Source organism: Stegostoma tigrinum, chromosome 10 (genome assembly GCF_030684315.1).
Source record: "Stegostoma tigrinum isolate sSteTig4 chromosome 10, sSteTig4.hap1, whole genome shotgun sequence".
Taxonomy (NCBI): Eukaryota; Metazoa; Chordata; class Chondrichthyes; order Orectolobiformes; family Stegostomatidae; genus Stegostoma; species Stegostoma tigrinum.
In genome coordinates this window covers 65,264,788-65,336,876 of record NC_081363.1, presented here as the reverse complement: position 1 = coordinate 65,336,876, position 72,089 = coordinate 65,264,788, and the positions used below count along the sequence as shown (strand labels likewise).

The 72,089-nt window shown below is 40.4% G+C and overlaps 1 long non-coding RNA gene across 2 annotated transcripts; it reads left to right on the top strand.

The window, feature by feature from the left end:
• The first annotated feature begins 28,478 nt into the window (after nucleotides 1-28,478).
• LOC125455810 (uncharacterized) lies at nucleotides 28,479-59,354 on the top strand. 2 transcript variants are annotated; one of them, XR_007248317.2, is made up of 5 exons: nucleotides 28,479-28,579; nucleotides 46,759-46,863; nucleotides 47,056-47,189; nucleotides 48,655-48,836; nucleotides 56,637-59,354. It is a non-coding gene; the product is annotated as an uncharacterized LOC125455810 (long non-coding RNA). The 2 variants fall into 2 exon arrangements; XR_009446291.1 differs by lacking the exon at nucleotides 47,056-47,189.
• The last annotated feature ends 12,735 nt before the right edge of the window (nucleotides 59,355-72,089 follow it).

Here is a 72,089-nt window from a genome sequence, read left to right as displayed (position 1 = left end):
GAGGCGGGGATGAGCTGGCTTGTATTGAGATCCAGTCGGGGGCAAGAGATTTTGAAGCATGTGAAGTCCATATTGATACCACTGGACTGCAGGGTTCCCAAGCAAAATATGAGGTGCTGTTCCTGCAACTTTTAGGTGGTATCGTTGTGGCACTGGTGGAGGCCCAGGATGGACATGTTGCCCAAGGAGTGGGAGGGTGAGTTAGACAATAGACAATAGGTGCAGGAGTAGGCCCTTCGGCCCTTCGAGCCAGCACCACCATTCATTACGATCATGGCTGATCATCCACAATCAATATCCTGTTCCTGCCTTATCGCCATAATCCTTGATTCCACTGTCTTTAAGAGCGCTATCTATCTCTTTCTTGAAACTATCCAGAGACTTGGCCTCCACTGCCTTCTGGGGAGGAGCATTCCATATATCCACCACTCTCTGGGTGAAGAGTTTTCTCCTCAACTCTGTTCTAAATGGCCTACCCCTTATTTTTAAACTGTGTCCTCTGGTTCTGGACTCCCCCCATCAATGGGAACATACTTCCTGCCTCCAGATTGTCCAATCCCTTAATAATCTTATACGTCTCAATCAGATCCCCTCTCATCCTCCTAAACTCAAGTGTATACAAGCCCAGTCGCTCCAATCTTTCAACGTATGATAGTCCCGCCATTCCGGGAATTGACCTCGTGAGCCTACGCTGCACTCCCTCAATAACCAGAACGTCCTTCCTCAAATTGGGAGACCAAAACCGCACACAATACTCCAGGTGCAGTCTCACTAGGGCCCTGCACAGCTGCAGAAGGAACTCTTTGCTCCTAAACTCAATTCCTCCTGTTATGAAGGCCAGCATGCCATTAGCTTTCTTCACTGCCTGCTGTACCTGCATGCTTGCTTTCACTGACTGATGTACAAGAACACCCAGATTAGATTAGATTCCCTACAGTGTGGATCTTGTTGGACTTCCCCTTTACCTAATTTGACTCCATTTAGATAGTAATCTGAACTTGACTCCATTTGGATAGTAATCTGTTGAAGTGGTTCGCGACTGGGAGGTGCAGTTGTTTGTCATGAACTGAGTCTAGGTGTTCCACAAAGCAGTCTCCAAGTCTCTGTTTGGTTTTTCTGATGTAGAGGGGCCATATCAGGAACAGCGGATACAGTATTCTGCATTAGCAGATATGCAGGTGAACATTGCAAGTGGCGGAAATGCCGGGGCGTAATGCATTGGACCGGAGGTTGGTGGAGTGAAATGTGAGGATGAGGGAGACTCTGTCTTTGTTGTTATTGTGGGGAGGGGGTGTGAGGGATGAGTTGCGGGAAATGTGAGAGACATGGACAAGGGTGATCGAGATCGCTTCTCGTGTTTCCCGCAACTCATCCCTCACACCCCCTCCCCACAACAGCAACAAAGACAGAATCTCCCTCATCCTCACGTACCACCCCACCAACCTTCAGATCCAATGCATCATCCTCTGGCACTTCCACCATCTACAATCCAACCCCACCACCAAAGACATTTTTCCCTCCCCACCCTTGCCTGCCTTTCAGGAGGGACCACTCTCTCCGTGACTCCCTTGTCCGCTCCACACTCCCCTCCAGCCCCACCGTACCCGGCACTTTTCCCTGCAACCACAGAAGGTGCAACACCTGGCCCTACACCTCCCCCCTCACCCTCATCCCAGGCCCCAAGAAAACCTTCCTCATTAAATAGATGTTCACCTACACATCTGTTAAGGCGGTATGCTGTATCCGCTGTTCCCGATGTGGCCGTCTTTACATTGGAGAAACCAAGCAGAGACTTGGAGACTGCTTTGTGGATGACCTACGCTTAGTTCGCGACAAACGACTGCACCTTTTAGTCGCGAATCACTTCAAATCACCCTCCCACTCCTTGGATGACATGTCCATCCTGGGACTCCTGCAGTGCCACAACGATGTCACCTGAATGTTGCAGGAACAGCACCTCATTTTTCTCTTGGGAATCCTGCAGTATCAATGTGGACTTCACAAGCTTCAAAATCTCCCCTCCCCCGACTGTATCCCAATACCAGCCCAGCTCATCCCCGCCTCCCTAATCTGTCAGTCCTTTCTCCCACCTATCCCCTCTCCCACCTCAACCCCAACCCCACCTCCTACCCACCACCCTCACTCCCCACCTACACTCACCTTTACTAGCTCCATCCCTGCCTCCTTGACCTGTCTGTCTCCTCTCCACCTATCTGGTCCTTTATCCATCTTCCATTCACCTCCACCCCTCTCTCTATTTATTTCACAATCCCCTTCCCCTCCTCCATTTCTGAAGGAGGGTCCAGACCCGAAATATCAGCATTCTTGCTCCTCTGATGCTGCTTGGCCTGCTGTGTTCATCCAGCTCTACACCTTGTTATCTCATACACTAATGCACTCTCTTTTGCATTCTCCAACACCTAGTCCCACACACACTCACTCTTTCACACACATATTACTCTCACACACTTACTCATGCACTCTAATACAAGCAATCTTGCACATATTCTCTCTTTCTCTCTCTCACACATGCACTCTCACTCATCATCAAATGAATGTTGCCATCCAGGAATGCCAAAAACTCCTTCATTGAAGCCTTAAGTCATTGTTAATTGGTACAGTATATCAATATAGTGTCAGTTTGATACTTGGCTTTCACACCTGCTATCCAGTAATGAAGACTCAAACATTCTCTACTTGATCCACAGAGATTTTGCTATGTTGAAAGTATTTACATCCCATGAGCACAAGTGAGTCAACTAATTATTATGGTCATTTCGAAAAGTTCTTTTTGAAGAGTAGTTATGACAAAACTTTTTTTTTTAAAAAAACTCACTCAATCATTAGTAACTTCTGAACCAAACATAATATTTCTGATCAGAGATAATGGGAACTGCAGATGCTGGAGAATCCGAGATAACAAAGTGTGGAGCTGGATGAACACAGCAGGCCAAGCAACGTCTTAGGAGCACAAAAGCTGACGTTTCAGGCCTAAACCCTTCATCAGAAAAGGGGGATGGGGAGAGGGTTCTGAAATAAATAGGGAGAGAGGGGGAGGCAGACCGAAGATGGATAGAGGAGAAGATAGGTGGAGAGGAGAGTATAGTTGGGGAGGTAGGGAGGGGATAGGTCAGTCCGGGGAGGGCGGACTGCCTAAGGGGGCGGGATGAGGTTAGTAGGTCGGAAATGGAGGTGTGGCTTGAGGTGGGAGGAGGGGATAGCTGAGAGGAAGAACAGGTTAGGGAGGCGGGGACGAGCTGGGTTGGTTTTGGGATGCAGTGGGGGGGAGGGGAGATTCTGAAGCTTGTGAAGTCCACATTGATACCATTGGGCCACCCGAGACATTTTTCCATCCCCACCCTTGTCTGCCTTCCGGAGAGACCACTCTCTCCGGGACTCCCTTATCCGCTCCACACTACCCTCCAACCCCACTACACCCGGCACCTTCCCCTGCAACTACAGGAAGTGCTACAGTTGCCCCCACTCCTCCTCCCTCACCCCCATCCCAGGTCCCAAGATGACTTTCTATATCAAGCAGATGTTCACCTGCACATCTGCCAATGTTGTATACGGCATCCACTGTACCCAGTGTGGCTTCCTCTACATATGGGAAACCAAGCGGAGGCTTGGGGGCCACTTTGTAGGACACCTACGCTCGGTTCGCAATAAACAACAGCACCTCCCGATGACGAACCATTTTAACTCCACCTCCCATTCCTTAGACGGCATGTCCATCATGGGCCTCCTGCAGTGCCACAATGATGCCACCCAAAGGTTGCAGGAACAGCAACTCATATTCCGCTTGGGAACCCTGCAGCCCAATGGTATCAATGTGGACTTCACAAGTCGTTGTGAAATGTTAATGAAAGCATTTTATGTTTACATTTTATTTGAACATAACCAGTTAGCTGCTTTGGCTTATTCATTCTATGCATGCTTCTTTTATATTTCAGAAATGATAAATAATCTTCAGATTATATTAATTGAAGCTGCTGACTCTGTGGTGATTGAATCAGTTTGCTGCTTCAAAAGTTGATTCAAAAGTAATACGTGAAATAATATTGTACCATGAAGATGCAAATATAGAAACATGGAAGATAGCAGCAGGAGGAGGGCATTCGGCCCTTTGAGCCTGCTCCGTGATTCATCATGATCATGGCAGATCGTCCGACTCAATAGCCTAAACTTGCTTCCTCCCATAAGCTTTGATCCCATTTACCCCAAGTGCCATGTTATTTTACCAGATCATATATGATATGAAACTGCATCTTCTTAAGAAATAATACATTTCTGCAACTTGTTTTCAATTAACTCAACTCAAAGTTTTAATGGTGGCTTTAAAAATAGTTAAAATTCAATTGCACAAAATGTGATTCACTGTTCGGAATGTTGTTTTTCTCCACAAATTTGTGAATGGTTTTGCTTTAGAGAGATTTTCTTTCTACAACTACCAGGAATATCATGCTAAATTGTATTTTAGAGCTATTCACAAATACCAAATGCTTTGGATTATAGTTACAATTTAGCAAAGAGGTCAGGGGAAAAATTTGTATTATAGTAAAAATGTATTTTAAACAATGACTCAAAAATATTTTTGCAACATGGACAATGACAATGGACATTTGACTGGTACTTGTTATTCAACATTTATGCTTCAATCCTATTTGAATTACTGGGATTACTCATTACCTAGCATTTGAGAAATAGGAAGACAACGATAAATTTAAATGTGCACTTCTCTTTATTTAGTTTTGGGGATGTTTGAAATAGGAAAAGTTGGAGTTGTTTTACAGATTCCGCACTAGTGTTGTTGAAACGTTTCAACATATATTTGAATGTTGTTTTGAAAATTCTCATTATGGAGCAGTGGCTTTCAAAATGATTTCCAGTGCTGAAGAACATTTGAATGATATATTTGATTGCTGTTTGTTATGCTGCTGTTATGGGGTTTGATTTTATTTTTAATCAGCCAAAGATTTTCCAGTCTTGAAATGCCTGACTTTAGATTGACTAGTGTCGATTCATGAAAAGTAGTTCAGAAATTATTGGCTGAATTTTTACATTTTTAGGTAAATTGTATTTTTTTTTGGGAGTGAGATTTGTGACAAGTGACCCTGCAGGGTCCAAGGCCACTTTTCTCATGCAATCTTCCACTTTCCAGCCTAATAATAAAGCCACTGGCCACCACAGCATCCCTTTCATGGAGTCATGAGGCACAAGAGATAGAAATGGTTGGCAGGCATAGGGCTTTGTAGGTTTCACGCCACTGGCACCATATTTTAAGCATAAGTCACACCATTTCAGATACTGGCCCTTCACATTATCCCTAAAGAATGGCTGGCTGAGAAAGGGAAGTTAGCTCCACATTTTTCCGACAGGGTCCAGCCAGCCTGTACTGAGATTGTGACCTGGGTGAAACATGATGTGCAGTAGTACTGGAAGAAGGTCAACAATCCTACTATACGCTGCAAGGTTTGGGGTCACTACTTTCTCTCGGTTAACTCACACTCAAAGGGTCATCATTCTCTCTAATTCTGCCACTGTACATGCCTTTCACCATAGCTCCAAGTTGGAATAGAACTCTCAGTGCATTTGTCATGTACACTTATTGGTTCTTGTCCAAATAATCCTCACAAAATACTAAACAGTTCTGTGCTCTGCACCCTCTACTTAATCACTGAGAGTGCCTCACAGCTTCTCCTGAAGCCCACAGCAAGAAGGGTAAGTCTTTATGTGTGTGAGACACTTTCAGTAGGCCTGGGCCATCGAGGTGCAAGTGCTCCAAGGGAGAAATTGTCCACATTTTCCAGGCCAAGAGGTTTAAGAACAGATCAAACAAGGTCCACGCCAGCTGTCAAACTTGGACCTGCATTTGAACCCCTAAGGTTGACGCCTCATTGTAAATGATCTTGACTTTTGTAAATATATATGCACGCACGATGGAATTATCACCAGACTTTTAATCCAGACACTCAAGTAATGAGCCCACTTCTCTGGGTTTGAATCTGATCACAGCAGATGGTGGAATTTGAATTCAATAATAACCTGGAATTGGGCATCTAATGATGACTATGAAACCTTTGCTGTTGTCAGGAAAAACCCATCTGGTTCACTAATGACCTTTAGGGAAGGAAAGCTGCCATCCTTACCTGGTCTGGCCTGCATGTGACTTCAATCCCACAGCAATGTGTTTGACTCTTAACTAACTGCCCTCTGAGCAACTGGGGGGATGGGCAATAAATACTTGTACTGCCACCGATGCCCACATCCCATGTATGAAAAAGCTCACCTTCTTGAAATTTTATTCCATTGTCTGTGTCATTTTTGGACTTGATGTCTCCCAACATTTTGTAAGATGGGCAACATCCAGAAACAATTATTCAATACAGAATTTGTAGTCACATGGGGAAAAAAGTGGGTTGATAAGAAAGTGTCAGCAAGGATTTCTACAAATAAAATAGTGTTTATCTGACTTGCTAGAATTTTTTGAGGATGTAACAGAAAGGCTTGATATGGGTAATGCTGTAGATGTAATGTGCATGGATTTTGAGACAGCATTTGATGCAGTGCCTTACATCAGACTTGTGAGTAAATCTTGTAGGCTGTGGAATAAAAGGAACAGTAGCAGCATGTAGAGGAAGTAGGCTGAGTGCTGGGAAACAGAGAGAAATGGCCAATAGATATTTTTCCAGTTGGAGGAAGGTTTCGTTGTGGCATTCCCCATGGGTTGGTTTAAGAACCATTTTTCTTCCTGATACATGTTAATGATCTACATCAATGGTTCTCAATCTTTTCAGTATTAAGAGGCACTTCAGTGAAACAAACAAATCCACTTTCCACCCACTTTTATCTGCTCAATTGATTGCTCATTAATGTGACATTTACTTGCATTTATTACGGTTGCAGCCTAACTACAGAGGTTTGCAACATAGTGAAGGAAGATCAAAAAAATGTCTGTTTCAGATCCACTGACAAAAATACACAGTTGTTGATTGCGAGCATAGACACATTTTCAAAATTTGCTCAATCAACTATTTCTAATTATTTACGAACAATGAATCACAGCAAAATGCAAACCTGAGTAAACAGCAATTTCCTGGGTTCGTGGAAAATTTTGGGCCCGCTGGTGTGCACACAGCTTTTTGCTCTGGGGAGGAATTAGAGGGCCACCCACAAAGTTTGCTCCCCTGACAAGCTCTTCCTCTTGTTGTTTCTCATGTACAGGAGTTCTGAAAATGCCAGCTCCCAGAGGTATTGTCACCAATGGGAAAAGCATGGTTGGAAATTAGTGGATGCTCATGTGTCACAATTACCCAAAACATGTACAAAGACGTCTCTCCAAACTTTAGCTTCATTGTGTTCAATCTGTGTGTTCCACTTTTTCTTCTAATGTCTTGTCTTTGTGATGAATCAGAAGATAGTGCATTGAACGGATCACGTATCCAGTCACAGCTTTCCAATTTGATTGAGGGAAAATAGAATTCTCTTGCAGTTGCTTTTGAGATGTTTGAATACGAGGCTGTGCATCCTGATAGCGGCGTCTGTTGCTGACAATGCTCATGGAAATGTTTCAAGTGAACTCCCTGCCGCTGTCTCCTGCCAAAAGTGCAGGTTTGACCTGAAGGGTTGAAATTTGTCTACAATGATTGAGATCATTTGCTCTGACCCTACATTTTGGTATTCAGCTCATTCAGGTGGCTGAAAATACCTGTGAGATATGCCAGCTTATTCCACCAGTAATCAACAGATAGGCAGGTTATGCATTGTTGAAAATTCTGTCAGTTCTCTCCAGAGCTCATGACTACAAGACAGAACCTTCCCTGCAATAACCATTAGTCTTTGGTGTGTGCCAGTTGACTCTAATGCTGTGTCCCCACCTCTGCATGCAAAATAGCGACCAAACGTGATTTCAATAGCTGCAGTTTTACATGATTCACAATTTTCACAGCTTGCAGCTAATTCTGATAGTGTTGTTTGGTTACAAGCTCTTCATGCTGGAGAATGCAATGGGTGTTTAGACTGTCACAATTTTAGCCTTTCACCTGACTGAAAAACACTTTCACTTTCATGGAGGTTGCTGTGTCAGTGAAAATGCTCCAACACTGGCCCAGGTAAGATTGTATTCTCTCAAGTAGGTATCTGTTACCCGAAATATTTTTTCATCAGGCACATGGCTTGGTGGTTCCTTACAAAAGATTGAATTCTCTGAGATGGAGTTCCTAAATGTTGACTAGCCCCTGACAGTGTCCGCCTGTATTAGTGGATTAATCAATCTGCAAAGCAAACTTCCCATTTTTAGCTAACATCTCTTGCAGCACCTTGAATCAGCTGACATGTTGTCAATTCACCACTTAACTGTATGGTCAGGGAGTGGAATTTTGTTGAACTCTTTTGCAGCAACAGTCCTTGATATTACAGCTATGATTTTTGTTGATGTGTGTGTGTGTGTGTGTGTGTAAGTTAAATTACCGGGTAGCTAATGTCTTGAGTTTTACCTGCTGCACACACTCTCCATCAGCTGTAAGGTCTGCCTGATGTTTTGTTCTCTCATGCTCTTGAGGTACTGAATGTGATTCTTCACAAGAGTTGGATATTTTGTTTGCAAACAGCATCTTAACTTACGTGGTACCTTTGCAGTGTTTGTCTATTTCTTTCCAAAGGCCTGTATTCTGCCAATGAAAATCCAAAGACTTAATTTCTTTTTCCTTTTGCTCAGATGTTTCATTGTCTGAATTAACGGAGGAATTGCCTCTTTTGATGAGAAACTTTTCCCCTTCTTACTAGAATCTAAGACTTAGGTAATTGATATAAATTCTTTAAAAATATTCACTTTAAAATCTGTGCTGATATGGGAACGAGTCCAGGAACAGAGGCCAGTCCAACAGCTGTTTGAATTGTCCTCCTCTTCACTGCAGATGCAGTTTCTTCCACAATAACATGTTTGGTCCTCCACATATGCAGGTGATGAAACTCTGCAGCACACAAATTGAAAATCGCTAATCTAGAACTTGATGTGCAGTGGAAAATTTCATACTTTGCCAATGACACAAAACTTGGAAAAATGGTAAAACTGTGAGGAGGACTGTGTAGGGCTCAGGCTCAATATAGAAAAGTGTGAGATAATGTATTTTGGTTGGAGGAATATTGAAAGACAGTATAAAATCATAGAATTATGCAGCATACAAGAGGCCCTTTGGTCTATTCGGTCTGCACCAACAGAAACAACTACTTTAAATCTTCACTAGTTCCACTTTTCAGCACCTGGTCCATCTTTTCCTTCTTCACCAATCCTGAACATTCTTAGATACTTCTGGGCTCATTGCTCCTACGCTTTAACCTAAAGGGAACATATTGGGCATGTTCGAATTAGATTTTGAAGCCATCCTCCCAAACTTTGGCTAGATCCTGTCATATAAAATCTGTCTTCTCCGAATTCAAAATCCTGCTTTTTTGCACAATACCTTTATCCTTTTCCAAAACAAACTTGAAGTGTACCCTGGAGAGAAACCAGCAATAGTATTCCAGGACATAGAGTCAGGGAGGAATGCAGCATGGAAACAGGTCCTTCTGCTGGAAGTGGCCCATGCTGACCATGGTGCCCACCCGGCTAGTCCCAATCCACATTTCTGGCTCAATGCTTTTTGAAATGTTGCTATTGCACGTGCCTCAACCACTGTCTCTGGTAGCCCATTCCATATACGCACCACTCTCTGCATGAAGAGTTTGCCCCTCAGGTCCTTCTTAATTTTGTCCTCTCTCACCTTAAACCTATGCTTTCTAGTTTTCAATTCCCCACCCCTGGGTAAAACACTATATGCATCTCTCATGATTCTATACACCTCAATAAGGTCACCCCTCATTCTCCTACGTTTCAAGAAATGATATCCTATCTTGGTTAACCTCTCCCTATAACTCAAGTCTACTTGTTTTGGCACCATTCTTGTAAATCTTCTTTACACATTTTCCAGTTTAACTATGCCTTTTCTAAAACAGGGTGCCCAAAACTATACACAATACTCCAAGTGTCAATGACTTGTACAACGGTCTTATAACATTCCAATTCCAATACTCAATGCCACAACCAATGTAGGCCAGCATGCTAAATGCTTTCTTCACCATCCTGCCTACCTGTGAGATTGCTTTCTACAAAATATATTTGCTCTCTCAGGTCCCTCTGTCCCACAACACTCCTCCAGATCTTACCATTTACTGTACAAGTCCTACCTTGCTTTGACTTATCTGTATTGAATTGCATTTGCCAATCCTCAGCCCGCTTCCCCACCCGATTAAGATCCCTCAGTAATTTTTAATCATCTTCCTCATTACCAACGATATCTCCTAGTTTTGTATCATCTGCAAACTTACTAACCTTGTCTTGTACATTCACATCCAAATCACTTCTGTAAGTATCAAACGATAATGATCCCAGCACTGACCCTTGTGGTACACCACTAGTCACAGGCCTCCAGTCTGACAAACAACCTTTAACCATCAGCCTCAGCTTCCTACCATCCAACCATTTTTGAATCCAATTAGCGAGCTCTCTATGGATCCCATGTGACTTAACCTTCATGGCGAGTCTGCCATGTGGACTTTGTTAAAGGCCTTACTGAAGTCCATATAGCCAACATCCACTGTCCTACTCTCATCTATCCTCTTGGTTACCTCTTCTAAAAACTCCAAAAAATTTGTCAGATATGATTTCCTGTACACACATCCATGCTGACCATCCCTAATCAGACCTTGACTATCCAAATGTTTGTTGATCCTGTACTTCAGTATCCTCTCCAATAACTTGCCTACCACTGATGTTGGGCTCACTGGCCTGTAGGTCCCTGGCTTGTCTTTGCTACCTTTCTTAAACAATGGAACAACAGCAGCCACCTTCCAGTCTTCCGGAACGTCAGCAATGGCTAAAGATGAAGCAAAAATCTCTGCAAAGCCCTTTGCAATTTCTTCCCTAGCCTCCCACAATGTCAGAGGATGGACTTGATCAGGGCCAGGCTATTTATCCACCTTAATGTGATCTGAGGCTGCAAACACCTCCACTCTGGCACTATGTATGCAGTCCAAAACATCCCTGCTTGTTTCCCTTATTTCCTTAGCATCCATGATTCTATCCTCAGTAAACACTGAGGAGAAATATTCATTAAAAATCTCCTTCTTCTCCTGTGGCTCCACACATAGACATCATACTGACCTTTAAGGGGACTTATTCTCTCCCTAGCCACCATTTCACTCTTAAAGCTGTAGAACCTGTTGGGGTTATCTTTAATCTTATCTGCCAGATCCATCTCATCCCCTGTTTTTGCTGAGGAAAGGGTCCCCGGACCCAAAACATTAACTCTGATTTTTTCTCTTCACAGATGCTACTAGACCTGCTGAGCTTTTCCAGTAACTTCTGTTTTTGATCCCTCTCTTGCTCTTCTGATTTCCCTCTTAAATGTGCTCCTACACTTTTTAGCAGTTGCAGAAGGATTCACTTGACCCTGAATGACCCTTCCATAGAACTGATGGTGTCAAGGAAAATGTCCATTTATATGCAGAAGATAGAATGGTGGGAGGTGGTAAGGAGTAAAAAAAAGGTGGGGGTGGAGCCCAAAGAGAGGCAAGAACAGTTGCACAGACAAAAGTGTGGATGACAGTCTAGCTAGGAGGGTGAATAGCTGTTAACAGGGACTGTTACTGGCTAACAGCAGATTGTGTGTAAAAGCAAACTTTTGATAGCAGGGGCTGGTATGTGGAGGTTGAGGTAAGGACATGGGAGAGCTCAAGCCCTGAAGTTGTTGAACTTAATATTAAGTCCAGAAGGTTGCAGGTACCCCAAATAGAAAATGAGGAGCTGCTGTTTCAGCTTACGCTGAGCTTCACTGGAGCACTACAGCAGTCCCGATACAGAGATATTGGCCAGGGAACGGGGTGGTGTGTTGAAGTGGCTGGCAACTGGAAGCTAGCGATTTATTTTGCAGGCAGAATATAGGTGCTCTGTGAAGTGGTTACCCAGTCTATGCTTTGTTTCCCCAATGTAGAGGGGACCACATTGTGAACAGTGAATGCAGTAGACTAGATTGTATGAAGCGCAGGTAAAGTGCTGCTTCACCTGGATGGTATGTTTGGGCCCTTGGATACTGGGGAGGGAGGAAACAAATGGGCAGGTTGCAGGAGAAAGTGTCATGGAGCTGTGGGGAGTGTTGGGAGTGAAGGAAGAGTGGACCAGGGTGTCACTGAGAGAATGCTACACATGATAGGCTGTAAGGGAGGGGAGGCAATATGTGTCTCGTCATGGTATCTCACTGGAGATAGCAAAAATGGCAGCTAATGATCCTTTGGATGTGGATGCTGGTGAGATGGTAGGTAAAGGCAAGGGGCACCGTATCGCTGTTACAGGAAGGAAGAGAAGGGGTGGAGGCAGAAGTATGGAAGATGAGTTGCACTCAGCAGGGGGCCCTGACTACAACAGCCGTAAGAAATCCTTTGAGGAAGAAGTTGGACATTTCAGAGGCTCCCTTGTTGAAGTTGGCATCATTGGAGTAAATGTGACAGAGATTGAGGAACTGGGAGAATGGAATAGAGTCTTTAGAAGCTTCAGCAGTTCCTTCAGTTTTTATTGAAAAGTACTTTGTCGTGGTCGCTTTCACTAAAAAGCAGTTACACTCCTACTTTAAACATCTGGATTTCTGAAGAAGGGTCCTGACCCAAAACATCAACTTTCCTTCTCTTCTGGTGCTACCTGTCTGCTGTGTTCCTCCAGCTCCACACTGTGTTGTTTCTGACTCCAGCATCAACAGTTCTTTCTAACTACCTTGCACATCTGTCTGGTTTTGCTCCCCAGAATTGTGTCCGTCATTGCACTATCCCTTGTTGGACCTTTTACAAGTTGCTGTAAAGAGCTCTCCTGAATATATTTCAAGAAATCTGCCCCTTCTAAGCCCTTTGTGCTATGACTATGACTTAGTGTTGGGGAAGATGAACTATAATTATCCGATTTATTGATTTTTCCACACCTCAGTGAAATGTCTGTTCTATTACCTTGTGACTTGTTTGTTTGTTTGTTTGTTTGCCTGGGAATCTATAATACAGTGCTAGGAGTGTGGCTGCCCCCTGTTTATTCTTGAGCTCTATCCACAAAGCGTCCTTTGAAGATCCTTCCAAGACATTTTGCTCCTTGCTGCAGTAACCAACTCCTTAATTAATAATGCCTTTTTTACACCCTCCCCATTCCAGGCTGAGAATCCTATGCCCTGTAATGTTGAGTTGTCAGTCCTGCCCTTCCCTCAACCACATCTCTGTGATGGCAATAGCATTGAATTTCCATGTGTCAGTCTAAGCTTTTAATTTATCTGTTTTACCTCTAATTCTAGTAATTTTATCCTTGCTCCCTTGAAGTTCAACATGGCTGAACTCCCTTGCCTGCATTCCCCTTACTAATGTTTCCGTTCATTGTAATGTATCCCTATTGTATGAACACTGCCTCCCGCCAAACTAGTTTAAATTCCTCCCAACAACAGAAGCAAACCCACCCACCTCTCCTGAGATGCTGCTTGGCCTGCTGTGTTCATCCAGCTCCACACTTTGTTATCTTAGGATGGGCTCCCATTCTGGTTCAGGTGCAGATTGTCCCACTCATAAACAAGTTTGGAGATGGGTTTGCCACGAGCTGTTGATACATGTTGTACGAGTGTCGTTGGCACGGCACGGTCCATCTCAATGTTCTGAATCACGATATATTCCCTGCCACTTCCTTTGCACTAAAATTGATGTATGTCGGAGCTGACAGGCTGTGACTTAACACTGAAGATCCTGTTCACTCAAACATATTGGAACACTGGAGACTTGTGGCCTCCAAATAAGTACAAACTGAGTAAGTGCTGAGAATGTAAGAGACATGTGAAGCAACCTGTGTAGGTAGCCACAACGCGTGTGCATCTCTGCTTGCAAACTGAGCTTTCAAGTCTACAGTTGTTCTTGAGCTCCACAGTGAATCCTGAAGGGCTGAAGTGCTATGTTAGCCAGCTTATAAAGTAGTGAGTCGGATGGTTTGACTAGCGTGGACAAACGATAGAGGAAGATAGAGCATTTACGCAAGTTGCGAAGAAGGTTAAGTTAGATGAATGTCTGGTGAAGCAAATACTGAGCCACTAGGTAATCATTCTGACTTTCATTTCAGGAACTGGTGGTATTTTTTTGGAAGGAGAGGAAATGGGAGACTGCATGGGAATCAGATGAATTGGACTACTAATGAGATGCAAATTCATGGGGTCACCACTCATTAGCAATATTCAGAACTCACCATTTAAAACAAATGGTGAAAATCCAAACATTTTGACATTGAAATTCTAATTTTTCACTGTATTTTCCCATGTATCTTGCCTTTGGTTCCTGAAAGAGATTACCATTTGTCAGAATGTATGTATCATGAGTGAAATTTACTAAAGCCTAATGAGGAAGAAACTTAGCATGTTACTCCAAAATAATTGAAATTTTGGAAACCCCACCAAGCATCCTGAAGTGCAATTATAAGTGTTCCATCAGCATAAGCTCCAAATACTGTTTAAGCAAATCTTTAATTTACCATTTACTCCGCATCATTGACCCTAAATATTTAAAATTCCCTAAGGATTGGATGGTGATCTTATGATTTTGTGTACTTTTGGAGCAAAGTACATCCACTCGTCATTCACAGGATGAGGACATTGCTCGCGAGGCCAGCATTTGTTGCCTGTTCCTGTGGGTCTGGAGTCACATGTAGGCCAAAACAGGTAAGGATGACAGTGAACCGGATGGACTTTTTTCAGCAATTGACAATGGATTCATGGTCATCATTCAACTCTTAATTCCAGATATTTATTGAATTCAATAGTGGGATTCAAACCTGGGTCCCCAGAACGTTTTTCTGAAGAAGGGTCCAGGCCCAAAATGTCAGCCTTCCTCCTCCTCTGATGCTGCTTGGCCTGCTGTGTTCATCCAACTCTGCACCTTTTTATCTCCAGAATATTACCTGGGTCTCTGGATTAATAGCCCAGCAATAATACCACTTGGCTATTGCCTCCCATTATGGTGCATTGCATGAAGTGCACAACAATATTTTCTTCTTCAGAAGGAAATTGTTAATTAGTTAACAGGATTCAAATGAATAATGCAAGTAAGTGTGGTTATGCTACTTTGTCCAATCACAGCACGTAGCTTTTAAACAAGGTCTTATCACTGTCTGACACAACTCACGAGTCGTTCAGAAAACAATTGCATACAGTTATCAAGCTTATGTAAGAATTATACCAAAGAAGTGGAACTGGCAGTGTTATAAAAGGGAAGCACAGTGGCTCAGTGGTTAGCACTGCTGCCACACAGTGCTAGTGACTGGGGTTCAATTCCACCCTCGGGTGACTGTCTGTGTGGAGTTTGCACATTCTCCCTGTGTCTGCGTGGGTTTCCTCCCACAGCCCAAAAATGAGTAGGCTAGGTGGATTGGCTATGCTAAATTGCTATTAGGGTCCAGGGATGCGTAAATTAGGTGTGTTAGCCTTGGGAAATGTTGGGTTACAGGGAAAGAGTAGGTAATGGGTTTGAGTGGGATAGTCGTCGGAGGGTCGATGTGGACTAGTTGGGCCAAATGGCCTGTTTCCACACTGTAGCGATTCTATGACAGGAAGTACATTTTGGTCCTTTATTCCAAATTCTAATATGATCCAGGCTGGTAGGACTTGTACAAAAAAGAGGTACAAAGAAACTGAACTACTTCCCCATGTATTGAGTAATGGTTTAATGTTGTAAAATGAGGAGATTGCATGGGACCTCTTGCCTCAAAACATTATTTGTAAATCAGCCATTTGCTATTTTTTCACCTAAGAATGATGAGTGGCAGCGAAACTTGCAGTATCCAGAAATGCTCAGTTTGGTATACAAAAAACCTCCTCTGAATCCCTATAATTTTTAAACGGAACAGCGGTATGTTGTGATCATGGGTAGCTGTCCATAGAGGTAGCCACCGCTTTTTTTGAAAAAACAACGTATTTCTTTACACTCATCTTTGGTCAAACTCTCAGTCAACCTTCCTCACATATTCCTCATTGGTTCAGGATTTTATTTCCTTGTGACTATTTGCAAAACTATTCTCTGCAACAGCCGAACCATAAAAAGAGGCTGTGGTGTTTTTGCGGTTGCACTATGTAGCCCATGAAGCTGCAGGATATGCATCAATAAGACTAGGTTTTTGGCAGGAATGTCACCAGTTCCCCTGAAAGTAGCCTGAAGTATGAATAAAGGTATTATATCTTAACTATTTTGACAAATAATATGGTCATCTGTTAATGCCAAATGATTGATCCATAACTGACTAAAATATATCAAATCACTTGTCAGCCAATGTGATGCCATGTTATTTCCAAACCATTGTATTACACATTGGTGTTTCTGTTATCCTTATGACAAACAATGGTATGGTCATGAAAGAACACGACTGTGGATTTCCAGGAAACAAGATTAAGTACCCTTACGCGGATACAAAATCAATATCTCTTGTACTTCTACTCCAGTCTTCAATGACAAGTCACATTTATGCAGCACATGCTGAAGTAAGGAATCATTCTGTGGCTCATCCCAGTCATTGGAAAGAAATGCAGGCTGAACCATGGGAGGTTAGGCTTGGTGACTGAAAGCTGAATCAAATAAATAGCTTTTGAGAAGGTTTTTACAGATGTCATAGAAGGATGTCCATATGTCAGCAGACATCATCAAAATCATTGAGTCTACCTTTTTAAAAGAAATTCTGGATGTCTTATTGCTTCAAACCTACTCAACTGTCAAGTAGTTTATGGTTCTAGATTTTGATTATTGCACTTTCTTTTGAAGAAAAAGCATTCTGCAATTGTTTCTGTTACATAAAAACAAATTCCGACTATTGCAGATTGAATATCTTAAAGACAAACAAAAAGAGAAATTGCTGGAAAAGCTCACTCTTCTTCACAACAGAAGCATCACTTTTCCAAAATATCAACTCTGATTTTTCTCTTCAGATGTTGCCAGATCTGCTGATGTCTTGCAGCAATTTCTGTTTTTGTTTCAGATTTCCAGCATCTACAGTTGCAGTGTTTGTTTAAAAAACTTAATTAATGAGGAGGTTGGCAGCATATCACTGAATAATAATTACTTTAACCATGAGTGGAACTTGAAATCAACATTGTCATTAGACAAAACCTAGAGCCTTTAAAAGTTTGTGAACAGAATTTTAAAGAAGTCGCAAAAATATAGGAAGAGTTAACAGGCTGACTGATGAACCAAACAAAGAGGATGCTGCATGCACCTGCTTATAAACTTTAGTTGCAGTGGGGGCACATCGGAAATGAGTAATGCTGCTGAAGAAGATTGCTGACTCTGACAGAAAGGAAAACTAAACTTCATAGTAACTGCAATCATTTTTGTTTGTTTTGTAAGCTTTGATGGTTTTCTGATTGTTTTTTTATTTCCATGTTTAATCAAAGATCATGCCACCTAGCTTCACATATACATCCCATCCAATAATCTATCATATTAAGGTACAGACATTTCACACTTTTGCATCAGGTAGCATGCATTCTGTCAGAAATTCTATACTGCCAAGTTTTAAGACAATAATAAATTCACATTTTCTTCCAAAATACATGCAACAGTGAAGGACAGTGCTATTTTCCCCACAAATACAATATGTATGTTTTATTATGGAACTGTGCAAAGATGACACCAATTTCTACTGCACTTAGTTGCAGTATTTCATAAAGCTTCCATGTGTTTGGATTCTCTCGCCTCCAACTAAAATTAACCTAATAAATACATTTCTAAGGGTACAAATAATGTCTATTGGAAATGCAGTATCAGCAATAGAATTGATTCACATTTGTGGTGACTGATGGAGGCTGCTATGGCTCAAAATTAATTTCCTTTTTTGTCTTGTCTGTAGTTCACCTTGTATTAAATCCCAGTAGAGCTTCAAGTTGCATTACATAATGTTGCATAATTTACTATTTCAATTCCAAAAGTTTAGTTATTGCTATTAACAATTTGAAATAAATAAGGAAAATGATTTAAAGCAGTTCTAATCCGCTGCTTTCTGGGTCGAAACCCAGATTGAGGGTACTGAGCTCACTTTCCCCTTCCTCTCTTCAGGGACCCATCTGCACAGCGAGAGTTGTGAATGGATTTAAGGAGAGAACAAATTGACCTCTTTGGTAAAATAATGCATAATATTATTAACATTCACCTATGTGCACAATTTTGAGAATGTTCGGTGCGGTGGAACACTCTTTTGAACATAACATTTATCACTGCAGGCTAGCCACAAGCCCTTCAAGTCTGTCTATTGGGGAACACTACTTCCTGAGTTACCTTACCTTCAGCACCTATGACTTTTTCCCACAGCCAAATATCATCCCCTCCTCCTCTCCCTACGCCCTCCAATGCCACCTAGATCTGAGGCGGGTCTACCATCGGCTTGTGTCTCTATCATCAGCTATGCTGCCACAAATGTGAGAATTCAAGGAGCTGCACTACCCAATCATAAAGCTCCCAGATTGTGCAGAAGTTTGGTAGTGATAAAACCCTAACAATGTAATTCAGATGATGAGTGAGCTGCTATTTCCCAGAGGCCATAACTTGTTTATTGCATCTGGCAGCAAATTAAGGATAGTAAAAAGAAATTAAAAACCCCAGGCAGCAAGCTAGATAGCGCTTCTGCCTGACTAGGTTCTTGGAATGTGAGTTGTATCTCTGATTTTAAATTAGGGTTTCCAGACTTGAGAACCATGGAAATATGGCACAATAAAACATCACGCCCTCTTCATAAAAAACATTGTGGGTCATTCAAATTTAGGATTATTTTTCTTAGTTTGTTCATCACTGATGTGTAAAAATTGATTATATTTATTCATTAATTTAATGATGCAATTAATGTCTTGTGACAATATCTCCTGCTCTATGCAAAAGAAGCCTAGCCGATTGTATTTCTTACCCAGGTAATTTATTATTGTTGTTACAGTAAGTTATGATGTGTTTGATTTTAATAAAGATGTGTTGTAATAATGTAATTGAAAACTGATATGGATGCAGATGGGATGGAAAAGTCAGAGAATTTTGGGTCTGCCATTACTGTTGACTATTTCCCCCTACTTTTTCCATTATAAATGATTCAGGAAAACAGCTTAAAGTTGGAAAAAGAATTTTTTAGTGCATCGTCCTAATAATCCTTGATTATAATATGGCAAAAGACGAGCAAACTTAAATGCGGGAACAAAAACTGAGGTTGCTGGAAGAACTCAGCAGGTCAGCAGCATCTGTGAAGAAAAATCACAGTTAATGTTTTAGGTCCATAGACCCCTCCTCAGATCAATTCTCAGAAAGGGTCAGCAGACCTGAAACATTAACTGTGATTTTTCTTCACAGATGCTGCTGACCTGCTGAGCTTTCCAGCAACCTCTGTTTTGGTTCCTATTTACAGCATCTGCACTTCTTTTGGTTTTTATTAAACATAAATGCGCTTACCCGAAGGATGTATCCTTGAAGATAACTTTTGCTAATATGACTTGAAAAGGATTTAAATGTAATTTGAAGATGGTATGTGATGCAAGGTGCTTGGGCATCATCTACACATGGTATCATTTAGGTTTTCTGTGTTTGATATTAAGCAAGGAGTAAAGGTTTGTGATTATTGCATTTTTTTGCTGCAAATATAGGTGCAAAATTTGCAATTCAGCAAAGGTGATTAAATATTTTGCTCCAGTCATGGCAGTTTTTGAACTTCACAAAATTGGTTCATTTTAACAGGGCTTTACTGTAAGGCAACAAAGAAGTTGACAAATCTCTGGATGTTGGTTAACTATGTTGCCATTGACTGTTACAAAGATAATCTAAACCAGAGGTCTCTGTTTCATGACTGACCTTTAAGGGAGATTTTGAGGTATGTATTTCATCCCAGAGCTATTTTTAGTGTATTCACTGACACGCTACGTTGAGTCCCAATGTCTGTCTTTAAAAAAAAACTTATGGCATTAAAGATTAAGTTAGCACGTGATCAAGTTATCGAGTCATAGAGCTGTGCAGCATGGAAACTGACCCTTCAGTCACAGTCCTCCATGCTGACCAGTTATCCTAAATTAATCCAGTCCCATTTGACAGCATTTCGTCCAAATCCCTCTAAACCTTTCCTATTCATATACCCATCCAGATGCCTTTTAAATGTTATAGTTGAAGCAACCTCCACCACTTCCTCAGGCAGCTCAGTTCACACACGCACCAGCCTCTGCATGAAAACGTTGTCCCTTAAGTCCCTTTTAAATCTTTCCCCTCTCACCTTAACCTATGCCTTCTGGTTTTGATCTCCACTAGCCTGTGGAAAAGATCTTAGCTGTTCACCCTATTCATGCCCGCCATGATTTTATAAACTTGTATAAGGTCTGCCCTCAAGCTCCAATGCTCCAAGGAACATAGCCCCCGTGAATTCAGCCTCTCCCTATTGCTCAAACCCTTCAATCCGGGCAAAATCCTTGTAAATTGTTTCTGAACCCTTTCAAGTTTCACAACATCCTTCCTTTAGCAGGGAGACCAGAACTGAATACAGTATTCCAAAAGTGGCCTAGACAATGTCCTGCACAGCACGACATGACCTCCCAACTCCTACAATCAATGCACTGACCAATAAAGGCAAGCATACCAAATGCCTTCTTCACTATCCTGTCTACCTGCAACTGTACTTTTAAGGAACTATGAACCTGCACTCCAAAGTCTTTTTTGTTCAGCAACACTTTCCAAGACCTGAGAATTAAGTGTATAAGTCCTGCCCTGATTTGCCTTTTCAAATGTAGCACCTCACATTTATTGAAATTAAACTCCATCTGCCACTTCATGACCCACTGACCCATCTGATCAAGATCCTGTTGTACTCTGAAGTAATCTTCTTGTCTGTCCTCTACACCTCCAATCTTTGTGTCATCTGCAAACTTACTAGCTATGCCTACTAGATAACAAGGTGTAGAGCTGGATGAACACAACAGGTCAAGCAGCATCATAGGAGTAGGAAGGCTGACGTTTCGGGCCTAGACCCTTCCTATGTTTGTATGTAAATCACTTAGATAAATGTCAAAAAGCAGTGGACCCAGCATGGATCCTTGTAGCACACTGCTAGTCACACGGCACCAGTCTGAAAAACAAACCTTCCACTGCCACTTGTTTGCTACCTTTTAGCCAGTTCTGTATGCAAATAGCTAGTTCTCCCTGTATTCCATGTGACCTAACCTTGCTAACCAGTCAACCATGTGAAACCTTGTCTAACGCCTTACTGAAGCACACATAGATCACAGTCACCACCCTGCCTTCATCAATCCTCTTTGTTACTTCTTCAAAAAACTCATGTTGACTATCCCTAATCAGTGCATGCCTTTACAAATATATACCGACCAACAACTTGCCCACCACTGATCTCAGGCTCATCGCTCTATAGTTCCCTGGCTTTTCCTTACCACCTTTGTTAAACAGTGGCACCACATTACCCAACCTCTAGTTCTGCAGCTGTGGCTATCGATGATACAAATATCACACCAAGGGGCTCAGCAATCTCTTCCCTCACTTCCCACAAAATTCTCAGGCTCACTGGATCAGTTCCAGAGCATTTATCCACCTTTATGCATTTTAAGACATCCAACACCACCACCTCTGTAATATGGACATTTTGGAACAAGTTGCTATTTATTTCCCCGCATTCCCTAGCTTCCATATTCTTCTCCACAGCAAACACTGATTTGTTACTTCAGTCACTAAAATTAACTTTAAATCTGAATCACAGTGAAGGAGGTAAACCTATGAAATATTACTGGCGTATTACTTTTTGAGTCCGTGTGGCAGTTTACTTTGAGATTTATTTTTAAAAAGAAATAATTTCATATCAGACAGACACATCAGCTGTTATTAAGGCATGACAGACTGGCACCGTTGCTTTCTTTGTTTAACAGATAATTTTATTTGAAAATGTCAATGCCCTTTTTTAACTTTCTTTTCTTATTTCTGAGTTGACCTATAGTGCTTACTGGACTGTAATATTGATGCACAATACTGTGCTGCATGAAGCATAGACTTTCTGTGACGCTTAAGAAAGAATGTTGTAACATCAACAAAGAGCAGCACTAAATATTATTTCTTCAATAGCTGCACCACTCTTCCAAGACCAAATGGTAGTTGAATACCTAATATGGATGCATCTTTTGTGGATTTTGTCTGGACTCTTTAGACTTGTCCTAATTTGTCCTCACAAAGGCTATTTGGTACCTAAAGTGTGCATGTTGCTGAATCAAGCATCTGAGTCTTTAAGGACTTGAAACTACTGGAGATTTAAATAAAAAACTGGAAAATGCTGAACAAGAAATACATTGCATTTACCAAATGGTTTGTTGTGCAAAACTCACAAAGTTACAAATTATTGACTGCTTTGAAACAATTTTTTGGTACTTTTTCTCTTCTCTTTAATTGGCTGGCCGCAGTTCTGTTTGCACACAAGAGGTATGCCAGGCTTCTGGGAATGGAATACTCTATCAGGAGCAAGAAAACAAAGTCACTGAAATAAGCATAGGAAGCTGCAAATTTCCTTCAAATGTAAGAAAAAGGGCAGAAAGTGGGGAAACCCAAATTTAAATCATCAAAGATTTTAAAGGAAGAGAAGAATCAACAACTCTGCTGTTTTGACGAGCTGAAGAGTAAAGTTAGGTTTGGAGGCATGGTTGTGGAGAGGAGCTATAAACATATCTGTCCATCAATGAGTGAGCTGCTAAATTACTCTGAGAGACTGTCACAGATTACTTCTGTATTGGCTGTTATTTGATTTTAACTTGTTCATCTGAGTATATAACTAAGGCATGTACGTGAATATGGTGGGTTCCTTCTTCCATGAAGCAGGTTAAAGGCTAGTGGTGTTACTTATGCCCTGACTGCAATTTTAATTTGGATGTGAATGGGCAAGACAGAATAGCTTCCAGACTGTTTGAAGTCTATCAGCCAGCAGAACATTAAGAGACGTGGAGGTTCTGAAATGATGTGTTACTCCCCCACCTCCATGAAATTTTCTTTGCAAAGTCTGAAGAAGTAGGAATGCTTTGCAGGACCCAAAAAGTTAAATTTAGGCCCTGCTATCTCCCAACTCATTCTTGCCACTTTCCACAAAATCTTCTAAAGTTTCCAACTTTGTCAAAGGTTTCCAGACATAGGATTGGTCCAATGTAATTTTAAATTTGCTGTGAAATTCCCATTCTAAGTAGTGTCAGGTATTCCACTTGACCTCAAAGCACAGTTCCAGGTTACATTGCTCCAAGCATTCTTGGCCAATGGAATATCTGAGCAATTGTGTGTAGAATGAGGAACACAATTGATAGTTGAGCTCAAAAAAGTGATAAAAATAAAGAAATAGTATTGAGAGGGAAAGATTTAAAACTGTAGGGAATTGTTGAGTAAATGACCCATATTTTTCTTGCATTGTGTTCAGAAGTATTTGGACGAGTTGTGGTAAGACTACACATACTTTTGACATTTTGGCATTACAGGAAGCTTAGAGTTGAAAGTGAAGAAGTGTTTGGTGCATAAAATAAAATTGACCTTCATGAAGGCAATTTTAATTTGACAATATTTATTATATTGCAAAATATGGATAAGAAAGTACTTTCAAAAATTTTTATATGGATGAAAAGAGTAAAGTCATGCTTATCAGCATTGCCCAGCTATGTCTTATTTACTTGGTTAATCTGGTGGCTATAAAACACTCCACCAAAATGTTTCGAGAGGATATCCTCCACAAAGAAAATGAAATTATAATTATTAATCCTTGGAGTTCACCCATACCTGAAGTTATATTATAAATGCATCTGCAGTCCTTTCTTTGTTCCAGTCACAAGCAAAGTTACCTTAAATGCAGTCTTCTTTTGAACGGTTTTTCTGACCTTTTGACCTTGGCAATGTAATTTCCGTCCTTGGGATTCATTAGTTTGGCTGTTGACGTTGAACAACAGTGAGGCAATCAAAAGTAACCTTCATGATATTTATAAAAATACCTCACATTTAAATGCAAATATGTCATCTCACATTTTTACTAAAGTTAATTGTTTTACAATATATTTTCAATTATTTTCGTAATTTTTGAATTCACATGATCAAGGTGTTCTCATCTTGCCTTTAGACTATAGATCTGATGTTATTCTAAAGGTTCATTGTTGAATTTTTGTTGTCTTTTTGAAGATTTGAATACTAAAATTAACTCTAAAAATCTGAGTTCAGTTTCTTCAAAACACTGTGGAAAAGCAAGACAACATTCTTGGCATATCCCTTTAGGTTTTTAGCAACCCACACTCTACTACCAGCATTTCGTAGGTTTTCATCTGGAGATCTACAACCACTTGTGTATGCTTCTCTTCACTGTATCTTTATCAAAGTACAATAATTCTCTAATCACAGGTACGACAGCTGCTAGGCCTTAATCTCTGGAATTTACTCCCTGAACCTCTGTGCCATTTATTCCCCCCTTTTAAATCACTCCTTAAACCCCCTCTCTTTTTGACCACATTTGGGCCATCTGCCCCAAAACCACCATTTATGATTTGGTCAAATTTTGTCTTATAATGCTCCTGTGATGTAAGTTGGTAAGTTTAATGTAATAAAACTGTATACATAAATACAAATGTTGTTCTGAATGAAACTCATACTAAATTCATACATTCATTGTCCTTTATGCCTACAAAGTTTACTTAGCCCAGGTTCTGGTCCTTTCCAAATGCCACTGTACTGCTGTACTGCTCATTTTGCTTTCTCTTCTACTTTGGACAATTGCAATCTTACAAATTCTATTTGGTTTTCTTCCCGTCTACATTGTGCCCCAATACTCTTCTGATCAGAATTTGTAATATACACTACAGATAACAGAGGTCCAAGAACTAACCCATCTGAAACTCAATTAGTCACTGCTACTTCCATAAAATAGTACCCACTTTTTTTTTAACCAAACTCTGTTGTCTGGCCAATTTGCAAACTAATTAGTTACTTTGCTGTTAATTTCACAAGCCCAAACTTTTACCTAAGCACTATTTTAAAGCCTAAATCAATAACTTTCATTGGATTGCCTATGTAAAATTATTCCACAGCACAAATACAAAAAAGTCCAATAAATTTGTAGAGCATTTTCTGACATGACTAAAAGTGTGCTGGCTTCCATTAATCACATTGTGCTTTCAATGAAAGATCATGAATTGCATTTCCTATAATTATTTTAAGTTTTTTTAAAACCATGAATGCCAAATCTGTTAGTCTATAATTTCAAAGCATTATGCTTAAAAATATTAATTTGGCGCATTATTATGTAAAGTTTTTTTAATCTATGTCATGAGCAAAAACAATTCATTTTATTTGGGGGTAGCATTGTGGCATATTCCATTGAAATAGCAAATTATAGTGTCACAGAATAGATTGTCTCCTGTGATCTGCAAAGGCTTGAGTTTCTATTTGCAGCTGTGATACCGTGGAGAGGTGCCAAGCCAACTGCTTGGTTCAGCGAGTGGGGGTGGGCATACCAGTGGTTGGTGGTTGGTTGAATGAGTGGTTGAACATGAATTAGAACAGCACTGGAGAACATCAAAACTGAGCAGCATTTGAAAAAGTCAGTAACATATTGTACATCGACTCTCTGGCATGCTAACAGTTGGTTGTGACTCAAAGACAAGAAAAATATGCTATGAAAAGATATTTAAATTCTCAACATTGAAGTTTTTAATTGCTGAAAATAGTTCCACCATAATACATTATTATTCCGAAAGCAGTTCTTACTTCAGGCACCCTTTTTTGTTCTCCTGACTGCCCTGAAACATGATCAAGAGGGAGGGGCAAATTACTCTTTTTTTAAAAAAGCTCCACAAGTCCAATGTTACAAATCAAAATGAACTCATATTCAATAACTAATGATTAGATACCCAATATGGCATGTACAGGTCTGTACTAAAAATGTAACATAAAACACCATAGTCCAACTTGCATTCCAAGATGTTTGTTATGGACTGTTGATCATTAATGGGTGATTAATGATACATACTGCGGGACAAAAAGGGTGCAAGGTGACCTTAGATCACTGAAATGCTTACACAGCAGTGGAAAAAAAAGTCATGTTTATAAGTGAAACCAGCTTGCTGCAAGGAGGAATTCAGTTTATAAAAATAAATGGGAGAAAAAATACCTAAATCAAATTTTCTGATAAATGGAACTTGAATGTACTGAACTTGATGCAAAGTATGTCAATCCATGTAAATATTTAGAGTTTATTTCTCTTTGTTTTAAAGAGGTTCCTTGAATATGAATTAATATTTCTTGTCATTAATTGCACAAAGTTTTGATTTCTTAATGTTTGCATCCACTTTGTAATATTGTCCAAAATGAAGAGCACATTTAAATTTCTCTATTAAAATTGGTAATGAAGCATAACATTTAAGAGTGGTCTAACAGTGTCAGTACATACACAGCTAATTCATATTTTATTGCTATCTTTATTTGAAGGGAAAATGAGCTAAACAAATGAAAAAAAAGAGCAAGTCGTCATTAAAAAGACTCCCCTCATGAGAATAAATTTAACTTAGCAAAGTGCTATTTAATGTTTTAAAATAATATTTATTCAAGTAAAAAGTCAATTTATTGATGCTAGCTAAGAAAAAGAGGTTAATTGTATTTATCTGGTGCCTAATGCAGAGCAAAAATTGCAGGAAGAAGCTAATGATGTCTAAGTTCTATTATTTGTCATTAAATTTAGAATTAAAATAGAATAGTTACATTTCAAAGGGGTGTGTCTCATTCTTTCGCGGTGTGATCAACAGACTGATTCTTTTTCTGTTTATAATTTTCCACTCTGAAGTATTAAAGGAACAGGCAGTGTCTGGGATATGAGTTGTCAAAATTATAACGTTGTACAAAAATTTACAGCTTTCGCATTCGTAGAACAAGTTGATTCTACAATCTATTTCAAATATTTTCCTAACTGCATCTCTGCTTTAATTTTAATCTCGAACATAAAAATAAACATTGAAGTCAGAACAAATCACCCCCAGAGGTGAAGAAGCAACTCCAATTGTATCTAAATAATATCTTGCTACCATTTGAAGTGTCCTGAAATTTCTTTGCTTGAATGACTATTTTTATTCTCTGAAATTCTTGCAACAGTTTTGATGAAGTGCTTCCTCAGTCAAATTTTATATTGCAAAGAAAACTATATTCAATGAAAATTTATTTTTCATTTGTCACTCTAGATGTATTTATAATGGGTCATACAGAGGTGAGAACAAACATTAAAACATATTTGAACTAATACCAGAACGTCAGAAAAAGCTCCAGAAGTTCAATCTGAGATAATCGCAAGATCTGGAATTTACAATAACAAACTCTTAATAAATCTACCTGTCACCAGCCTTCCTCTGAGGGAGGAACAAAAGGTCATATAAATGGCCACATTCCATCATAAAAAAAATCAAAGTTAAAATGAGGTGCCTGGAGACTAAAATGAGAGCTTTAAGCAGCTGTAGTCCTTAAATTAGGTAAAAGTAATTTTAAAACTATTTGCTTTACCTAGCTGGCTATGTATAGATAATGATCTCAGGTTCACAAAGAAAAGGGTGATAAATGAAAGGGTTCAAATTTTAAAAGTGGATTAAATAAAATTCTTGACTCTTGTTTTACGTTTCCAAAAGTACAGAATAATGCACAGAGTGGATTCCTGCCATGGAAAGAAATCTACGCAGGTAGTAATTTGTCTGTCCCCTAACGTGCCACTGCAAAAGTGCCCCAGCCATGAAAATACAATGTGCTGTTGAAAACTTCGTTTCCTGTTTAGGTAAAAATAAATGATGAATGGTTTCATCTGTACACAGTGCCTATTGTAATCTGTTTAATCACTGAAAATAAGTGGCACTGCGATTATATGCGTGTGATAAATTTAGAAATAGAATTTTAATTTTAGACTTTCAAAAAAAACTAAAATGAATCTGGGTCATTAACAAAGTTGCTGCAAAATTGAACTATGGTTAACACCAATGACGCCTCAAGTTGTTTATGTTAAGGCAGGATGTTGCATATGTTCATAATCATTGATTTTTCACAAAGCAAAGTCAAATTTGTTTAATTATTTTTCTGGTAATTTGTTGCTAAGCTATCTGCTTACATTAGTACAACTTCGTATTTATATTGTCCCCTGAACATACTCATTGCCTAGAGACATTTTGTTGTAATCATGAAAAATGGACCACAGAAAGCTCTGCAATAGGATGGTTAGTGAAAAGCTTGGGTAAAGAGATCAGTTTGAAGAAGGACTTTTTTAAAATGTCATTTACTGTTGAAATCAACAGAAGTGTTGGTTAGCTTCATGTTGTATTTTACTGATCTATATTAAGCACTACCGTTTGTATTTAAAAGGAGCTGTTGTACTTTAGATGCCAAATGTACTTCTGCCTTCAGTGCATTTTAGCTTCCACCTTGTACTGAAATGAGAGAAAGAAGATGCTCTTCTTTGGATGAGATGTGGTTATTTATTATGGTTCTACATGGAATTGCACCAGTAAGTATTTTTTTACGTGTGAAAACTGTTTCAAATTGAGAATAATTTGGTCCCTGATTACACCCTACCACATTCCAAATGCTGAAGGCAAGCTTTCACTATCACTAGGATGCTTTACTTACCAAAATGTAATTAACTTTGATAGAAATTATTTCGGTTTTGATGGGTTTCTCTCCCTCCCCTTCTCGTGCTATTAGCTTCCATGGGATATATTTGTTAAAACTGGAGTAAATGTAAATGGAATTGGACATTTTTTTTGGTTCTAGTTTTGTGGGGGTGGGGAGGGGAGTCAGTTAAGTAAATGATCTCATGCACACAGATTGTGAACAGGAAAAGAAAGCTGCCGACTGTTTGCGTGTATAGAACTGGGAGCTGCCCCGTGCACCATCTATGCCAGGTTTCTGGCAGGAAAAGAATGCTTTTTAAAGTTAATAAACTGAAGGATGCCGGGGCAGGAGGCTGTCGGCAAAGCAGCGTAACCTGCACAAATGAGCTCTAATTCAACTTAATGGGCAAATCTCCAAAAAGGCAGGGAAGCCTATGTTAATTTCAACTGCAGGCTTGGATGAGCAGCTTTACACAATTCTGTGCTATTTACCCTCTTTCCTCCCTTACCCTCCCTGCCTGATGGAAATCAGGAGTATCATGTTTCTAGAGCCTGGGGTTATTATGTTATTTGGGCAGGTCAAGGAGCTGGCACAGTTCCAACCTACCTGCAGCTGTGAGCTCAGTTAAGCTGCAGTGCATATATATTAAAAAAAACATCTGTTTTTTTTAGAAAAGTGCCCTGCAAGTGGAGTCAATTGTTAATTCTGGGAATGCTTGGTTTATTTTAGAGCTTGCCACTATTTTTTTGGAAACAGTTGGAAAATCCCTCTCTCTTGCATCTTGGAAAAACAACAAACTGAACGTGGGCATCAAGGAAGTATCATGATTGTTGCCCACGGGACTCTTCCTTTATAAAGTGAGGTCTTGTACACTTTAAAACAATGACTCCACCAGAGAACAGGCCTATTTTTAGATACTCTTATTCTTGGAGCTCTGTAGCATATCCTATTTAAGGGGCTATAGTCCATATATAGATTTGCATTTTACAAGAGGAGAGAAAAAAGACACTGACATCTACGGCTCACTGCTTCTTCCAACCTCTGTTCCTCTTTCTCATTCCCAAAGTCATCTGCCGAGACTCAGTTGATTTATTAATTTTACGGTTGTGTTTTGATAGACAAGTATTTATTATCAGTGCATGTATCGGTACAGCCACTAGTACTCCACAGGCACACACAATGGAGTAAAATCTGTCCAGTCTGTCAGAATGTCTTTTGCCCTAGCCTTGGGCTAAATAGTAGGTAAAGTTGTCCTGCTTGTCTAGAAAACTGATAACTGGGATGTAGCCAACTGCTGCCACTCAAGACCCTTTAGATATACAAAATGATTTGATTCTAAAACAGTGCTCCCATCTGTACTGCCAGCACTACTTTCTGTTGCAGGAAGTCCAGCAACAAAATTGCAGCCTGTTCAATTTGCTTATGATCAGCCTTGGCTTTAAAGTTTGAAGCAACGTTTAAGCGAGGAGTGAGGGACAGAGTGTTAGCAAAACAGGGGTAAAATTAGTGAGATTAATGCTAAATGAGGTTATGCACCTTAATTGGGTGAGAGTGAAAAGAACAGATGCTCAATTTTGAGAAAAACCTGCCCAATTTAGTTCTTGAGCCTTAAATAGTGAGTTCGGAATCTTGCCCTTGAGTGGTGGCAAGCTCATTGCCAGCATTTGCAGCTCATAAATATCCCAGATAACAAGGTGTAGAGCTGGATGCACACAGCAGTCCAAGCAGCATCAGAGGAGCAGGAAGGCTGACGTTTTGGGCCGAAACCCTCCCCTAGAAATGGGGGAGGGGAAGAGGGTTCTGAAATAAATAGGGAGAGAGGGGAGGCAGATAGAAGATGGACAAAGGAGAGGACAGGTGGAGAGGGGACAGACAGGTCAAAGAACCAAGCGTAGATTCGCACTAAACAACTGCACCTCCCAGTCACGAACCATTTCAACTCCACCTCCCATTCCTAAGATGACATGTCCATCTTGGGCCTCCTGCAGTGCCACAACAATGCCACCCGAAGGTTGCAGAAACAGCAACTCATGTTCCACTTGGGAACCCTGCAGCCCAATGGTATCAATATGGACTTCACAAGCTTCAAAATCTCCCCTCCCCCTACTGCATCCCAAAACCAGTCCAGCTTTGCCCTGTCTCCCTAACCTGTCCTTTCTCCCACCTATCCACTCCTCCCACCTCAAGCCCCACTCCCATGTCCTCCCTACTAACCTCATCCTGCCTCCTTGACCTGTCTGTCCTCCTTGGGCCGACCTTTCTCCTCCCTAACTCCCCACCTACACTCAACTTTACTGGATCCATCCCCACCTCTTTGACTTGTCTGTCTCCTCTCCACCTATATTCTCCTCTATCCATCTTCTGTCTGCCTCCCTCCTCTCCCTAGTTATTTCACAACCCCCTTCCCCTCCCCCATTTCTGAAGAAGTGCCTAGGCCCGAAACGTGAGCTTTCCTGCTCCTCTGAAGCTGCTTGGCCTGCTGTGTTCGTCCAGCTCTACACCTTGTTATCTCAGATTCTCCAGCATCTGGGGCGGGCACGGTGGCTCAGTGGTTAGCACTGCAGCCTCACAGTGCCAGGGACCGGAGTTCAATTCCAGCCTCAGGTAACTGTGTGTGCAGAGTTTGCACATTCTCCCCGTGTCAGCGTGGGTTTCCTCCGGGTGCTCTGGTTTCCTCCCACAGTCCAAAGATATGCAGGCTAGGTGGATTGGCCATGCTAAATTGCCCGTAGTGTTCAGGGGTGTGTGGGCTATAGGGGGATAGGTCTGGGTGGGATGGTCCAAGTGGCGGTGTGGACTTGTTGGGCCAAAGGACCTGTTTCCACACTGTAGGGAATCTAACCTAATCTCTAATCTAATCTGCAGTTCCTACTAACTCATAAGCATCATTACCTGCTGTCCTAATATCGTACTTCCGATTCTCCTTTCCTTATAATATCGTACTTCCGATTCTCCTTTCCTTAATTGAGAAATTAAAACAGGATGAGTAGCTGATAACTTGGCACTTCAGCAGCTTGAGAAATGGCTGTGTAATGTGTCTCCAAATGGAACAGCTTCTTCCGCACAAGGTGCTTCCACTGTCAATGCAAATGGACCCTTCAACCATGCAACCTGGCATGGGCAAAACAGCAGCCTCACACAATCTCATGTTTACTCTCAAATTAACTCACACCACTTTCGTGCATCAACTCTATCCTTTAAAACAGAAAGACAACTCGGATTACATGCTCCTGACCGTTTGCTTTGTACTCATTGACAGCTAAGCATCTCATGGCATCCACTTTGAAGCTGAGTTGCTGACTACTGGCCACTGCTAAAGGGCTAAGTTAGGCAGACAATCTCTGTGGTTCAGCCTGAAATTTAGTGCAGAAGGGGTGGCAGGCAGATTGTAGCATATGGGAGCACAGAAGAGGTAAACATATTAGATAGACATGGAATCCACTTGAAGCCAATGTTTCTGTGTGCAAGTCAAATAGAACAGTGCTCAGTAGGGTGAGGGTGGACTACAGTCAGTCAGCAGGTACTGCCATAGTCAGTCAAGGGCTGAACTGATTATAGTTCAGGGATTGGGCCACAGTTAGTCTAACAAGCCAAGTCCAAGCAGTCTGGGGTTAGTAGGTGGGTCAGGTGGGGTTCTGTTGAGAGATTTGATTTTGGAGAGTAGATCATGGTCAATTAGAGCTGTCTTGCTAATTCATTACTGGGAAACTGTATCAGTAACAGTGTTTGGTTGCAAATAGTCAGGAAGAAGTCCATGGCGTCCTGAGGAAAACAAACACATCCAGTCTAGTGATGGGTTTCACCTTCAGAGAAGTCTCATTACAGATGGCCAGGTGGGATTTCATTGGCAGTCGCAGCTTTTGAAATGTGGAGAGATGGGGGAGATCAGGTAGTATATGGTTACTCTAGTTTCTACCTGGGGAGGCTGAAGGGTTCTGGGGATAAAGTGGGCAAATTAATAGTGACGGAAAGTGGCCCAACTGAAATGGTGGGGGTGGAGTACTGCTGAGGATCATTGGAACCAGAGAGAGAACCATCAAGGAGATGCAGTCAAGTGATTAGTCTCCGAGTATCAGCTACTCTGAAGTTGGGTTTCTCATTGTGGTAATGATAGTGCCAGCAATGTGTCAGGATATCCCACTCCATCGTATCAGATCGACCTGCTGTTGGAGGAGGAATTGTGTTGATAAGGACTGGTATCAATCCAAGATGTTGAGATTTTCCAATGTTGGGATCTTGTGGTGTCTGTATCTCTGGCCAGAAGGTCTGGTTTCAGGTGCTATCTATCCTGGAGATGTGCCATAACATGGCTAAACAGATTGATTAAAGGTAAGAATAAAATGGTTTTACTTGCTGCTTGGCCAAGACCCTCATAGGTAAAGTTCAAGGATCCATGATATCTGAAGCTATTTGCCATTAAAGAATCTGTTGCTTATGAGTGATAATCAGCGTTGGGTGATTTTGACTTATTGCATTCTTGGCTTGCTTGAAGGGGATGTTCCTCATCCCTCTCATGGTGTGACTTAGTAGAGAAAATATGGTACTACCTAACCTTGTGAATGCAGGAGATCATTGAATTTTTTCTGGCACTGCTGGCTGTCCCTCTCGGACACAGGATACCACAGTACTACTAGTACACAGTAGTTGGCCAGTACTACTAATTCTTTCCAGGCAATTTGGGTGTGTTGGCTCTGTTTCTGTGGTTGGATGGGAAGAGGACAGGCATTTTGTGCATCATACAATCCACCAGCACGTTAAGATCTTTCTCCAGGAAACAGGGAATGAGCTTTGTTTTCTTCTGTGAAGATATGCTCACAGTTTAGAGATGAGCATCGCAGTGTGAATGATTTGTTCCTAGCCTGCAACATCACAAGTGGTATTGAGCTGGGCATTAATTACGACATCAGAAGTTTTGTAGTCACAAGGTTCCAGTATATATTTGCATCTTACTTGCTATGAGTTTTAATGAGAAATGTACCCAACATCTTAGTTACTTAATTTATGAAAAAACCTAACAGATATGGCAGAGCTGATATCAATAGACAATAGACAATAGACAATAGGTGCTGGAGTAGGCCATTCGGCCCTTCGAGCCAGCACCACCATTCATTATGATCATGGCTGATCATCCACAATCAGTACCCTGTTCCTGCCTTATCCCCATAACCCTTGATTCCACTATCTTTAAGAGCTCTATCTATCTCTTTCTTGAAAGCATCCAGAGAGTTAGCCTCCACTGCTTTCTGGGGCAGACCATTCCATATATCCACCACTCTCTCGGTGAAGAAGTTTTTCCTCAACTCTGTTCTAAATGGCCTATCCCTAAAAAACTGTCCTCCGGTCCTGGATTCACCCATCAGCGGAAACATGCTTCCTGCCTCCACAGTGTCCAATCCCTTAATAATCTTATATGTCTCAATCAGATCTCCTCTCATCCTTCTAAACTCAAGAGTATACAAGCCCAGTCGCTCCAATCTTTCAACACATGATAGAACCGCCATTCCGGGAATTGACCTCGTGAACCTACGCTGCACTCCCTCAATAGCAAGAATGCCCTTCCTCAAATTGGGAGACCAAAACTGCACACAATACTCCAGGTGCGGTCTCACCAGGGCCCTGCACAGCTGCAGAAGGGCCTCTTTGCTCCTATACTCAATTCCTCTTGTGATGAAGGCCAGCAAGCTATTAGCTTTCTTCACTACCTGCTGTACCTGCATGCTTGCTTTCATTGACTGATGTACAAGAACACCTAGATCTTGTTGTACTTCCCCATTACCTAACTTGACTCCATTTAGATAGTAATCTGCCTTCCTGTTCTTGCCACCAAAGTGGATAACCACACATTTATCCACATTAAACTGTGTCTGCCATGCATCCGTCCACTCACCTAGTCTGTCCAAGTCACCATGTATTCTAATAACATCCTCCTCACATTTCACACTGCCACCCAACTTTGTGTCATCAGCAAATTTGCTAATATTACTTCTAATGCCTTCGTCTATATCATTAATATATATCGTAAACAGCTGCGGTCCCAGCACCGAACCTTGTGGTACCCCACTGGTCACTGCCTGCCATTCCGAAAGGGACCCGTTTATCACTACTCTTTGCTTCCTGTCAGCCAGCCAATTTTCAATCTAACTCAGTATTTTGCCCCCAATACCATGTGCCCCAATTTTGTTCACCAATCTCCTATGTGGGACTTTATCAAAGGCTTTCTGAAAGTCCAGGTACACTACATCCACTAGCTCTCCCTTATCCATCTTAATAGTACATGCTCAAAACATTCCAGAAGATTAGTCAAGCACGATACCATAAAAGTTACTTACCACCACTTTTTATTTGAATGTGGGAAAATTCAGCCCAAAACGTTGTTCATGTAGACACAGTTAGATCTACAGAGAACCCCTTGAAATTCCATATAAGCCTGTGTTAAGCAATGGTCAATGTGCATTAAATATGACAATACTGTAACAAGAACAAGCTATCAAATGTAATATTATTCCACTGTATTACCTCAATAAATTATAACTTCAGTTGTTTCAAAGCTACAGCTGTTTTTACTTTAAAATTGTTGAGGGTATTGGATAAATATGCTATTCAACGTTACAATTTTACATTCTACAGCTAGGATTAATAATGGCATATTCTGATAGTGTCATATAGCTATTAATGTTTCGTCATTAGGACCATGAGCTTGCATTACTGGTTTGCACCTCAAGTCTAAGTGCATCTGTAGTTTGCACACTTGGCTAAAGCAACATGTGCTAGATTAAAATAAAAACATAGTTAAAAGCTTGTCACAATATCTGCGATTCACAAGCTTTTTTTAAAGCTATCATATTTTACAGAAAACTTTCCCCTCTGGAACACACCCTTAGGTAGTACAGGATCACAATAGGTCCGTGCACCCAGCTAAGAGTTTTCGGACAGACACGAAGGTTAAAGGGTTTTCCTGACTGTTTTTCTTCCTGTTCTACTTATTCCATATGCCTGCCTGCACTCCTGTTGCTGGCTGATTTTATTTCAGGAGCTTCATTGTGGTTCTCCCATTGCAAACCCCTCAGTGAAGGCTACAAGTACCTTTTTAAAGGAGCATATCTTAATCTGCTGTCAATCACTACTACCTTAACAGGACGTGATATATTAATCCTATGATTTGTATTCATTCTACTAGCAGCAGGAGTAAAAGTCAAATATATATACTTAACCTCCCAGTTCACATTATTTGTACACAGCCTTCTCTTCAAAGAAGGGACCTACGTTTTTGTTTCACCAATCCTTGTCATGTGATTGGTATGTTTACATCAAAGAAAGAACTTTACAATAGGCATCTGAGTCTGTCGCAGTCTGATTGTGAAGGTTTATAAAAAGGCTTCTATTGTCACTATAAATCCCAGCACAGAAATCAGGCAAACATGTCAAGTGGGCCAGGTGCTCTGAGAAGCCAAGGCAAGTATGGTCATGGGAGGGGAAATTGGAGACAGACTTGCCGAGGAAGAATTCAAGTCAGACCCAATTGGGAAACAAAAATTGATGGCCAATAGCAGTGGGAGGACTAAATACAATTGTCTGTTCTTTAAAAGTTTACCAATTATGTCCTGTGATTTTAAAATGGCGTCTTGTTCCTGTGCCATTTGGCTTGCTTGCAGCATCCTGTGCAAATGAACACCTGGCTCTGAATCCGGTGTGTGTTATTTTTGTATAAAAGAAATCATTTCCACATATAAATTCAGACTTACGCAGTCTTGCTTTGTGCAAAAGCGATGTATTTATCCCTCGGTTGCTGGTGTGACAGGATGCAATCTTTCAATCCTGCCGTTTAACTCATTGACGCAAAACAAAAATCACAAATGATAGATAATGAATAGCAACTTAACCAAGACCTACTAACTAAAGCATTCCTCAGAAAAAAAAAGTTAATACCGCTTCCTCCTAAAGTCACTTTGGTCTATGTTCCATTCAAATTGGAGGTTGCTTCCCTGGTGTCAATTAACATTGCTCCTGATCTGAGTGCCGAGAGTTGACTGAAAACAAGCTGAAGAGACTTGGAAATCTTTTCAAGGTCTACTTGTGGAAACATGCCTTTTTTTATTGCTTCACTGAATGACATCTCAGATTGAGACTGGTGAACACAGGAACAAACCATTCACCTCTTTCTTAAAACTTCTTCTCTTTGATTACCATCATGAAAGCATATTCCACATGGATCACCAAAGCAATTGATATTGCTAGATATTCACAAAATAGGACATATTTTCCTCAATAGCACGGACAGCCAGAATGAGATTTTACCTTCCTGACACAATTGTAATGTAAATGAACAATTAAAAATTCAGTATGGACGCAGCATGTTGTTAAAATGGTAATGAGATAGTTAATTAGGCTTGTATAAGCAATTAAACTAAAGTATTTTACATTTTTGTGTTTATAACCATCCTCATTATTGATACTTTAAGTGAATTAATTCTTTGGATTGAATTTAATTGCGCTGGGAACAGTGAACCTTCAATGTTTATCCTTTTGAAAAGAAAGACTTAAACTAGTATATGACTTATGAATTATCAGGTCATTTTCATGTGCTGCAGAAGTTCTTCATTCGCTGCTCGTCACTGATTATCATCCCGGTGTCACAGACTTTGAGAGATTAGGGTTTAGTTTTCCATCCTCAAATTCATGCACAAAGTCAAAAGAAACCACTCCCAAGACTGACCACCTGTGCTCACAATCCTTTCCTGGCAGCCACCCTTTGAAGGAATAAATCATGCTGGAGGTTTCCTTGGAGACAAAGTTTCACAAGCAGCATTTCAGAGGGTTACAGTTGATAGAGCCCCTTGGGGAGAAAAGGCTTCCAATAAAGTGTCTGAGCAGAGAATGTAACCATTCCTGCCAGAGGGCTGCACACGGGGTCATGGAGACTCTGGTTCTGGAAGGTCCTCCTTACCCTGAGCAGCCGGCTGCAGGAAGGCAGTCTCCATGGAGTTGACGGCCTCCGAACGTGGTGGAGGACAATCACACCCCTATCAAAATGGTGGTGGCACAACAACACTTTAAAGTGTCTGTCAACCCACATTTAGTTGATATGTTCTCTCAGGTTGGAAGTAAATGGCGAGGTTCAGCTGACGCATCACCTTGCCCCATTTCCCGTGCTCCTCTGCCCTCCACCTCCAGGGCAAGGAAAATCTAGTCCAAAGTGCATTTGTATCTCACCCAGGGTATAGTAGTTTTTTTTACTGAAGGTTTTGTTTTTTTTTCTAAATCTAGTGGATTTGTTTCACAGATGAATGTAAGATGCAGTGACCTGAACGTTCTATGAGTCCTTTCATAAACTTTACGCTGTGCCACTGCAAAGGGAATAAAAATGACGTGATGTGGGCACACAAGTGGAAGGAATTTGGATGGGGGTGAAGTGTGGCATCAGATATTGTGCCACAATTTTCTTTTTTGTCATTTGTTGGGATCATGGACAGTCTCTGGCAAGGCAGCTGTTTATTGGCCAGCCTGAGGTACCCATGAGAAGACGATGATAGTCATCTTCTTGAACTGCTTTCAAAGGACTTGATATAAGTTGCTTACTGGGCCACAATAGAGGGCAGTTAGTGTACATGTTGCTAGGAGTCTGGAGAACTTCTAATTAATAGTGAACATAGATCACTACTTTCCTTCTCTAAAGTAAAACAGTGCTTTGATTGTATGATTAAACATGTTTCATGGGAGGACGCTTTTCGTGATGCTACTTTTTATTTCCACATTTTTAAAAAAGTCTGAAACATGGTGAAAATTTGATTAATTTTTCTCAGATCAAACTATTACAGTCACAACAAACTAATAATTTTTTTTACATTAATTCATGAATGCTTTTCTGATTCTAATTATGATTTAAAAGACAGCTGGAGAATAGATGAAGGATTTATAATGACAATTAAAAATATTACTTTGATCCAGGATTAACTTAATAGCAGCAACAAAAACAGTCGATAATAGGGCAAGGTACTAACTAAAACAATTTAACTGTGATTAACTTATGTCTTTCTCACAAATACCTAGTGTCAGACAGCTTCTGAAGAATAGTTCTTGAACAGCTAGTTAATTTTATGTTCCACTTTGCATAACTTAATTGTAAGTAACATGGCAATATGAATTAAAAACATTTTAATGGTGTAGAAATTTCATACGGTGGAAATGTAACTAAAATAATCCACATTTATTCAAGGTGCCCAAGGGAATTTATGAAATTTTCCACTAGGTCAGAGTTTTACTGATCTCTCCACAGATGACAGAGATTCTTGGCTGAGTTTTAGATATGCATTAAGCTTTTGTAATCCTGCTTCAGGCAGTAGCAGTAAAGTTAAACAATCACTGATTGACTTTTATTAGCTCTGATTTTTCAGCCTGATAGGCTCAGGCGCACAGCTTGATGGACAGGTTTTTGTCAGACATCCAAGTTAAGGCCTTTGTAGATGACAAACACGGAAACAGTCTGCAGTGATCCTGTTTGGAGTTTGCTTGTGTGTTTTGATAATATTTGTTGTCTTTGCAATGGCTGCCTGCTGACTTAAAAGCTTATGACGGCGATAAGAAAAGGATGTTTATACCACTAATTTATGCTGTTTTTACTGTGGAAGTTTAATTCAAGCAATCTTTATCAAAAGCTGTTAAAAAAGTATTAGATATGCAAAATTGAGTAAAGCATTTTTGAAGGTTTCCATGAAATACCAACTTTCAAAAACACACAGAACATATTTCACTCTATTTGTAACTTCATTCCAATTTTGATTAAGCTAGTATGTATGAGGTCTTCAGGGTGATGGCCGGAAGCAATTACTGATGTACTGAAATAGGAAGCACTTTACCTCTGTGAAATCCTACAGTTTTAGGTTGCCATGTTACTGTATATAGAAACTGAAGTCAGCACAAATTACTTCCTGCAATAGCGGTTCCTGAATACAAACTCCATATTCTTTAAGACCCTCGTAAACTGCTTTGTATACATTGAATATTAATACACCATCTGTTAGAGGTTTCTGTATGCTGCATCCATCTTTGCAATTACATTCTTATTCATTTTTAACTTCCACTTCTCACTTTGTTGTTTGTGTTTATATCCTATTTTTCTTTAATCCCTTGCAAAACTCTTCATTGACACTTTCTTCCTCTTTTTTTGTTTATAACTTCAATTTACTACAAGTTAATTTAGTTGAGGGGATGGTGGCTCCAGTGTATTGTACTGCCAATGCCTATGTTTTCGATGAAATATCTTCTCACCCATGTTTCCCATGTTTCTATTACTGCCATTGAGCAATGTTAGTGAATAAAGTGAATTATCCAAAGAGAGAATAAGCATTGGAAGAGTCATTTTTAGAGTATGTGTGCACATCCTGTTACTCATACTGATGTGTTGTTGGGAGCACTATGCTTGTCTAAACCCTCAGTTGTTAGTGGTAAGTGTTCCAAGGGCCCCTGATAATGTTAGCAAATGCCAATCATTTTGTTGAAGAGGAAGAGGGCATTTACTCCTCCTCAGAAAGGTACAATTGCACATGAGTATTTTAAATGCAAACAGATTTGTCTTGGGTTCTATGTTATTTAATGGTATTCAGGCTTTCAATGCAGGTACTTTTTGCTGACTTCCTGAAATGCAGTGTGGTAGTTTTTGTAAGATCTTTTTGTTTGATACGTGTAGGACAATGTGTGTTTGCACAGTGGCAGCGTGGCTACCTCCCACTTCAAGACTTATTGACCATGGAAAATGTATTAAAAATGTGGTCAGCTAAGTTGGTTATCACCTGTAAATCAGCCCATTATGTCTGATGGTAGGTGGTAACAACAGGAACCAAAATGCAGAAAACAAAGGCAGATCACTGCAATAATTTCCCAAGAATAATCATGGACCAGTTCAATGGAAGCCTATGGTTTCCAAGAAAATCCTTTTATATTGTGGCACCCAAAGAGAGAGAGAGAAAGAGAGAATCATTTCCAATGCATGACTGTTGAATGATTGGAATGTTTTAGAGCATATTTCATTGTTCAGAAATCTCAGGGAAATTGTTACAGGAGTATTTTTATTTCTTATTTTGTGTTGGTTTGCAAAATATGCCTGATTGTCAAATGCACCAGGAGCTCGGGCTTACTCAAGGAAGGTCATTTGATAACTCAAGGTATCGGAATATAGAGAGATAACAAGGTGTAGAGCTGGATGAACACAGCAGGTCAAGCAGCATCTTAGGAACAGGAAAGCTGATGTTTTGGGCCTCGACTCTTGATCAGAAAAAACATCATAACACTATGATTGTTGAATTAGCTTCAAAGTCCGAACTATTGGCACTTGAGATCTCTGTAACAATAACCTTACTGATAAATTACTAGAGAGAGACTGGTGCATTGTTCATTCTGTTCTTCAGCATTCTTTTTCATGTGGCCTTCCACATGCTAGTGCAAACCAACAGGAATGAAAGATATTGACGAGAATTAGAATGTGATACATTGTTTAGTAGGATACACTGTTCTGAAGTAACATCAAAAATATTTTTCAAGAATTGTTTAGTATCTTCTATATTTTATTAATGTATCAATTTCTCAAATTTAATCACCCAGGTATAAATGTTTATTCTTTTTATTATCATTTACATTGGCTTCTCTTCTCACTTCTGCATTATCATCTTTGGCATCTCAGAAATATCAATCCTTGCCTCTCTCTTATTTCCCACTTATATGCTGCTCCTTGATTACAGAGAGCATAGAATGGTTACTGCATAAAAGCCAGCCACATCCATGCTATTTTTCTGTAAGAGCTGCACAGTTTTTCACAGTCCCTCGTCTTTTCCATGCAGCCCCTGTCATTCTTTTCAGGTGCTTCTCCATCTCTCTGGTGAAAGCTAGCATTGAATCTGCGTCCTCCGCAGTCTCTGGCAACGCAGTCCAGATTTTGACTTTTCAATGTAAAATAAAGATTTTCCTAGTGTCACCTACGGTTCTTCTGCAAATCAATTTACATAGGTGTGCTCTAGTTCTTAAAGCTTCCTCTAACAGGAATAATCATTCTGTAATGATAATGTGCAGAACATCTATCCCAATTCTCCTTTCCAAGAACAACCTGAACTTCTCTAAACCCTCTATATAACTGAAGTTCCTCATCCCTGGAACTATTGTGAAACCTTTTCTGCACTATCTCTAATGTCTGAGCATCCTTGAAATTTTCCACATTCCTAAATGTGATGCCCAAGAGTTCAGCACAATGCTCCATTTGATACAGAAGCCAATGTTTATGAAGTTTACAGTAACTTGCTTACTCTTGTCATCTGAAGGTGAGATTTCCCTCTCCTTGCTGCAGCATGTACAATAGCAAACAATGTGGAAAAATTCAAAAGAATCTTACCACTGAGGAATATTTTTGATTTTTTGACACAAGCCTTAAATACTGCATTCAAATCTCACTATCAAGCTGTAACTACCTATTTTTATGTAACAACAGCACCCTAAAACCTCTCTCTACATTGTCTGTCTTTCTCTGTCTGTCTCTCTCTCTACATTCTTTCTCCTTATATTCTCTCTCTGTCTCTCTCTCTTCATTGTCTCTGTCTCTACATTGTGTGTCTCTCTTTCTACACTCTGTCTCTATGCTTCCACTGTTTCTTTTTGCATCCTCTCTCAATCTCTATGTTCTCGCTCGATACATTTTCTCTCTCTCTCAACATTCTCCCGCTGTCTCTACATTCTGCCTCTACATTGCCTGGCTATCTGTCTCTCCATTTCTCTCTACATTCTCTTTCTCTCTCTCTCTTTCTCTCTCAATATATTCCTTCTCTCTCCACATTCTCTCTCTCTACATTGTCTCTCTCTACATTCTCTCTATCTCTCCGCACTGTCTCTCTACATTTTCTCTTTTTCTCTCTGTCCGTCCATCTCTCCGTCTCTCTCTACTTTTGTCTCTATCTGTCTCACTGTCTCTCCATTCTCTCTCTGTCTACACACTCCCCCCTCTCTCTCTATACACTCTCTATCTTTCTCCCTCTACATTCTTTCTCTACTTTCATGTGTGTGGGCTTTGTAATATAATACAGTTTACATCACATTAGTAGATTAATGAGAATTTTTTTCTCCCATTTGTTAAAGTTATGATAATGATGATAAGTGGTGTGAATAACTTCTGTTGGAATAGCAGGCAGTCAGATAAATTGGTCACATTTGCTTGATTTGGATTTCACAAATTTTTTGATGGCTTCTGGAATACTGTGACATGATTATCAGTGCACGTATCTCTGTTAAGTCATGACAATAAAGAGAGAAAGTTGCAAACTAATAAAATTTCAGATATGATGAAAACAAATACAGATGTGACACAAGAATACTTTATAAAGAACATGTCCCAAAAGTCCCTGTGATATGGTATTGGACCTTCTTTTAACCAAAATGAAAAAGTCAGCTTTGGATGTTAGATTAAGCAGTTGACTGTTCATTGTATGACTGACTCAATACACAGAGTAAGCTTTGAGCATTTGAGCATTTGAAAATTACCTGGATGACTTCTTTTGGCTCCAACAGCCAGAATTTATTCCCCATTTCTAACTTCCCATAAGGTAGTTAAGAGTCAACCACATTGCTGTGAGTTGGAGTCATGTGCAGGCCAGACTTGGTAAGAAGGGATGATTTTCTTCATAAATAGTGGAAACCGTATGTGCTATGGTGGGATCCAAACTCATATCCCTAGAATATTAGCCTGGGATTTGGGATTACTAGACCAATGACTTCTATCACGAGATTGTATCCTCTCTCAGTCCGACCTCCAAGATGAACTGGAATTAGCATTTATTAATGAAAAGAGCCTGAAACTGTTTAACAAGATTTGTATATCCTGCTTGATTTGCACCATTATGAAAAGTTCACATATTGAAGTTTTTTTAAAAAATCGACTGCAATTAGCATTCAGTAGGCATCATTTAATCCAGATATGAAATGCACAAATGAACATATTTCAACAAGCTGCTTTGGCAGAGCTTAGGAGATGGATTTGCAACTAGACATGGAATTGGACAATTTTTTCTCTCTCTGTGTCTGTTTCAGGGAGTTAACAAGCAACTAATGACAAAGCAAATTGAAGAAACATCCAAACATCAAGAACTTAAAACAGATTGTTTGAATTCATTTACAGGATGTTGGTGTCACTGGCTAGGCCAGCATTTATTGGCGACAGGGCAGTTAAAAGTTAAGCACATTGCTATGGGTCTGAAGTCTCATGTAGTCCAGGCCAGTTAAGGATTGTAGATTTCCTTCTGTAAAGATTAGATGAACAAAATAAGTTTTTATGATGACTAACAATAGTCACCATTAAAGTAGCTTTTTATTTCAGATCTTTATTGAATTCAAATTTCACTACATACAATGGTGGGATTCAAACCCATGACCCCAGAACAGAAAAATGGGCTTCTAGCTTCTTAGTCTTTGCCCTGAGCTGTGAACTTTCTTTTCTCAAAATGTTGTCACTCAGAAACCTTGGAGTTTGCATCTTAAAATGGAGTTTCACTGTTTTATATAGATTACACTTAGAATGGCTTTGGTGTTAACTTTTCATGAATCATTGTCTCCTAAAACAAAGTCAACTGTGCTGAAATTCCCCATGGGAGATTCTTCCAATCTTTTTCTTCTTTCAGAAGCTTTTGAATTTTCAAACCTTCAAAAATCCATTGTGTCAATAAAAAGCAGCATGAAATTCTGAATGGATCTCTTTGTGGTTTTATTGAGATGACATACACGTCTCTTGCTTTTTGACTGGCTGAAGTGAATCAACAAGAATAACCCTCGCAGCTATTTTTTATATGCTGTGTCTATTTCTTTGAAGTCAAATTAGCATTTTTAAAATACGCAATGTTGTTATTACATCTTTGTACAGAAGATAGTATGAAATTCTTTACCACAGAGGGATGTCAACGTTGGCTTGTTAAGTATATTCAAGGCCACAATGGACAGATTTTGAACCAGTAAGGTGAACCCGTAAGGGTTATGGGGAAAAGTCAGGAAAGTGGAATTGAGGCTTATCATAAAGCCATGATTTCATTGAATGACAGAGCAAACTCAATGTGGTGAATGGTCTGCTTCTGTCTGCACATCTTATAGCAATCCTGTTTGACTTGTTATCTGTTTCTCAAACTGCTCTGCCTGCTTCAATGATTCCTGGACATGTACCCAAAGTCTCTCTGTTTTTCACCTCTTTTTGGAATTGTAAAATTCAGTTTATGTGGCTTTCTGCTTCTTTCTACTGGAATGTATTCTTTCACACGTTTCGGTTTTCAGTGTCAGTGAAATAGTGGTCTGTACATTCACAGGTAAGTGATGTAGGGATTTATGGAGTAAGTGCTGACAGATGTGTCCCATGGCTGTGAAGCCTAGAAGCAGGGGACATAGTTTCTGAATACAAGATAAGTCATTTAGGACTGACAGCAGAAGGAATGTCTGTACTCAGAGGGTGGTTAAGTTTTTGAATTCTTTATCCTCAGAGGTATAAGGAAGCTTTGTCATTAAGTCAATCCAAGACTAAACTTTGTAGATTCCCAATTACTAATGACATCAAGAGTTAATGGGATGGTATGAGAACATGGCTTTGAGGCTGATGATCAAACGTGATCTGACTCTTCCTATGGTCCTATCAAGGCTTCGTCTGAAATTTGCACATGTACACCGAAGACATCCAGCTGTACCTTACACTATCTCTGCCAGCATCTCCACTATTGATAAATTATCACAGAGATTCAGGAAAGAAAATAAATGTCAACTTTTTTTTGTTCCATGTGATTTGGGCATTGTGAGTAGTGCTCGTGTTTGTTCATCATTTGCTTAACTATTTTGGAGCATTTCAGGGTTGATCACATTACAGAAAGGGTTGGTTAGCTCAGCTGATTGGATGTCAGTTTTGCGATGCAGATGATGCCAATAGTGTGGTTCACTTCCTGCACCAGCTGAAGGACTCCCTTTCTCAAACTCTTCCCTTTGCCTGAGGCATGGTGACCCTTGGGATTAAATCACCACCAGTCATTTCTCTGTAAAGAGAGAGCATCCTTACAGTTCAGTATGATGACTTTACCTTTACATTGTTGTAGACTCACCTATAAACTGACCAGATGCAGACAGCAAATGTTGTTTCATAAAGGGGATTAATGAAACATATGTGTTTTAATAACAATAAATAATAATTTAATGTTCACCATTACTGACACAATTGTTCGATTTCAGATTTGTGAATTGAATTTAAATTCTATCAGCTGTCATGGTGGGATTTGCTGTCAGGATCTCTGCTATACTAAAACAACCACGACACCACTATCTCCTCAGTGTGAGAGCCAAAAAACAATGGTTCATTTTTGTTCATTTTTGGTAATTTTGTTTCCTTAGTCCTAGTAACAGTATGCATAAAGTTTCTGGGGGCTTTTTATTTTGCTCAAGGTAAAGAGGTATAAATTTTGTTTAAGTAGATATAGGTTAAATAATCCATTTCCATTTTCCTTCAAAAGAGATGGTTTTTGAATACTAATGTAGATTAAATACAGCTGCAATGTGTTGTGCCTATCTTACAATACCTTTGCTGTGCAGATAAACAAAACATCTGTTTGAATTTTCCGACTGGGGGATAATTTATAACTGTAAGTGCCAGTTTTATCTGATATCTCTTCTCAGGTTTGAAATCCATGCTTTTACCACATTTGGCACAGACCAAAGAATGGAGACATTCTCAGCTGATGATTTTTTGATTGACAGCTACATTGAGGTGGACCTGGATTGTTGCAGGCTGAGACCAATGTTTCTTTTTGTCTCATTGTAAGCGACAGCTCCATAACCAGCATCTTTCAATTACAGGTTTATACCTTTCTATTTGCACTGGGATCAACTGCATATAGTCTGTAACCAGTACAGAAATATTCTCATTTGAACATCCATTTTCAAGATTCCCTGTATCTAAAAAGATAAGGGAAAACTCCTTTCTCTCCTTGCAAGGTAATAAAGCTAACATGATAGGTAATAAAGCTAAAATTCTCATGTGTTTTCCATGGCCTTATCCTTCTGCTTTTCTCTAACCTCCTCTAGGTCAGCAACACATTGTGATCCCGGGTTTTTTCCAAACCTGCTACCATATGCATTCCTGATTTTACATTACTGCCAGAGGAAACAGTGCCTTCAGTTGCTTGAGTTGTAAGTGCTAGAATTTCTTCATTTTAAAGCTTTGCACCTTTTTTGTCCTCCATTAAGTGTTTAATGTTTTTACTAAGCTTTTAGTTAGCTGCCCTAATATCTACATTAGGTGGCTTGGTGTCAAATATTATCTTGTAACTTTTCTGCAAAGCAGCTTGTTTTCTTTTAATTCATAACTTGAACCTCTGCCAGATTTCAAGATGTTCATGCTGCCAGTTGATCAATGTACAATTCTGAGGAAATACCAAAGAACTGCAGATGCCGGAAATCGGAAATTTCCAGAGCAAATCAACTGGTCTGACAGCATCTGTGGAGAGAAAGTAGAGGTAAGAATAGTGTAGGTTAGATGGGCTTCAGATTGGTATGACAGGTCGGCTCAACGTCGAGGGCTGAAGGGCCTGTGCTGTGCTGTTATGTTCTATGTTCTGTGTTCTATGTAATGTTTCAAGTTCAGTTCTGAAGAAGGGTCACTGGACCCAAGATGTTAACTCTGCTTTATCTCCACAGCTGCTGCCAAACCTGTCAGCTTTTCCAATAATTTCTGATTTTGTGTATGAAGCTGAGGTTTTGCTGTTTGATCCCTGGCTCATTCCCTACTTAAAATAATTTATTTAGATATTAAGAAGCTAAAGGAACAATCCAGATCATAAGTGATGTGAGGAACAAATCCAGGAGAGGTTATTTGTATTGAAACTGATCAGAAACAGAGTACAAAACAGAGAATCAGGGATGAAATTATTGGTTTCCAACAACCATAGCTATCTTATTTTGTGCAAAGCATGGCTCCAACAAGTTCTGAACTTTCACCAATATCCATTGACTCCAATTTTGCCAGTCCTCCATGAAGTCACACTTGGTCAAATGCTACTTTGATGTCAAGGGCTGTTACTGTTGCATCCCCTTTTCCATGTTATAATCAAGGCTGTAACTAAGAGCCAAGTGTTCATGGCAGAACTTTATCCTATTTGGAGGAGAGGATATCATCTGAGAAATTTTCCACACTGTCAGGTACTGGAGCAGCTTGATTAGGGATACAGTTAGTTCTAGATCAAATATCTTCTCTGCAACTGCCAGAATATCAGGGTCCATATCCTTGCTGGATCCAGTGCATTCAATTGTTTCAGGGCATTGGATGGAGCAAATTTAGTTGGCTGCAGACTGGCATTGGTGATGCAGTCGTTCTCTAAAATCTTGATTGTTGCATGCTTCTTTCGCTGTTGAGCATATACATAAAGCTGTGTTCAAACTTCAATAGTTTGACACCTCATTTGTCTGCAGACCTGGTGCTGCCCTGGCATACAATATTTGACTGTTTTTAAAACTAAGTATGTTGATAAATGCTGATAATGTTGATAAATTGAGATTTATTCTGCTAATTTCAAGTTTTCAGTGCAAAATCCATTTTGTCCAGAACATCAACCTGTTTTTCTTTATTTGATTTATTATTGTCACATATACCTACGTACAGTGAAAAGTTTTGTTTTATATTCAGTACAGGTAGATCATACCATACTGAGAGGGTGGTAGAAGCATAATAAGTAATTTATTGAGTAATGGTCTTTGTGTTTGGGACTCTCCATAGTTGGCAGAAATGTTACAAGTTATTCTGGCAAGACCTGGTCATCATTTTCCTCTGTTACAGAATGTTCTAATTAACTATGGCTTTGAGTTTAATAGCTCAGGTTTCCTGACTGCCTATCTGGGTACAATTGTTTGTGATGGCAAACAAATAAGTCAGTAATTCCCATGTATCTAGTTCATTCAAGTGACTCTCAGCTGCTTGGTTGAAAGTTCCAGGAAACTCCTGACACAGAGCAAAAATAAAGCTAAATGAAGCCCTCTAAGATGGTCTGCTATATTATGATGATGATGATGGTGATAACGATGAATACAACAATCCTCGGCCCCTGCATTAACAACAGAGCAACTTCAAAACCACCTCCCCCATCAAGTCATCTTGACGTTTTATCAAGGTAACGTGTTAGTTTACTTTTATTTTATTATTAGATATGAATTAATCATTTATTCAAATTGTGCTATCCTTTGTGTTAGCCTTTTGCGTGTTTCTTGTGCAATTTTGAGTAATATTCTTTGGTGGTCTGTCCCTCCTACTTTTCCCATAGGCCCTATAATTCTGATAGCACGATTTCCTATAACGCTTTGTTGTGCAGGATTGCAATTATCACGTTAATAGCAGAACCGACTATATAATGTTTGAATGTAAGATGGAAACAAATTGAACAATAACATTTCAAAACATTTGGATAAATATTTGCAAAAGCAGGGACAAAATCCTCTAGGCCTATGGGGAAAAATGCAGTGGGCCTAATTGGACGGTTCTTTTAAGAAACAGAGAAAGATGCCAATGTCCTCCTCTTGTGCTCTGATTTGAGCTGTGATTTTCTTCAATTAGTTTGGGGTGTGTCTTATGTTTTCTAAGAACTCTAAATTTGTGGTAGGTGACCTGTAAGCTCCAAGCAGAATTATTACAAATATATATCAGGTTGGATACAGCTATTTAAACAATGAAGGCTTTCTCTGACATATCCACTGACAAATGAAGAGGCACAGTTGTGCTTTATTTGATAGATGTCAATGTTCTCTGGCCTTTCAAAAAAGCCAAATGGCTCTGCAGGTAACCAAGCTGATTCAGAGTAATTTATAGACGGGCAGTAATAACTAGACATGCTTAACTCTACCGTATGGTTCAACTTATTCAGGTCATTACTGAGCCATTGTCGCTGATTTGATTATGGCTCTGATCTCATTTAATCTGATCTCATTGACCCAGTATGAAGGATGTAGCTGGCCTTGATCTGTCCATCCAGCTGAGGGGATGGGGTGGGGCTGGGAATCGGAGTGCATGGATGTGTAGTTCTGCTGAGAATAGCGTTTTGCTAAGATGTCTTGTCCTCCACGTTGAAGTACACTGTGGATACTTTCACCTGAGCAAATTACCAGGGAGCAATAGAAACATTTCGAGCTATATCCCAATGTGGAGTGAGTGCCTTCAAGAGAGTGAGAAGAAAAACTGGTGGGAAGTGGTGGTGAACACATCTTTTATTTTTGCTCATGAAATGTAGGTGTTACTGGCTCGGCCAACGTTTATTATTAATCCCTTATTACTTTGTAGACAATGTTGTACTGCTTTCTTGAGCCCACTGTACTTTAAAGTTGCAGGGGAGATTCTACTCAAGTGGTTAAACTAAGAACACATTAATACAATGTCAATATGATCTCCTGCACTGGTTTTGATAGCCTCAGGGGTTTGGAGAGGCAATTTCTCGATTTTATTTTGCTTATTGGCCCCAAGTTTCTTTCAGCATTTTTCTAGCCTGTCCCAGGAGATAACTTGATTGTGAGAAGGTTAGGAAGTGTCCAGTCACAATGCTCGAGGCGGCATGAATATGAAGCAGGCACGATAGATCAGTCTGTCCTTTCCTGCCAATCATTCTTCTGTGTTTGTATGTTTAACAAGGAGAAAATTAGTTCTTTTCCTCATGATCATTGTATCTTGCTGTTTTTCTTGACTCGACCATTTCAAAAAAGCCATCAGTCTGTTGGGTTTCGAGCCTGTAATTTCCTTTTGGATCCATTTCACTTAGGTTCTCCATTACTGTTCTGTTCCCTTTTGGATCCCTACCATCACTTCCCATTCACTGTTGTTTCTTCCCCCATTGCAGCTAGGTTATCTGCCCATTCAAGGCTTGTGCCACTGAGCAATTGATAGTGGGATTCAATTTGTCCGTTCATGCACTATTTTATTAATGATGAGGTCCTGCTATTCAATGCCGAAGGTCTTTCTTATCTACTTAGTATCAAAACTGTCAATTGTCTTTAATATTTTATCTTCTCCCATTCCAGCTACATAGCCTGACCATTTGATGTGTCTACTCCACACAGTAGTTGAAAATGGGATTCTTTTCTCTCATTCGTGCACCATCTTATTAGTGATGCGGTCCTGCTATTTGATACTCAAGATCCTTCCAAAGTTGTTAGTATCAAAACTGTCAATCTTTAACGCTTCAGTCATAGTAGAGCTCCCTGGTCTGTATTCCTCACCAACGGCATTGTAACTGTGGAAAGTCTCAATGTGTTCACCCCTGTCATACAAATTAGATGGGCATTGCTCAGACCAATTTTATTTAAAATGATCTGGAACATCCACTAATTTAACAAAAGAAAAAAATAATAGAACTTATTGACAAAATAGATGAACTTTCAAGTTAAGAATAAATAAAGGAATCTTGTTTCCTAAACAGTTGTATTGATTTAATTTTTATTATAAATTCTGAGGCTCCTTATGTAAACTGTATTATTTCCATCTTGTCTTGAACATTTTTATTATGTGTATTTTCTTCCAAATTGATAGTTGGATTAAGTGTAAATAAACTTCATTCATATTTATGTCGGTGAACTCAGGAAATTTCAGAGGCCAAATTGATTAAACAAATGGGTAGAAGTTCAATGAATTTTGTGCCCTCTAGAGGCCAGCTCAATTGTCTAAATCAGAGCAATTGACTCAACCAGTACGAAAGATTGAGATTTGAAAAGTGACTTGTGCCTCAAATGTTTTTTTTAAAGTTGCTATAATCTTTTATGCTGTCTCAAGATTCTCTGCCCAGATCAAGCCAAACTGTTATGATGCCAGGTAAAACTTGTCAGTTTCCATTGATTGCATGTGAAGATCCTTCACATTTTGCTCTGTTCTTCAAGTGCAAAGGCAGTGGAAGATGCGTTTTACATGTAAAATTCCAGGGTAAATCCTGATGATTAAATTATCAAGCACAATTTTTTTTCAGTCATTTAAATAATTATAAATTGTTTTCAACCGGATTTTCTGACTGGTGAGCAACAGCGCGTATAAGCATAAAATGTCTTTTTGTGCGATAACCATTCTCAATTGTATTAATAGGAACTGCACAAAGTTATGTCTGATTTTAAAAATAAATCCTTGCTTTATTGAGAGGAAGAAAAAGTAAATATTTAGGTTCTTGTATACTACCTGGGAGAATTAGTCAATGGAGGTTTTTGGGATAAATATTAGTTTGCGCGGTTTATTTTAATGCTTGGGATTTGTAACCAATTTGCTTTAGTTCTAGTGAAGCTGGGCAGCACATAAAACATGCTGATTCCACCTCTGGTGCTACCCTGTATGCATGGAAATTGTATTGGGCTGAATGGTTTCTCAGTGCCTGGCTGTGTCTGCTGTTAGTAGCTGAGTAGAGCTGTGCCGATGAAATGTGATGTGGCTAGCCTTCTGTTCTTGGTGTCAATTGAAGTGACAGGAGGAAAGATGCCATTGTCCTACAGGGGGCCAAGTTGGCTTCAATTGTAGTAGGTAGCCTGTATGTTTCAGCATCTAACTTAGAACCCAACATCAGTTTATTTTTAATTTAACCTATTTTTCTAAGCGATTTGTTCAGAGATGTCTGTACATGTCTCTGGAGCACGTGGAACTTGATTCCAGGCCTTTCAGGTCTGGGGATGGGGACACTGCAACAGTACCACAAGATGGTCAGAACATCAGTGCCCTCAGAGATCCATTGACTTGACCTGGCTCGTGAATGTCAGTGAATGCATTTTCAGATCGAATTACCGACCTGGTCCCCAGCCCCCAAACCCATCAGTCACTAAGAAACAATCCCTGGAACTTTAAACTCTAATATCCAGATACATCACTGTCACAACTAGCCCAATGCTGCCTGTCTCCCACCCTATTCCTCTACATCTCTCCAGCTACTTAGTTAGTGCACGTTACTTACTGCTACACAGCTACTGAAATTCTTGCCTTTCTCTCTTGCGGGACTGGGAAGCTCACAATCTATGGGAGTAGAACTAAACAGCTGAGGTTGTGTTGGAAAGGGTTCCTGAATCTCCAGAGCCTGACAAAGGGATGAGACTCAACATGATGAGGTCAGCTGTGACAGATACAATGGCATCCAGTGTCACTAACAGCAGCTCACACTTATCCTGCTCTCTGGCAGTGTGTGCATTGCAAATTGTGTGACCAAAGGCTTCCCTGCATCCCACCCTAATCTATGTCCCTCGCATTTAACTGTCTCTTCTGCATTCCTGCTTTCAAACATCTAAGAACTGGCACCTAACCTATCATAGCAAGTCCAAGAGGAAAGAAAACACATCAGCACATGCTTGATCAAGAGCCCACATCACATGATCTGAAACATTATAGCTGCCAGCTCAGGCTTTGACTTTGTACATGTTGTGGAGGCTAGAAAAGAGTGGAGATTTGCAAAGTGGCAAGATATTGAATAAAACTGACTCCAGCCTGGCCAAGAAAAGAATGACTTCTGTATCTACTCTTGGGAGGATGAGTTTGCAACAAAGTCTGCCACAGATGAGGAGCTTGTACAGATGGCATTTGGGTAGTGTTGACAGACATCCAGGCCACAGTGCTGAGGGTGAGCCTCCCAGACAACCTCCAGCCAATGGCAAGGAGCACCAAGGAGTCTGGCTCTAAACTAGCAGAAAATAATATGCAGAGCTTTCCCTCTCAACAGGTTCTGCTTCATCTCCCTTTATGCTGGACATCCCGAGGCACTGTTGGTCCTTGCCCATGTCCAACCTTTCCAATCTTTGTGTGGGCAGGTCACTACCTCCTGTATGGATGTATTAATGCTCTTTGCCAGGATCTGTCCTGCTCTGGGAACTCTCCACAATACGAAGCACACTCCAGAGTACCTCCAATCACTTGCAAGTTTTGTTCTTCAACACTATCTCATGTGAAAGTTGGCTCCCTGGTGCTTTTAACTGTTCATAAAATATAGGAAATTATAAAAAAAAAGGAGGGATGGTATTTTTAGTTAAGAAGGGCATTTCAATACTGGGGAAAAGAGGATATATCAGAGAGTTCAATGACAAAATTGAGTTGGCTAGAGCTAAGGAACAAAAAGCATGCAAATACATCATTGTATTCTACATCAGGAAGATCTTTACATCTCATTGTGATGTTACTTTAAATGATCAAGTGCAAATAATGGCACATTTTTTCTATTTTCTGGCTAAAATAAATAAAACATTAAAGATTCTTGGTTCCTTTGAGGTAACCACCATGACAATTGCCCTAACCCAAAACAATATGAAATGAGCACTCTGCTCTACATTTGAATGCTCCCTGCAGTGGTTCCTCTCCTGCTTGTTGAGTTCTGTAATGACAATGTGCTTGTCCATTCCAATCTAATACAAACACAATGTTATGTTCCAAGCTTAGAACAGGATAAGTATGAAATTCATACTCTCGTTACAAGTGGTTCAGCATCCCCTCTTCTTACCAAGAGGAAAATGAAATGTAATGAAAGCAGCTTACTTGAAAGTTTATCTTTTTTGTCCCCATTTTATATGGTGTTCATAAGCTTATGCAAATCTATTAATGGTTTTAATATGAAATTTCAATGAACATTTAGTTATCTGACATCATTATGTGTTTTTTTTTACTTTTTAGTGAATGTACCTGTTGTATGACAGAAATGTAAATTTTTACGTGTTCTGTCATATTTCAAATGTTTACATTGGAAGGCAGCTATTTATTGTAGAGTTTATTTGACTGTATTTCTTTTTGCTCAAAGGTTTTGAACCTTAACTATCTATCAGAAGATAGCTGCAGGAGAGATTAAATGCCTTAGGGATCCAAGTGTGCATAATAACATTTGTATTTGCCTTTCTCTGATGGGTTCGCTGGCTATAGGAAAAGTCAACATGTGACTCTGTAAATGGGCTATGCAATGAAACCCAAATTAACTTCATCACCTTGGGGAGATATCAGAGGGTCTTCAGCATTACATGCTGTACTGACAAGCACCACTTAAGCCAGCCTATGCTTCCCAAACAAGTATTTAATCTCCTCATTAAAGATATATGAAACGGGAAATCGATGTGTACATCAACCATTGCTTTGCTTGTTAGAACCCCTTTGCCTGTCTGACTATTGCACCTTGTCTAATATTAGAGACTTTATCCAGGATGTAGATCTATTACATGTATTGAAATGCAGGTCAAAAACTAGAGAAAGATTTTTCAATGGTGTTTCCTGTGACTTCCAGGCTTTTAAAATGTGTTGAAATGTGGTTAAAAAAAACATTTTCTATCATACAAATCATCACTAGGGGAGATAAAATGTACTGTATTTTCCAGTGGTCACCAACACACCAACGTCAATCTGTTTGGAAGATCTGGAGGCTGCCCTGTCTTCGGTGTTTCTACTAGTTCAAATTGCCAAAAGGCAACTCTTGAAAGGGCTCTCGCACAGCAACTTCCCTGATACCCAACGTCACATTAAAGCATTTGCATTCTGTCAGGACGGGAGTCCCATCATGAGATGGGTTCTGCCGAGACAAGTAGAAAAGTTTGATGGCATCCCAAATGTAGGTACCCTCAACTGCCTGCAGTGAACTCATCAAATGGAGTCTCCAAGCAAGATCCATTGATTCCCACATTAGTGTCTGTCTCCGATAGTCAACTGGCCCGCCACCACAAGGACACCTCCTGTGAGTTAGTGGCTTTCGAAGTGTAGCATGGACTTCTCCAGTAAGGCAGGAGGAGACTCCAGTGCCACTACTAACTAATCCCTAAACATGGCCTGTTCATGGATGTGAAGAGAGAAGCTGGCTCTGTTCTGCACCCACCCTGGGTAGGTTTTCCAGAGGTAGGAATTCATAGGGGAGCCATCTGAACATGCAGCCACTCACAACTTAATTTACCAGCCTGACTCACCTTCAACTCCATCTCCACAGAGCTGGCAATTTTTCAGACGAATGCTTGCCTGTAGGAATGTGTATTTGATGGTGAAATCGACATTGATTGGACAAAAAGTATACTGTCTCCAAGTGGCTAGATAACTGAAAGGTGACAACAAGAGCTGTAGATGCCCGGAGTACCTTTCAATCATGAAAGTTCACCTTCAAGCAGCACACCATGCTGACTTGGAAAAGTATTACTTTTGTTTTTCAGTGTCATTTGGATCAAAACCCTGGACCTCCCTCCTAGCCATATTGTGGATGGGGACTGCAGTGCTTCAGGAAGGCGACTTACCATCAACATCATGAGGGCAATTAAGAATGAGCAACACATGCTGGCCTAACCAGAGATGGCATCATCCCAGAATCAGTAAATTAAAACAAAATGAATTCATATGAATACTGAGGGCAACATTTTCCAGCAGGATTCAGACCCTCACAGTTGACACCAAGTTGTAAGCCCATTCTTCCAGGGCAATCTTCCACGGACAGCCTCGGAATTAACAATGATGATAATCGGGATGGCAGCTTTGTAACCTCGGCTGTCCCATGGGGAGGAGTGGACACTGCTGCATCAGGCGGGGCACCGCGAAGATGCTTCAACATCGAGGTGCCTTGTGGGTGTGCATTAAATATTAAAATGATCAGGAGGGGAGCTGCTTGGCCCCTTGAAGCAGAGGGCAAGGTTGCTTGGGTGTGTTGTTTTGGCCAGGGACATGGCTTTTCCAGCTGGCAGCCCCCCCTCAAGTGGCTTTGAGCCTCTGACATTAGTCTCTCAGCTAGCCACAGCAAGATCACCTCCATGAAGCTGTTCCACTGTTGACAAATTGCCAGCATGCTCATGGCCCAATCCAGAAAATGCTGAAAAATATTTGTTTCTTTAATCAGCATCTGCATAGAGAGATAAGGAGTGTTGATATTTCAGTTATGCTGAAAGGTCACTAACCTGAAAAGTTAACTTAACGTTTCTCTTTCTGCACAGATATTACTTGATTTATTTTTCAATTGTTTTTGTTTCAGATTTCTAGCAATTGCAGTATACTGCTTCACTCTGGATTGTATGATCTGGGCAGCTGATTGGATTCCCAGCCTGCATGCCCAAGGGAAGTTTTCCTGTCAGTGGCTCTGCATCTGGAAGACCCTCTGATGGGAGCCCTCCTGTTGTGACCCTTGATTTTTTTCTGCAGCAAACCCTCCATCAACACCTGCTTCCAATATCGCTATTGTGGGTCCAGGAAAATTCTGCTCTCTCTGTCGAGACTCAAGTAGACAGCGCCTTTATTCCCTTCACACAACTTGACATCCAGTTGTTTTGCCTGTGCTATGGTTTGAATTCAGTGAACATTATGGGTTTACTAAGTATTTCTGTCAATCGTCTTTTATTGCCAATTGCTTTTGTTTTAATATAATCAGTACAGAAACCACTCCTCCTCAGGAAACACTTCATGTGCCATCTTGTATCCCTGTACTGTCTTGATGAATATGTACCAGCACATCAACCTAGGTCATTGCCCCAGGCATGGAGAAACTTCTAAATTAGTACAGTGCTGTGCTTACCTTGTGGACAGTTGTGGAATGAGAAAATGCTAGAATTGATCAACTCTGACTGTAGTGCAGAGTCCCACAAGTTGCAGCTTGTCAAAATTTGTAGGGAAAGAGAGCTTTCTGAGCTGCCATATTATTTTCTTTTCAGAAGTGTGATTGGCATGGAAGGGGGGTCAGGGGAAATGGTGAGAACTGCAAAAGAAGACTTCTCCTGGAAAATAATATACAAGAGGTCATTAGGAAAAAGCTTCTGAATTTTCTTGTGGGAAATGAAGTGCCAATGAATAAGAATAACTTTTGTTGTCGAGGTAACCTTTGCTCTATCAAGTAATGGGAGCAAGTGTTGCTCAGTATACTTGTGTTCAGAAGCCCACTAGATGTCCAAGCTGCTGTATTTGCTTTAAATTCAATTTCTCAAGAATGAGCTCCTCTTCTCCATATCAATTGAAGGAATTGATGTACTATTATTTCATAGGCACCTGTGGTCTACAGGTAACTTGTTAAATTCACTATTATTCATCAGTGAGTCTTGGCCTTGACAGTGGGGAGGTTTTCCATTGTGGATCCCATCATAAAGTCTGATTTTGTTGTTGTTGACATCCATAGTATGCACTTTCCAGTAGCGGGATTGGTTCAAAACAGGAGCCCTCATTATTTTTTCCTTTCCTAACTCAGAAGCACAGCAGTCAAATGTTGAAACCTTACTGTTGTCCTAGCTGAGCCCAGCAAATCTAGCAATTGCTAGGGGTTGAACTTCAGGCAATAAAATATTCTAGTCAAGTTTTAATAACCGAAAATAAGCAGGAGAGCTTAAAGTACAAACTCACGGCAATACTTGCATGGATCAGTTTCCTTGATTTTTTTTTTGTACCCGGACAAATTCTTTTGAGCACTTATCCTGCCCGAGAGTATAAGCATGATAGGATAAAAGATTGCTCGATGTTAGATGATCCTTCTCTCATGAGAGGTTCCAGTCCTTCTGTTACACCCTATTTAATCCATCATAGTCTGGAAGCAAGAGACAATTTTTGCAAATAAAGGATAGGCCATTGAAAGATTTTTGGATACCAATGACATCGAGGTATATGAGGATAATGGAAGACAATGTCATTGAGGTAGATTATCAGCCATGATCCAATTGAATGAGGAGGAGGATCAAGGAGTTGAAAGGCCTGCTCCTTCATCTGTGTTCCCAGTGAGAATAAAATTCTTACTTTGACCTTGTTTCAAAATTCTAAAGGGAAAGAAAATGACTAACTTAATTATATGCAGATAATCCTTCAGCCTCAATGTACAGATCTCCATTTCCATCTTTGAAGATGCTGCTGGGCCATTATAGTGGGTTCTGGAGTTAAGATGGAGAAACTGTAACATATGATTATTTATCATCTGCCCCATTGTTCCACAGCTAACTCTGAACGGCAACACAAAGGCACTGATAGTACAGGGATGGCAAACCAAAGAATACACCAAATAAAACTGCATTTCTCCAAATATCTCCTTTTCATAAACAAGTATATGACTATTGGTTGCAGGCTAACTAGTTGCCGAATATGCACAATAAACAATGAAAATATTCTTTTCTATCAAAACAGTTTAAGATAAAAAACTAGACCAGACAGACCTTATGGACCAGTGCATGTATCAGTGAACTGGAATTTTAATGGAAAATTGTTTGCACTTCGATGGATAGAATGAATAATGAAGACCATTAATTATTTTCAGTACAGAAGATCAAGGATTAATTTTAGTTTCAAAGAACTCAAATACATCTAACCTAGAGGTTAAAAGTTTATAGTTCGTGAGAGATCTATCTGTAACTAAAAGGAAGTGTAGTTTCTCTGTCCTAGAAAAGAGTTTTTCAGAGCAGTTAAGGGAATCAATGATTAAAAGATTAGAAAGTTTAAGCTTTTAGTTTTGTGAGTAATCATAAAAGAAGATCCCACAGGATGGAAGGGAGGATCAGTTAAGTCAAACTTAAAATCTTGACACAGAGGGGTAAGGTTTTGCATTTGAATCTCTGTAAACTGATGGTGTTATTAAGTAGATTGTAAACTTTGTTTTGCTGGTGTCAGAGTTTAAAAGAGAAAAGTACACTGATAATAAGTTTCACTGTTCCACAAACCATGACAAAATATATTAAAATCCCAAATCAATCACCAAAATAACTAATTTGCCTGACTGACTGTAATTTAGGGCAAAAGTAATTTATACCAAGTTTAATCATTAACACTGGAAATACACTTCTTTAATAAATGGCTGAAAAATGAGATAATTACTGATCCACTACTCTACAACTTTGACTATACCCCTGTTAAATCCTAAACCCACTACAGACACACACACACACACACACACACACACACACACTCATGAATAAAATAGTAAAAAGGACAGAGATTCCATACTGAGTGGAAAAAAGTAGGGAACTGATATGTAACAGGGACAAAATTCTGATGACCCAAATTCGTGATTATAAAGGTGTGTTTAAATGATCTTTGATAACAGGAACTGCGGATGCTGGAGGATCCGAGATGACAATGCGTTGAGCTGGATGAACACAGCAGGTCAAGCAACATTACAGGAGCAGGAAGGCTGACGTTTCGGGCCTAGGCCCTTCATCAGAAATAGCGGAGAGGAAGGGGGTTCTCAAATAAATAGGGAGAGGGGGGAGGTGAATTGAAGATGGATAGAGGAGACGATTGGTGGAGAGGAGACAGGCAAGTCAAAGAGGCGGGGATGGAGCCGGTAGAGAGGTAGGGAGGGGATAGGTCAGTCCAGGGAGGACGGACAGGTCAAGGGGGCGGGATGACGTTATTAGGTAGGAAATGGGGGTGCGGTTTGAGGTGGGAGGAGGGGATAGGTGAGAAGAAGAACAGGTTTGGGACTCAACGGCAGTTGGAGATGAAGTGGTCAAGGGAGGGTAGGAGGCTTTGGGGTGGTGTCCAGGAGGAGGGGATATGTTGGAGGTGGGAGAAGGGGTTAGTATGGGGAGGGTTAGGCTCAAGGTTAAAGAAGTAAACGTGGAGGCGGAGTCAGCGGAAAAACTGTACAATGTCCAAATGTGACTGGTATTCATCGATGTGTGGGCGGAGGGGAACAAAGGTGAGGCCTTTACTGAGGATTGACCATTCATCCTCAGTAAGGGGGAGGTCTGGGGGAATGGCGAAGACACAGCAGGGCTCAGTATTGCTGTCTCCTCTGGAGCTGCTGGCAGTGGAGGCTGTGGACGGAGCGATGTCAGCATTGGCTGCGGGCAGAGTTGCTTACCAGAGATAATGGGAACTGCAGATGCTGGAGAATTCCAAGATGATAAAATGTGAGTCTGGATGAACTCAGCAGGCCAAGCAGCATCTCAGGAGCACAAAAGCTGACGTTTCGGGCCTAGACCCTTCATCAGAGAGGGGGATGGGGAGAGGGAACTGGAATAAATAGGGAGAGAGGGGGAGGCGGACCGAAGATGGAGAGAAAAGAAGATAGGTGGAGAGAGTATAGGTGGGGAGGTAGGGAGGGGATAGGTCAGTCCAGGGAAGACGGACAGGTCAAGGAGGTGGGATGAGGTTAGTAGGTAGATGGGGGTGCGGCTTGGGGTGGGAGGAAGGGATGGGTGAGAGGAAGAACCGGTTAGGGAGGCAGAGACAGGTTGGACTGGTTTTGGGAAGCAGTGGGTGGGGGGGAAGAGCTGGGCTGGTTGTGTGGTGCAGTGGGGGGAGGGGACGAACTGGGCTGGTTTAGGGATGCAGTAGGGGAAGGGGAGATTTTGAAACTGGTGAAGTCCACATTGATACCATTAGGCTGCAGGGTTCCCAGGCGGAATATGAATTGCTGTTCCTGCAACCTTCGGGTGGCATCATTGTGGCAGTGCAGGAGGCCCATGATGGACATGTCATCTAGAGAATGGGAGGGGGAGTGGAAATGGTTTGCGACTGGGAGGTGCAGTTGTTTGTTGCGAACTGAGCGGAGCTGTTCTGCAAAGCGGAATCCAAGCCTCCGCTTGGTTTCCCCAATGTAGAGGAAGCCACACTGGGTACAGTGGATGCAGTATACCACATTGGCAGATGTGCAGGTGAACCTCTGCTTAATGTGGAATGTCATCTTGGGGCCTGGGATAGGGGTGAGGGAGGAGGTGTGGTGGCAAGTGTAGCATTTCCTGCGGTTGCAGGGGACCATTTGTTTCTTTGGGAATTGTAGCAATTTTGATATGCCTGTGTTTGTAAACAATGGACATTCTTCACTTCAATAGTTGATCAAATGGACCTTGGTCTTTTGTTGTTAGGATTCATTTTTTTTTAAGTTTTGTGTTTTTTTCTGCCCTTCCATTCATATCAAATGAAGGGAGAGAGATATTGTCTATTTGTTGCCTCTGGAGGTCTCTGGCTACTTTGCACTTACAGACCAGGATGAATCAGCCAATTCAAGGACCGCTCTAAGGTAGCTTTTCTGGAACCCAAAAGCCTTTGGTGCGACACTGACTCGATAACATGTCAATCTCACTGTTCCAACAAAAACGCTGTCTTGCACGAAAATATGAGAATGTGCGCCATTTTAATTTTTCCAAGTTGTTAAAATACACTACTATTATTTCAACTGGATGAACACAGCAGGCCAAGCAGCATCTCAGGAGCTCAAAAGCTGACGTTTCGAGCCTAGACCCTTCATCATCCCCCTCTCTGATGAAGGATCTAGGCCCGAAATGTCAGCTTTTGTGCTCCTGAGATGCTGCTTGGCCTGCTGTGTTCATCCAGCTCCACACTTTGTTATCTTGGATTCTCCAGCATCTGCAGTTCCCATTCTCACTATTATTTCAACTGCATAGTTATCCAAATTCCTTTCCCTTTCATAGTCCAGGAGGGAATAATGTGTTGTCCCTTACACTGTTTGTTTTTAGATTTCACCAAACTGTTTCCTTGTCACGATTGGCTTGTTTATTTTATATTTATTTTCAGCTCTTATGGGATAAGCTCTTTTGTTGTTGAGTAAACTCTGCAGCAATGTGTGTCTATGTTTCTGATTACCATGTTAACTAAAATGAAATAAAACTAAGATCCATTAGGCCAGATTTCATTCTTCCAGGATCCTCCAGTGGGACCATCAGCTTGGATCATAACAAATAGCTGTATTCTCCAGCGTCACACATCACAATGTTAGGAATCCATTATGGCTGGAGTGCACTTTCAAATGTTGTGCAAACTTATTTGGGGTTATTGATGTCAGCTCATTTAACTCCTATGTAGTCAGAATGGTCATCAATGGTGACAAGTAATTAGCTTCCATAAGAGTGAAAATGTTTACTCTATGCTTTATCAATGATCTGTTTGGAATGTTATTTGTCATCAGCGAATCTTTATCTTGCTTAGCTTGGTATTCATTGGTATACAAACACTGCACTACCTGATATGAACCTTAATCTCATGCACACATTTGGCTAGTAGAACAGTTCTCTTGTCTTCCTCAGATTAGATGTAGTCTCTTGATCACTTGCATCAGTCTGCTTCAACATCTCTTTTCTCATTTCCTGGATTCTACGCCATCTTAACTGCTGCATCTTTGTGTGTCCAAAGCTGTCTTAGAGCAACAGTGTATGTCTTCAATGCTTGCAGGCCATCCTTGCATTAATACTTCTGGCAGCACTTGGACAGTTACATTTTGTTGTATAATTTACTTGATTTGAGTAATACGTTTTACTTTCAGAGTTAATATTCTTGTCAGGTTGATAACTTCCAGACCTGTTGCTTGTCATCAAATCTGGAAGAAAGCACATTCTGTTTTGGCTACTTCAATTCCTTAATAGGGCCTGCTGCTCCCAACAGCATATTGTCAATGTACGTCTGTTTCCTGTGTTTACATGTTGCATCTGGATCATATCTCAGCAAAACAATGTGGTACAGTTTGCAGTTGCTTTGGAGCAAAAAGAAGCAGGCTGTGTAATGCTTTGAAGTGCCGTCTGGTTGGACTCCACTGTCACTTTATCTGCTCCAAACAGGTACCAATTAAAGGCAGAGATAATGGGAACTGCAGATGCTGGAGAATCCAAGGTAACAAAGTGTGAAGCTGGATGAACACAGCAGGCCAAGCAGCATCTTAGGAGGACAAAAGCTGACACTTTGGGCTTGGACCCTTCATCAGAGAGGATCCCTCTCTGATGAAGGGTCTAGGCCCGAAACGTCAGCTTCTGTGCTCCTGAGAGGCTGCTTGGCCTGTTGTGTTCATCCAGCTTCACACTTTGTTACCGATTTAAGGCAGTTTTGCTGACAACTGCAACTGCAGGCAACCATGCATGTGTGCTTATTCTAAACACTGATGTCATTGCAATAGACTTTTCATGCAACATCAGGCACAAATGAATTCCTGTGCATGCACAGGGAAGGGCACATGATTTTGAACTGGCTGCAGTGGTGGGAAGGGAGCGTGCAACATAGGGTTGGAGGTGGTATGCAGGTGGGGATGGGGGTGTTGGTGGGAGAAGCCCTGGAGTGGGAAGCAAACAGTCTCAGAAGCTGGGATTGGGGCGCAGAATGACCAACAAGGAGCCAGGAACCAAGGGGTGGGGCAGGGGTGGGTGACGAAGGAAGCTCAAGAACTGGGAGGTCATCTTCCTCTCAATCTACCTTCTAAACTTCCCTAACTCTTACTTCTGCCCATCACCTTTCCCTAGGATTCTTTCCAGGGTTCCGATCTCCTCCCCTGCTCCTCTTTCCTCCAGTGCCCTTTTCCTGATCACTTATTTCCCACCACTGCTTTTCCAACCTCTTACCCTTCCATACCAATATATCCCTCAAAATGCTCACAAGGAAAGAAAAAAAGTCAGGCACTCTATCGGAGAGTGGTGTCATTTGGTTTACATTAGCACTTCGAATGCAAATATAACCCGTCTTCCTTGCTGAGTAAGGGTTGCTCCAGGTCATGTCTCATTGCACTGCTAGATGACTTCTTCATTAACATCGGAGTACCTCAGCACTGGCATCTTCATCAATAGCTGTTTGATTCTAGTGAAAGCTGCATTTTGTACTATGCCTGAAAGCCACTTCAAGCCTTGCACAGAGCTGGTGTACAGCTTCGCACACTGATGACAAAATGAGGCAAAAACTTTATGAAATAGTTCCTGAATCCAACAAACTGTTGTATTGTTTTCACACCTGTTGATTGCTGCAGTTCTTGTCTTGTTTGGTTCTGGATGAAGTCATTTTGCAGCCAGAATATTAACTGAGTGCGAGATATCAGGCATCTTGAATTGCTTCTTTTTGTCCTTCAAATTCGGGCCCATCTGGCTAGCTCTCTCTAGCAATGATGCTAGATTCTAGTTGTGATTCTGCAATAACTTCTTCCATTGTGTCACCACATCTGTAGACTAGTAGATCATCCACGAATATTGCGGATTATCTTGTACAATATTCTTTGTTTACTCTTCTGGACCAGTGGGAATGCCAAGTATCATGCACACCTTTCTGTATCTCCTGAATGGTCTCTGGAATGTAGTGAGAAAACAATTGCTTTCGTTCAGCTTCACTTGGTAGTAATCGTCTCTTTGCAACAGGAATAGTAAAATCCTTTGCCTTGACAAGTTCACAGAATAACAGAATTGTTACAGAGCAGACCGCCCAATTCTAGCTGCATTGGCTGCCTGACCATCCTGATTTAATACTATTACTCCACAGTCCTTGCACATTATTTCTTTTTAAAGAATAATCTAATGCCCTCTTGAATGTCTCAATTGAGCCTGCCAACACCACGCTACCAGGTAGTGCATTCTTGACCCTAACTAAACATTGCTTGACATCATTTTTTCTCACCTCACTACTACTTATTTTTCAGAACTCTTTAAACCCATGCCTCAGGCTTTCTATCCTTTTATGAGCAGGAACTTTTTCCCTCTATCCTTTCTGTTGTGGCCTTTCATGGTTTTGAAAACTTCAGTCAAATCTTCTCGCCTTCTCCTCTCTTGCAAAAACAGTCCCAACTGCTTCAATTTTTACTCATAACTGAAGTGTCTCAACCCTGGGACTATAGAATACTGAATATAGAATAGTACAGCTCAGTAATAGGCCCTTTGACCTAAATGCCTGTGCTGCATAAACCTCTTTTGCACTTTGTCTAATGCCTTCACATCCTTGGGAAAGGGGGAGGTGCAACAAGACCTGTGTGACCTTGTACACCTCAAACATTCAAGGGCAGTTAGTAGTGAAGAAGGCAAATTATATTTTTGGCCTTCATAATGACAGGATTCAAGCACGGAAATAGACTATGTCTTGCTGCAATTGTACAGGGTTTTTGTAAGCCCATACTTGGAATATTGTGTGCAGCAAAAGTTTAGAAGACTGGTTCCTGGGATGGCAGACTCATGAATGAAGAGAGACTGAATCGTAAGGAACATATTTACTGGAGCTTAGAAGAATTGAGTGTTGGCGGCAGGTGAGGGGGTTGGATTGCATAGAACAGGACCAGACAGGATAAATGGAGAAAGGATGTTCCCAATGACTAGAAAATCTGGGGCCGGGATGATAGTTATGTCATTTGGGATTCAGGTTCAAAGAAATTTCTTCACCCAAAGATGGGTGAGCTAGTGGAATTATCTTCTGTTGAAAGCCATGCCAAACCTGCTGAACTTTCCCAGGAACTTCTGCCTTTGTTCCTGATTTACAGCGTCCACAGTTCTTTCAGTTTTTATTTGCCATAGGAAGGGGATGAGGCCAATATTTTGAATTCTTTCAAGTCAGATTTAGATACAGAGTTCTTAGGGATAAAAGGATCAAAGAGGATGGAGAGAAATCAGGATCAGGGTACTGAGTTGGATGATCAGTCATGGTCATATTGAATGGTGAAGCAGGCTTGAAGGGCTGAATGGCCTACCTCTCCTATTTCCAATTTTCTTTTCCTATTTATCTGTTTTGCAAGGCCATTTCCCTCAGTATTACTTTTCAAAATGCTCATTACACTACTTCTATTGAGTATCATTTCAGTTGAGTCATTTACTTTACATTATAGTCGATAAATTCCACCTCACAATCCTCACAGAGGTACTGGGGATGAGGCAAGCTCTTCAGCTGCACTTTTGGTACTAATGCTTTAGATTTTGAGAAATCTTCCTCTAAGAGAAACAATGCAGGTCTTTTATTTCCTTTGTGACTTGACAGCCCTTATGACAGCAAATTGAAATCTGACAAAGTGTATGGGTCATGCATTTTTGTGCTTTGAGAGTATATTTAATTGAAATCGGTGGGTGCAGTCACAGAAATGCAACTTAAAATTATTAATTTCCATATTGCTGAGAAACTTTGAAAGAATTAGTCTCCTTACACTTTAATGATGCATAACCTCCAGAGAAAAACTCATCACCATTTTCAATAGCCTTGTCTATACTCTTTGGATGACCAAGGCAAAATCTCCTGAACATGTATCTTCTTTTTGGCTCTGAGGGAACAACCTGTAGGAGTAACTTGATTTAACATCTTCATCCCGTTGCCTTGTCTTCCAGTAAGTCATACATGGCTTCTGAGTAGGCATTTCCCCTTCAGAAATAGTGTGGTTGGAATTGGTGTGGTGGGATATGGTGGAGAAAGGCTACTGAGAATCTGAAAAGAAAGTGAGAAAATTGCTACATTAGATAACTGGTGAATTACAAATGAACAGCAAGACAAAACAGAAGTATAAATATTGGGACACTGTTTCAATAAATTTATTTTGTTACAGAATTAATTTTGTTCATGTATTTCATTTTTGAGGCAAAATTCAAAATAGTTTTTTTTAATGTTCTTTTATATAGCTAATTTTCACATCTCATAGTCACACACATTTCTTTCTATTCATTAACATAATAATCCATTGGATAATCTTGTGTTCGGTAATTTTACCAGTAAAGTCTGGTGCACATTGAATAAAGGAACAACTGATATGGCTAGGAAGTACAAACACTCCATGAGTATGGATCATACACAGTTTGTTGGTGTAACTTCATCTGGGAATTCATGGAATGTTATTTCAGTGACTGTAATTTTGTACTGAGGTAACTGACAGACTTGCCCGTGGCACTTCTGTTTAAATGATGACCTCCAGAGCACAAGTCTCATATATTTGATCATTAAGCATGCCCTATAAGGGGGATGAGATTATATGCAGACTATAGGTCAGAAAAGGTGACTGTATCACGTAAGAGTATAGAGAAACATAAGCTGAGAGATTCGAAACAAGGTTGGATTCCAATATAAACCTAAGTATTTAGAACATAGAACATAGAACATAGAAAAGTACAGCATAGTACAGGCCCTTTGGCCCACGATGTTGTGCCGTGGAATAATCCTAATCCAAAAATAAAATAACCTAACCTACATTCCCCTCAATTCACTGCTGTCCATGTGCATGTCCAGCAGTCGCTTAAATGTCACTAATGACTCTGCTTCCACGACTACCACTGGTAAACTATTCCATGAGCTCACAACTGTCTGGGTGAAGAACCTCCCTCTGACATCTCCTCTATACCTTCCTCCTAACACCTTAAAACTATGACCCCTCATGGCAGTCAATCCTGCCCTGGGGAAAAGTCTCTGGCTATCGACTCTATCCATGCCTCTCATTACCTTGTACACCTCGATCAGGTCACCTCTCTTCCTCCTTCTCTCCAGAGAGAAAAGTCCAAGCTCAGCCAATCTCTCCTCATAAGACAAGCCCTCCAGCCCAGGCAGCATCCTGGCAAACCTCCTTTGCAACCTCTCCAAAGCCTCCACATCTTTCCTATAATAGGGTGACCAGAACTGGACACAATATTCCAAGTGTGGCCTCACCAGGGTTTTGTAGAGCTGCAGCTTGCCGCTCTTAAACTTGATCCCCCTGTTAATGAAAGCCAAAACACCATATGCTTTCTTAACAACCTTATCCACCTGGGTGGCAACTTTGAGGGAGCTATGCATTTGAACACCAAGATCCCGCTGTTCCTCCACACTGCCGAGAATCCTGCCTTTAATCCTATATTCAGCATTTAAGTTCGACCTTCCAAAATGCATCACTTTGCATTTATCCAGGTTGAACTCCATCTGCCATTTCTCAGCCCAGCTCTGCGTTCTGTCAATGTCTCACTGAAGACTGCAATAGCCCTCGATACTATCAACACATTTAGCAGCAACAAAAATAGAATCAAACTCTGCACAATGCTCCAATAGTTTATAGTCTTATAGTACCAACCACCTCACTGTCTCATGCTCTAGAATTTCATCCAAAACATAACACTCAAACTTTTACCCCCCAAAAAGGATACTAGGGTTAGAAGCCTTTAAAAAGTGTGTTTTGTGATAAGAACAATAGAAGTTTTGTCTCTAATTGACTTAGCCCAACAAAGAAGTAACATTTCTCATTCTCCAGGCTGCCAAATTTAGAGACAAAACTTAGCTGACATCTTAATTAACATAGAACATTACAGCACAATACAGGCCCTTTGGCCCTCAATGTTGCGCCGACCTGTGAAACCAATCTGAAGCCCATCTAACCGACACTATTCCATCATCATCCATACGTTTATCCAATGACCATTTAAAACACACCGTATGCCTTCTTAACAACCCAATCAACCTGGGTGGCAACCCCCCAGGGATCTTTGCGCACAGACACTGAGATCCCCCCCACCCATCCACACTACCAAGAATCCCACCATCAGCCCAGCATAAAGTTGAGTTGAAAGTGGAAAAAGGCTGTAAAGCTTTGAGGACTGTGTTTGGATTTGCATTTGCAGAACATGCATAACAGTAGTTCAACTACAAAGCATAAGAAAATATCTATCAAAGACATGAGCAATTCTTTTGCCAATTCTTAACTGATGATTCTCTGCATGACTGAAAATGGAGAAGAAAGTTAAAAGCAGGATGAAATGCCCTGGCAGGTAGACTAGCTTCAGTTATGTCACATAAATCTATGACCGGAGTAAGATCAATTCTTAACATCACTCAAATCCTCAATACAATAAAGACCAAGTTCATCTGTTGTAAGATTGGAAGTGGACATGTCTGGGATCTCGTAGAACTTCTTGTCTCTTTTTACACCTAACATGAAGGGCATGATGTACGCGCTAATGTCTCTTTCCATACCTGGACTTTCCTGGAACAAGTTATTTGTCTGTTGCTGTAGTGCCTTTTTGCATCAAACGTGACTGACCGTGAAAAATCTCCCTGCCAGAGATTTACTGATCAAGAGCCAACCTTCTTGGCTGCGTTATGTACACAGTTTACGTAGTCACTAAGTCCTGCTGGAGCGAATTTTGAACCCCAGTTCCTGACTCTGAGGCAGGGATGCTGCCTGCTCTGGCACAAGAACTTACCCTGAACAGAAATATCTTGAAATTATGAGCGGTTTCATTTCCAGCCAATAGGCACAACAGCATTAGTGTTTAGTGTCCAGTAGAAGATTCAGAATTTTCTTTCCAAAAAGAACCAAAATGCCATTCAGTCTATTCGGCTGTGCGTTTTATCCAAGATAGTTTTCACCATTAGTTACTGCAACTTCAAGATAGCTGGTCAGCTCTGTTCTAGATGATGTGAACAATTAACTTGTCTTAAATGAGAAACTGAGGCCTCAGATCTTTATAAATACCAAACATTGAAGCTGAATTCATACAATCAGGCTTTTTATTTAGGAATGTAAAGATTAAAATACAAATGCTACAATGTTAACTGAATACTGTACAACATCAACTGTTTTATCGGCCTGCATATAGAGGCTTTGTGTGTCGTGGTTAATGTGCTTGCCTGGGAGCCAGAAACTTCAGATTCAAGTCCCATCCTGGGATTTAGTGCAACAAAGCAGCCTGCAGATTCTTCTAATAAATACCAAAAGTAAGGGTTCATACTGGACAAGATTTCTGGTTAGCCATATGATGGAAAGAAAGTTAAAGTCTCTACTATCACTATCTATAGCTCCACATTACAACATGCACATAAAAGTGCATGTTGTCACAGCAACTCAGGCTCTTTACGTGAACAGTTATACCACCACCACCAATCTGCTGAGCCACGCCTGGTGCATCAGGAACATTGTATTAATACATTATGCAAGTAAATGCGGGCTGGGTTATCTTTTATTCAGGTCTGTATAATTATGTCCAGAAGAGAGCTAAACACAGCAGACTTTGTCTAAATAAAAGGTCCTGTTTTGTGTCAAAAGTTTGAATTTATATTTAGTTCATCTTCTACTAGGTCTCATTATACAATAGTAGAATGAATATCCTTCAGCATAATGAAAATAATCCCTCTGTGGATAATAGAAATTAAGAATTTACATTAACGAGGCAGAAATACCTCAAACCTATTCTAAACAATTCATTCCTGCTGACATGCAGTTATCAAAGACAAGCATGGCATTTGACAGGATGGCTCAGAGGAATGGAGAATCTGCTTTTGGTTGCAGGAGTATTGTTGGTTTGGACGTCTGGGGTACTTTCTGCCTTCTTCAATGAGCACAATTGGAATATCACTACAATAACAGGCTGGAGTAGGAGATTTCTAATTCATTTGTCCCCCCTCAATAGCATAACTCTCACAACTGAATCAATAATTTTTATGAGGAGAAATTATGACTTGAATTTTCAATCAAACTACCCTTTTAGTTTGAAAAGGAACAAAATGCTTCAATTTTGAAACGGTTGATGCATCCGCAGTCAATTATGGTTTTCACTAGATTGTTGGAAAAGCGTATCCATGGTCCCAAGACAGCCGAGCAAGTTTATTCATTGAGTGGCTGTAATTTGCAAGCTCACATAGTCTGTACTAACATAAGGTGTGCTAATCGGCCACTGTGTCCCTGACTATGTAAGGATAAAAGCCAGGGTTCTCACTCCAGATTACAATCCAGAGATCCCCACTGGAAATAGTGTGTGACCATGTCATTATGAAAGCAGAATGCTGTTTAACTGTATATTCCTTGTTATTGAAATAGCTGCCAAGGCTTATATGCAAACAGTAAGCATTTTTTGTTTGGTACTAAAAGGGTTTCAATGCATATGAAACTAATAAAGAGACTTGGGCAAAAATTGTCTTGCAAACCCACTCTTTGTTATCTAACAGTTATAAATGTCATATACAGTTTGTGTTTCCTTACAAGTAATGCATTCATTGCTGATGTTTGTGGAGCTTACACCAGTTTGCCTTTAATTTTAAATATATTTGCTCCTTTCCTTATTTTAAGTTTATTCTCTCTATCCTCATCGAATCCCTACACCATAACTCTTCCTATGCTAATAGATCTATGCTAGGAGCCATCCATTTGGAATCTGGGATAACTGGAAGCTTACTGGAATTACCCATAGTAATTCAACCACCTTTCAGCAGCACAGCCCGGCATGTCTTTTAGTCATTTAAAACAAAAAAAATCCTTGCTTATTTCATTCTTTGTTTGAATGTAGCTCTTTTCTTGGCTTAATATTCTTTCGAAAGCATCACTATATATGTAAATTATTTTGATTCTTAATCTTGAAGAATTTAAAGTTCTTCATAATGTGTATTTGCTTTCAAATTTAGAAATATTGCAATATTTCGTACGGTTTGCAGTTTTTGTTGTGTTTAGTTAGCGAGCGCCAAAACATTTCTTTTGTAATTGGTTATCAAAACAAAAATTGCCTGTAAAGATAAGGAATCCTGTAAATTGTAACCTCTTGATAATATCAATTTAAAACTGATACCTCATTCTCAATGCAAAAATGTAATTGTGTGCATTATAGGTTTCTGTTTATGAGTATATTGTGTCTCTGCTGCATTATTGGATGCACTTGTACAGTTTTACATCCTATACTCACTTGAATTCCTTTCTACATTCAGCAGATCTAAGTGAATTTAATGTCATGTGGGAATTGTGAAGGTTACATTACATGGATCAACTGAAAATAAATGCACTAGTGAGACTTGATCAGCAAGTTTTAAAACTTATATTAGAAAAATATAGATGGCAAAATGCAAT